Here is a 72,089-nt window from a genome sequence, read left to right on the forward strand (position 1 = left end):
GCCAAACTGTTTGTGGCAGCCCTTTTCATAGTGGCTAGAAACTGGAAAATGAATGGATGCCCATCAATTGGAGAATGGTTGGGTAAATTATGGCATATGAATGTTATGGAATATTATTGTTCTGTAAGAAATGACCAACAGGATGAATACAGAGAGGCTTGGAGAGACTTACATCAACTGATGCTGAGTGAAACGAGCAGAACTAGGAGATCATTATACACTTCAACAATGATACTGTATGAGGATGTATTCTGATGGAAGTGGATATCTTCAACATAGGGAAGAGCTAATCCAATTCCAATTGATCAATGATGGACAGAATCAGCTACACTCAGAGAAGGAACACTGGGAAATGAGTGTAAACTGTTAGCATTTTTTTTTGTTTTTCTCCCCAGATTATTTTTACCTTCCGAATACAATTCTTCTTTTGCAACAACAACAACAACAACATTCTGTTCAACACATATATATTGTACCTAGGATATACTATAAGATATTTAATATATATTGAAATGCCTGCCATCTAGGGGAGGGAGTGGAGGGAAGGAGGGGAAAAATTGGAACAGAAGGGAGTACAAGGGATAATGTTGTAAAAAAAATTACCTATGCATATGTACTGTCAAAAAATGTTATAATTGTAAAATTAATTAAAAAAAAAAAGAAAATCTGAAAAAAAAAGAACTCTACCACTTCTCTCTCTCTCTGTCCCTCCCAAATTGAAAAAAAAAAATTCAGTCCCTTATAGCAAATATGTTAAAACAATCAAAAGCAAATTCTTACCTTGGTTATGCCCAAAAATGCATGTTTCATTTTGCATTCCTCTTGGTATAGCATGTTTACTGTTAGTCTGTTAGAACTATGACCGATCATAATATTGTTTTGAGTTCTTATTCTTTTAAGGTTGGTTTTCTTTACAATATTGTTATGAATTTTCTTCCTGGTTTCCTTATTTCTGTCTGTATCAGTTCATATAAATCTTCCCAGTATCCCCTAAAATTATCCTTTTCATCATTTTCATAACATAATACTATTATTCCATTATATTCAGAGAGTATAATTTGTTTATCCATTCCCTAATTGATATGCTTTTTCTAACTTTCTAGGTTGTTTTTCTTTTTTGAATATTTTATGGTTTATTGAGGCCTTGAATTTCTTTATTTCAAAACTCCTTTGATCCTTGATCTATTAAGGAAGGAATCTTGATCTTATACTTTTGAATGTAATGTACTGTCTCAAAAATCTTCATCCAGGCATACATTTTAATATCTTTAAATTACACTAAGAACCTTGGAACACTTTGTTGTAGAGGAACTCAGATACTGGGGAATGCTGAGAAAAGTATACTTGAAGCAAAAATACATCAGGGTTTTAACTCAGTGTGATTGATGAGATAATAGTTCTCTACATATACTTAGTATGGTGATATGATTCTACAGTTGATACATGCTTGGTGTTCTGTAGTGATGTAATTGTACTAAGGTACATAAGGGGTGAGAGGACTTTAAATAAGCAGACTCCATTGAAACTCCTCTGAGAATGTGCTTGAGCTCAGACTGCAGACTGGCCCAGAATCACACACACTCCTTCAAAAATATTTCAGTCCAGTTTTGAACTCTTGTCCTCCTGACTTCAGGGCTGTTGTTCTATCCACTATGCCTCCTAGGTACTGGAGCCAGTGCATCTTTATCAAAAATTAAAAAAAAATTAATAGTATAAAGAGCTAAATTTAGAAGTTCTCTAGAGTTACCTGTGGTTCTCCCTTTCTTTTGTTTTTGGAGGAGAGTCTTGATGTCTCTGTTTCTCCTCTCTACTATTGCCTGTCCTTGAGGATTAAAAGTTGTGCCAGTGGTATATAAAATCTGATTCTGTGCACAAAAGTGTGCAAAATGTTTAGAAGTATATGCAGGTCCATTATCTGTTTTTATTGCTTATGGCACACCCATAATTACAAATGTTGTATAAGGAATTAATTGACTACTTGGGCAGTCTGTTTTGCTGCTGGTATTGCAAAAGTAAATCATAAAAAGGTGTCTACCACCAAATGTATAACAGGTAAATAAAAGATTTATAATGGGTCACAAAAAAGCAAAAGTGTTATTTTGTATATTAAAAATTAAATAATTGATTGAATAAAAAAGTAATCACAATATTATAAAAGATAATGAACTTTAATACTAACCGTGACTATGTCCATTTCTCTAGCCCAGGACATCTTCTCCCTGCACTTATATATATCAAAATTCTGCCTTTCTCTCTAGACCTATCTTCTCCACAAGGCCCTTATCCACTAATCTAATTCTAATTCAATTTGACAAGCATTTATTAAGCACTGATGGTGTGCCATTCAATGTGTTTGGCACTGAGGATAGAATATCTCCTGACCAAAAGAAACTTCCTATCTACTGGAGGTAGATATGAGTTATATCTGAATTATGCCTAGAAAATGTAGTCTAAAAATGGCAAATAAGAAATTCAAAGTTTTCTAGGAATATTGAAAGAAGAAAGAATACTTCCATCTAGGGGAATGAAGTAAAGTTTCCTAGCAGAAGTGGAGTCAAAACAGGAATCTGAGAGCTCAACATAAACTCTCTTTTTTGAGTGCTTCTTGTATTTATGGTCTATGTGTGTAGCAATGTTACTTGGCACTTGATTAAATTTAGTGTTGTGAGGCTTTCTAATTATTTCATGTGAGAGCTTAAGCTTCTTGAGACAAAACCACTTTTTCATTCATCTTTAGAGCCCCCACAATACCTAGTAAAATGATGTGTTCATAGTATAGTCATAATAGATATTTCCTAAATTACATAAAACAGAGAATAAGAACAAAATAATCCTCCTATTACACTTATTTTGATGACATCCATTCTAGAATGTTTCTTGGAGTCTATTAATAAGTTATCCAACTTAATTTAATTAGGGAAAGATCCTAGTAAATGATTTTATAAGTTTAAAATTTATATATATATATATATATACATACATATATATATATATATAATAAAATGCAAATTCAATTGGGGTTAAGTTAATAAAATTTAGTATTTTCAGAGTTTAAAGTGATTTTTTTACATATAAAATTTTTTACAAGAGATAAGAGAAAAAGATGTTAACTAAACATCATCACTGGAAAAAGTCTAATGTAGTAGAAAGAATTTTGGATCAGAGTCAAGATTTGAGTCTCATCTGTGACACCTGCTAGCCGGCACACCTTGAGCAAGTGATTTTTGCAAACGTCAGTTACTTCATCTGTTGTTGTTCAGTCGTTGCAGTCATATCTAACTTTTCATGACCCCATTTGGTATTTTCTTAGCAAAGATACTGGAGTGTTTTGCCATTTCTTTTTCTAGATCATTTTACAGATGAGGAAACTGTTCAGGGTTTAAGTGACCTGCTCAGGGTCTTTCTTCATATGTTAATGCAACTGCAAGTCTGGTCCAAAAAATAGTAATACTAACCCAGGATTATATTGACGAAAGAACTTTGTGAGAGGTGAATATGATCATAACTTAAGGAGTACATGGACAATGACCATTGAAGGCCATCTTTCAACATATATTAGAGGTGTCCTTTCCATTAGTCACCCTTTTCGGTGCCTACTCCTGTGAGTACTTAGATTACCAGTGACATCCAAAGAATCATAGAAATGGAATGGTCATGCGAGATTATCTTGTTCACTCTCCTCATTTTACAGATCAGGAAACTGAGGACACAGAGAAATAAATTCACTACGTGCTTGGTACATAATAGGTGCTTAATAAATACTTGTTGACTTGACTGATCCATAGTGGCAAAACTAGAATTGAAGCTCTCTTCCCCTAAATTCAGCCTATCCACAAGGGCATGTGTTGGGAACAAAATTTTTCCAAGAACTTTTGTCCCTCTTTTTCATTTGTCTCATTTCATCTCATTTTCATTTCTCTCTTTTGCTCTTAAGCTTCAGTAAAGTCACAAAGCCAAGAAGAGATGAGAAAGGTTTGTTTTTTTTTTAACCAAACTTAAGATGTGTTAAAAGTTACAAGGAGAGACAGAATCTTGGGCCAAGTTGAATCTGTATTCTTTTGCCTGTGTCTGAGAAGATGGAAAGCATTCAAAAGTGCAGGAATGTGAATACCCCAAGTAAAATTCTATGGTGCTCAGAGAGACAGTTTTTTCAGAAGTAGAAGGAAGAATCTTAGTAGGGATGCTGGTGCAAGTAGCATTTACTACAGAAAAACCTGCATCTGTCATCCATATTTTTCAATTTATCTATATTTTTCAGCCTATGATATCCATCAAGGTCAGATCTGTCTTAAATTAGTCAAGCATTGTAAGCAGTTAGAGGAATTTTAGAAAAGCCATCCCAGAACAAAGACTGACTCTTTAACTACTTTATCTTTACTGAAAAATACATATTTAAACCTTTTACAACAAAGCTAAACCATAGAGAAACCTCCTGTGTCTCTCCTACCCCATTAAATACATTTGCTTTAAAGTCTTTTCAGTTTCCTTACACCTTATACCATCTTCCTATACAACCCCATTCCCACACAATCCAGTGACACTGCATCCCTTTGGCTGGAACTCTCTCTTTGCTCATCTTTATCTTGAGTCAAAATACTCATTTTATAGTTCTAAACTCAATATTACTTGATTTAAGTTTGAATTCTATCTTTTTCACTTCCAATGTGACATTGGACAAGTCATTTAATGCTCTCTCTCTCAATATATATATATATATATATATATATATATATATATATATATATATATATATATATATATATATATATATATATGTATATCTAGATATAGCGCTCTCTCTCTCTTGATATACATATATACATATACATATATATCAAGAGAGCTATATCTAGATCGATAGAGAGAGACAGACAGACAGACAGACAGATAGATAATGAGTAGTAGACTAAATTACCCATAAGGTCCCTTCTAAACTCCAGTTCTATGATCCCCTTTATAAAGATTGTAAGTCTTGGAGGGAAAGATGGTGTCTAATCTTTCTTAAGCAAACTTTATCACTTAAATTAATATTAAAAAATAAAGATCAGAAGTCAGAAAGATATGCTAACATTAATAAATACACAGATAAAATGCCATCTTGCATTTCCAAGATAAACAATTTTCAAGGAGTTTTTACATATTTTGGTTCCCATGACCTTTACAACCTTGAGAAATATACAGGAATATATTACGATTCTTATGCTAGAGATCAGAAAATATAGTAGATTGATTATGGAACTTAAGAATCAGACCTGGATTCAAATCCTGACTCAAATATTTATTAGTTGTGTGATTCTAGACAAGTCTCTGAATCAATTTGTGTCTCAGTTCATTCACTTGTATAATGAGAACATCAGTAAATTGTCATTAAGGTTCATTTTTGCTCTCAATCCATGATCCTAGTTTACACAATGAAATATTAAAAATCAAATATTCTATTAGCAACTAATAAAAAACATTTTACTTAATAAAAAAGTAAAAGATAGCTATCATGATGATTATTATTACATAAGTAACTTTGCTAACTAAATTTCAATAATGACCCAATCATACGAATGCTTTGCTAGCTCCTTCTCCTTATTATGGCCAAATATAATATAAAGTTTATCAGTACTTTCAACTTGTCCAATGCCAAATGTTGTCATCACATATAAATAATAAAGAGAGTAACCATTTCTTGATCTAATTTAAGTTATAATGACTAAGGCAGAAGTCATTCAATAATTCAATTCAACAAACTTTTATTAGTTTGTGTGAAGATTTTCTGCTAGATGCCAGGGAGAAAGAGGAAGAAAGGGGAATGGGATGGAGAAAAAATTCAGAGCTGAATAGTCCTAGTCCCTCTACTATAAATGTTTATAACCTACTAAGAAAATATAATATATGGGGTGTTCAAGGAGGACTAGTACCCTGGCAAAACTCTTGGCAGACCTGCTAAATCAGGCTAAGAGTAACCAATGAGTCTCAAACCTCTTGGTGAGTTAGAAGAGTGTGTATCCCAAGCATAGGAAGATTTCTCCCAGCAGAAGAGGACTATGAGAAAAATGTGTTCCAAAAGTCATAAAGTTAATTAAAATAAGTGCTGTGGAACTCTTGAAACAAAGTCATCCATTGCACTTTGGTCTTACTACCAGACTTCAATGACTCTAGAAGAAAGAGTGAAATTAATAACTTTGTGCAACTCTGCCTCACAAATCAGATTCACACAGGAGTCAAGATATCATTGATCTTCTTTGAAAATTAAATACAAACAAGAACATATACTAAGGATATAATAAGTATATAAGAAAGTCAGAAAGAGGTAAATAAGAAAAGAAAAATGATTTCTTAGTGATGTATTGAGGACATTCAAGAATTAATTTGTTGACATGAAAAATCTGCCTCTCAAAAAAAAAATAAAAAAAACCTAGGAAATTTCTTGTACCAATCACTCTACTGATGTTAACAGGAAAATAAATGAATCATTAGCCATGGACTTCCAAGGAAGTTCCAAATGAAAGCAATATAGATTTTTGAATATAGTTCCACTCATCGTGTTCTGAATGTTATAGATGTGTATGAGAATAGGAAGATACATGGTATAGTAGTTACAAGGCCAGTCTTGGACTCAGGAAGACCTGGTTCAAATCTGACTTCTAACCCATTCTAGATGTGTAGTCATGGACAAACTATACAACTTTTAATACTATTAATTTGGGGGTAGCTAGGTGGAACAGTGGATAGAGCACCAGCCCTGAATTCAGGAGGACCCGAGTTCAAATCTGACCTCAGACATTTAACACTTCCTAGCTGTGTGACCCTGGGCAAGTCACTTAACCCCAGCCTCAGGAAAAAATACTATTAATTTTAATACTATTAAGTTGTAGTTAAATAATACTATAAATCATAGGTCTGAACAATTCCTGTCTCCTATACATCCCACTCCTGCTCTCCCAAAAAAATAGAATAAAACTGATCATGAATTTTTAATAATTTAAGCATGTTGAATTAGATCATTTTAGTGGCTTAATGAAGCCAATATGAACATTAATTTAGCCATGAAAGCATCAGCTTTTATACTTTAGGCCAAAAAGAAACTGAGTATAAGCTTTTTCTCTTTCCTATTCCCTTTTTGTAATATTTTCTTAGGAAGTTGAGTTTGGGGGGAAATGCGGCATAGGTTGGCTAGAGGAAAATATATCTGTGTTAATATATCTGTGTTCTCTTAGCCTTGGGGACCAGAAGGGGAACAGTGGCCTCCCAGTCAGTCTTAAAAAAGTGGCAAATGTATAGGATGCCAATTCACCCTCTAGCCAAAAGAACTTTTGCCTTACTAATTTCAAAAATCAATTTGTAAGGTTGGATTAGTATATTTTAGCAATCAGCTATGCATAGTATAAATGTCTAAATATTTCAAATAAAATAGAAAAGTAATGTGGTACAATGAAAAGAATACTAATTTTGGAGGTACAGGACTTGGATTCTTATTGCAGTCCCTTATATTCACAACCTATGTGACCTTAGACAATCATTTAATTCCCCTTGGCCTCAGATTGATCAATAGATATTGGCTGAACTAACCACAACAGGAAATTTAAAATCCAAATATAAATTAATAGGAATATGAAGGGAAAGTATCAAAAGCTATGGCCCTCAATGAAAAATATGAAATAAAATTATATAGCCCTTTCAGATCTTAATCTTGTAGGAGTATTATATAATGTGACTTTATATGCCACCCATTAACCACCCATGCTTCTATCATAGAAACTTTGGTGCATGGTCTAAGTAAGCATACTATATAGCATATTACTAACAATTGCTAGCATTTATATAGTGCCTATTGTGTCAGGTACTATTGCTAAGCATTTTACAAATGTTATCTCATTTTATCTTCACAGCAACTCTGTAAAATGGGTGCTTTTATTATTCCCATTTTATAGTTGAGAAAACTGATTAACTTGTTCAAGATCACAGAACTACTAAGTATCTGAATCTGAATTTGAACTCAGGTCTTCTTAACTCCAGGCCCAGCACTCTACCCATCAGGCACCAAGCTTCTTCAATAGAGAGTTGTATTAACAGAATGCTTTGTATACAAAGTTGAATTGCTTTTCTGTGCACACCCCTATTACATGGCAAGACTAAGTAAAACACAGCGAATTCTCTAAGAAAAAACATCTTGGTTTTGTCATTGTTGTTTTAAGATCATAGAATAATTGCAATTTCCATATTAGTTAATCTACCTCTGAAATGGAAGCCATTTAAACTCTCTACACTAAAAGATGCTCCCAGAAGGGTATGATTGCAAAAGCTGTTGGACTGGTCCTTTGAGAGACGAAGAGATGAACAACTTCAGTGTTACCCTGATGGCAATAAAATGTTGAAAACCTAGAATGTTCTGGGTGGATTCTCTTGAAAGATTTATGGGAAAAAAACTGAAGAGAATGCAAAAGCATAAGTAGAATGTATTTATCTTCCCTTAGAATGATAACACTAATCTGAGCTCTGAAGCAATAAAGTATCATTTTCTTACTAACATTAGATATAAATTATGAGAGAATACAATGCATAAAACCTCAAGATGCTTCAAGTATTTCCATCATTATAGGACAAATATAACCATGATCTATTTTGACATGAGTCTCCTTGTGATAAATATCTAATGAAAATCCATAATAAAGCGACATGTGTAATTCAACTCATTTCAGATGTTTGTTTTACTGCAGTTGAGGTGAACATTTAGTTGGATTGAATGAGCAATGAAATTTAATTTTCAAAGAAATAGGCTATGGTGACAATGATTTGAATATTTTAATGTTTTCCCTAAAGCAAGGATCCTTTTAAAATATTGTAATAGCCATTTTAATATAATAGATTTTCTTTCTAATCCTATATACTTTATTTTATTAATTTAAAAGCATCATTCTGAGGAGTCCATAGGTGTCACCAGACTGTCAAAGGGATGCAAGACACAAAAGAAAAGATAAGTTTCTCTTACCCTTATTAAATAGAATTCTTCTTGAATCTATCCTTTCTGGGATAGGCATAAGAAAACACAAAGAACTGTCAGATATTTGAGACACAAAGATGAACTTCATATTAAACACATCTGATTCCCAAGCTATCCTTATACACATAAACGGAAACAATTAGCCTTTGGATGAAAAATCCTGACAGTACAAAGAAAGACCATGACCTAATATCAGAGCAAAGTTAAGAAATGTCATTAAGTGAGATGATTAGCTGATGATGGAAGGTCACACCCAGTTTACTTTTCACAGTTGATAGATCAAAGTTTTTCATTCATTTTAAGGGAAGGAAAAAAAAACTATATAGTTAGTTGCCTTTGGAAAATTCTTTCACAAAACATCATCTCTCTCTTCAGCCTGCTTTTTCTAAGACTTATGGGAATTGTCTTACAGGAATTGTCAGGATAGATGTCAGTAAGCCAAAGCAGAGTACAAAAAAAAATAATCAGCATTCATCATGACTTAAATGGTCTTCTATGGTAGATTAAAATAAGTTTTTAAAATTCTGCCTTGTAACGCACTTGTAGGTTTTATCTGTCCTTTCCACAGAACAGCATGATATTTGGGGCAAATCAACTTTTTAGCCCTCAATAAGATTTTACCAAGCATGTCCAAATTATAGAAATCTTTCTGTTCAGCTTTGAAAGAATGCCACTCAAAATTAAATTTATTCCATTCATGTAGTATGGATCAATACAAATTCTTATGCCTTCTCTATTGGAACATCATAGATATCTCCACAGGTTTGCAGTCAAAGGAATTAAAAGTTCTAGGAGGGGAGAAAGAGGCAGAAGACCCATACAAACTACAGATAATGGAACAACTCTGATGTTTATCTTATTTAATCTAGTTAGTGTTTCTTTCTTGCCATTTTTCCCTCATTTACAGATCGTATTTACTAAAATAAAAAAAAATTGCCAAACATTAGTCCCCATGAAATTTAGTAATGTTTACTGTGATAGAAACTATATAATCCTAAATTGAGCTAAAAGGAACTTTAGAGACCATTATGTCAAATCCCTTCATTTGACATATGGGGAAACTGTGGCAGAATACGGTTAAGTGATTTGCCCATACAACCAGTAAATGTCAAAGTCATGTCTTCCTGACTCCAAGTTGAAATCCCAATTCAAATTAAAAAAAAAAAAAACTTTCCCTTAGGATTATTTTGGACTAATAAATCCATGGCTACAATGTTGTCGTGTTCTCCTACATGGAAAGTCAGATTTTTACATGAAGAAAAAATAGCATAATTTTGGCAATGAATTTAGTCAGTATTAAATATTTTTTAAGGACAAGAGAGCTAAGTTATCAACTAGAAGATAGGGAAGACAGCCTTTATCCTGGGGTTGGTCAAATAATATCACATGGTCAAATAGCCAAAACTCTGACTTTCAACCATGAGATGTTGGTCAAAAGAAATAAGAAGTTTCTCTCCCTATTTGAAAAGGAGGTGAATATGGGAAGTTTGGCTTCTTTTTTGTATTATCCAAAATATAAATATGAGACTTTGAAGAAACTCAAACTTTTTTGGCTTCTTGGAGATTAATAATTTTGTTGTTTAGTTATTCAGTCATGTCTGACTCCTAGTGACTTCATGGATTTGTCCATGGGATTTTCTTGGCAAAATCATTTGCCAATTCCTTCACCAGTGTATCCCCATTCTATAGTTAAGTAGTTGAAGCATATAGGGATTAAGTGACCTGTCCAGGGTCACAAGCTAGTAAGAATCTGAGGACAGATTTGAATTCAGATCTTCTTGATGTTTTATCCTCTGCACCACTTAGTTGTTTCAACAATAGCTAAATAAAGATATCTTTTCTGATCACAAATTATTAATTATAAATGGTAATGGTTACACTAAAATCCGCTTGTTAAATATGAATATTAACTATTTATATTTTTAAATTATCCTTAAAATTTGCCAATAGTGACATTTACAAATAAAGAAGAAATAACCCAAATCAAATGCACCATTTTATATTTCTTTTGTCATCAAAAGTGAAGAGAAGGTAAAGTAGTATAATGGAAAAAATGATCTATCAGGATTTAAATAGGAATATCCTGGAACCAGCTCAAATCACTTGTGAAACATGATTGTTAAATTTCCTATTGTGAGCAATGTCATATTGGAAATAAGCAAATACTACAAATCAAGGATTGATTTGTTATATTGCTGATTATCTAGACTTAAGAAAGTGATGGAGAAAATATTAATATTTTAGATTAAACTTAAAAGTGGCCCTTGCTTCAGATAGCCTGCTGCTAAATATTTGCCAGTATTCCTCTGGTTGGAATATTATCACAACAGGCACGGGAGACAGATCTTCCCCTTCCCTGCCCCAAACCTAACATCCTAGCTACCACCTGGTATTACATACTCTTTGCTGCCTAAAAACTGCTTCCTCTACTCTGAATCTGAAACTCATTTGCCCATTCTCCAAAAGCTGTAGGCCAGACTCTTTCGGGCTCAACCTGCCATTTCTTGACCCCAGAATATGACCATGTTCATACCTCTTGATTGAGCAGTATGTTGCTAACTATGATCCATTCAGGAAAAAGACACCTTCTCAGAATAATGTTTTTAAAAGAATAAATACATAAGATTTCAAAGAAAAACATGTAATATATTAAAATACATTTATCTATATATTTAAACACATTTATGAATCCCAGGTTGAGAACCCTTATACCATATATACCCTAAGGATAACTGGATTTTGTCATCTTTCCTAGAGCTGAACCTTCCTGTACCTCCCATTTCCCCTAATTAGAATGTTAGTCCCTTAAAAGCAGGGATTAGATTACTTTTGTAGTTATATCCCCACCACTTGGAACAGAGTAAACAATGCATTTTCATTCATTCATTCATCTACTTCTAACCACACCTATAATGTGTCTATGGGTAAGTAATTTAATTCTTAGTTTCCTTCTCCTAAAGTACATAAAGTCATCAAGGGCAGAGGTGGTTTTTATTTTATCTTTGTATTCCCAATACAAAGGCAGAATATTAATAAATTTTTGATTAATTGATTTTTAAAATGGGTGTAACAATGCCTGTGGTTCTTACCTCACAGAGCTACTATAAGCATCAATAAATTAATCTGAGCATCAAATATATATTATTTGTATATTACATATTACATATTTTATACAATCATATATAATGCACATATACATACTATTACAAAAATGTTTGGATTTCTCTCTCTCTTTCTCTTTCTATATATATTTCCATATCAACATATACATAGATACATAGATATAGCTTTATTAAGTAAGCTCTTAATAAAGGCTAGGTGGTAGGGATTTGAAATAGCCCTTGGCCTCCAGTAGCCTCTAATCTCCTGGTATATGTACAGATACACAGAAGGAAGACAGTAAGACATCAATGACTTTTACTCTGTTCCCTATCACTTTAAAAGTAACACAAAAGACACCCAAATCATGAGGCTTAGACTCCCACAAACACATATGAGAAGTAAATCCAAAATAATTTGGGAAGGGAAATGCCAATTATTGTGAAGGATATTAATAATAATGATAATACTTCACATTTACATAATGTTTTGATATTTGCAAAATACTTTATATAGGTTTCCTTATTTAATCAAAATGATCCTGGGACACAGGTGTTATTAGTTATCCTTATTTTACAGAAGAAACAAAGGTTAAGAAAGGTTATTTTCCCAGATTCACACAGATGGTGAATACTTGAGGCAGAATTTGCACTCAAGTCTTCCTGCCTAAAGCCTTTATGCACTAAAGCAATGATGTCAAACTCAAGTGAAGAAATCCCTGAAGGCTGTGCAGTGACATAGAAAACCACCTACATTAACATTATTTGTATTACATTTTATTTTTATCTATTTTTGTTAGACGTTTTCCAGTTACAAGAAGTACCCTCCCAGTTACAAAAGAATACATAATGTATAAAGAGATAAAAACTGGATGTGTGATTTCCTCAGAATAGGCAATTCCCTTCCAGAGGAGGAAATGTCCTCTACAAATGTAACTCTGGACCTTCTCTGCAGCCAATTGCCTTAGAGAACTGTCTAGAGCGCTGACTGGCTAAGTATCTTGTTCAAGATCACACAGTATATGACAGAGATAGGACTTAAACCTAGGTTTTCTGGGTTTTGAAGCTGATCTATTACACACCATTTCACACTGTCTCTCTATTTTGTATCATTCCCACCAAAACTCTGAAAATAGATAAACTTATTATATTCCCATTTTACAGATAAAGAAACTGAGATCCAGAAGGAGAAAACTAGAAAGACAGAAAGAGAGACAGAGAGATAGAGAGACAGAGAGAGAGAAGGATGGAAAGAGAGAAGGAAGGAAGGGGAAAGGAAGAAAGGGAGAGGGAGAAGGAAAGGAAGGGAGAGGGGGAGGGAGAGAGAAACAGACAATCTGTGTAATAGAGAATTTCTAACTAGGTTTTATCACCACCATTTACTCAAGATGAGAGGTAATATAACTAAGTTAAAACCTGAAAAATCAAGTTCATACATAAAATTATAGATATCATGTTAAAAGGTTATTTTGCAAATTCCAACTATAACCCTAGTTATTTATTGACTAATTTCCTATTTTACTTGATCTAGATTTCCCCTTTCTACTCCCTGTTCTTTAATGTCTAAATCATTACCTACCTCTTCTGCTATCTGTAAAATGCCATTGTGCTCATCCTGCCTATGCAACTAAACCCTACGACTGCTGAAACTGCTACTCAGGGCTCACTTACTTTGTTTTACAGTGAGTTTATATTCTGAGCATAAACTAAATTAATTTTTCACATTTCTACATGTTGATGATTATGACATGATTCCCACAAGAGAAACATAGACATACACAGAGGTTCACATAGAGAGAAAAGTATATTGAAAAAGATATAGAGATATTCATACAAAAACCCCACACACATTCAGATGTGTTTATTGTTTCTTATGCATTTATTATTTCTTATATTCGAGTCTCCATGCTAAATGCTGGGGATACCAATACAAACAAGATAGTTTCTGCTTACATTCTAATAGGAGCTAGTTTTGTTATTGTTTTTGTTCTTCCTTCTTGAAGAAAACCATAAAATCAGGGAGTTGATGCCATGACATGCAAGTGACTTGTATTGAAGTGATGGAGGGCTGACCAAGGTCACCTGCCTCACTTTCTCCTCCAGAGCCACCTGAGTCCAATGGCAGGATATAGATCCAGGAAGACTAGAGATGGCCTTAAGAGATGGTGAAAGGGAATGAGAAAGATGCCCAGAGACAGCATGGTATGGAAATGGTTGGAAAGTGTCAGAGAAAGCCTGATTAGGGATGAGGGAGAGAGATAAGGAAGATAGCCAGAGAGAAGGTAGCATGGTGGATGTGGCAATAGTGAGGAAAAGGTGTGAGACACCCCTTGGGTCTGAGCTAATAAGTGAGAGAATTGGGGCCTGAATCCAAAATCTGACAACAAGTCCTATTGGAGGACCCATTCTATTACACTGCCTCTTTTTTCCCCCAGTTTTATTAATGTGACTCATCTTTATATCACATTTTTAGGTTACTCTCACTTTGTGAGTGGTCTCTTGAAACAAAGCTAAACAGCTAAGTTAAATTAATAAAACAATGACCTCATCTTAAAGTTTGTGCAACATTTCACATCTTTAGTATCCCCTCCCTCTCTATTTTTTTTAAATTAACAGAAACTTTTTTTTCATTTCACACCTCCCTCACTCTACTGAGGAGAAAAAGCTAATTTGTTTTTATTTAATTATTTCAGTCATGTCCAATTCCTTGTGATCTTTTTAGGTTCTCTTGGCAAAGGGTTAAGTGACTTCTCCAGCTACTATGTGTCTGAGGCCTAACTCAGGAAGAATCTTCCTGACTTTAGGACTAGCATTCTATCCACTGAGCCACCTAACTGCCCTAATTACTAATTATTCATAATAAATATTCATAGTCAAGCAGAGCAAATTTATATTTATATGTGGGTAGATATAAATATATGTTTAAGTCTGCATCCCAAATACATCATTTCTATGTAATGGATAGCATATTTCAACACTGATCCTCTAGAATCATGTTCATTTTACTGATCATAGCTTAAAATTTTCAAAGTTGTTTGCTGTTAGTGTTATTGTAGAAATTGTTCCCCTGGTTCTGCTTATTTCTTAATTTTTCATCCAATTCTAAAAGTTCTAAAAGTTAGTAAGTTTTAAAATATTGATGTTGTTGTATACATCGTTCTTCTGTTTCTACTCACTTTACACTGTACCATATGTCTTTCCATGTTTTTTTGAAATCACCTATTTCCTCATTTCTTCAGCACAATGATATTCCAATACAATAATATACCACAACTTATTCAACAGTTCCTAAATTGTTGGACATCCTCTTAGTTTACTTCCTCTTATTTTTAAAAAAAATATATCATTTTTTGTTAGACTAGTGGTCTAGCCAGCACAAATATTCTGAGTCTAAAAGTAGCTAAGGGTCATTGTATAAAGGAACATACTTGCCTTCAATTAAATTAACTTCAAAGAATTATACTCCAAACCTCTCTAAAAAGAGACACAATAATGCTGGCTCACTCTCTCTGTGCCTCTGTGTCTCTTCTTTCTGTCTGTGTGTGTGTTTCTCTCTCGCCCTCTCTTCCCCTTTCTCCCCAAATATAGCTTCATATACAGTCCTTATTATTATTGTCCTTTGTACTTGGATTATTTGTTGGTTACTTATGAAGTTCAAAATTTATTATTTTAAAAGAATCTATTACAGATTTCTCATCCATAATAGTTTATGAAATTTCTGAATATTTTCTGAAATTATTTTTATTTTGATGATTGATAAATAACTTAAGTTGGGGCAGTTCACAAATTAATACTTAGTGTACAATTGAGAGTAGATTGGATCTTTAAATTGTCTTCTTTTGTTCTTCAAGGATTTCCCCAGATCTGGTATTCTGAGAAACTTAGGTGAACAAGGAGATCAAATTAATATAGAGTTAAAAACCAAGTAGACCTTATGTCGAGAAGAGCTTCAACTGCAAGAAGCTCATGGAAAAACCCCAGAAAGCCCCAAATAGAGCAAAGCTAAGGGTGTTAGAAAAATGAATCAAAAAGATGACTAACATCTTAAATAATACTTACCTATGGCTAAGCCCAGATGACTTTCAGTAGTTAGAGTCATCTCCATGCCATGAGACCATTCTTGAATCAATTTATATAGAAACATATTACAAATAGAGCCCAGTGGTGAATATTTCTTACCTGTAAAATGACCACCCCAAACAAAAGATAAGCTATTATTTTCCATATAATGAAGTAGGGGACAGGGGAAAGGTGGGGGGGAGTAAAGGTTTTTCTTGCAATTTGCTGAGCTTTCATATATAATCTGCTTGCAAAAGGAAGAGAAAGTGTTTTCATAAACTTTAGCAGGTGTGGTCATATGCTTCATTTCTGATGAGCGACCAGTGGTTTGGTTGGTTTCCCAGCCCTATCTGACCTGCCTAAGCCACTGAAATTCCCTGGATCAGGTTTCCTCTGAAGGCAGTGAGCTCTCCCTCTTCAGCATAGTGTTCCAAGAGCAGGCATTGTGGGGGCCTTTTATCATTCATGCCCCAGAAATAAGAATGTGGTGGAGGAGGAAAAGGAAGATGAAAGAATAACTATTTTGAAAATTAGCCAAATGGTGATTTTTTTTCAAGCCCCCTGGGTCATTCCATACAGAGTTGGTTTGAATCTCCACTCTTCAAAGCTCTTTCCAGATCCATTTTTACCATGTCTGTACACCACCCCCCTGTCCGTGGAGAAATGGAGAAAAGTTTCTTTTTTTTAATTTTTGTCGTGGAGCCTTGGAATTAATTTAAAGCAAATACTTCCCCAAAATGTTTCAATCCACAAAATGAGATTGTTTTTCAAGCTTTTATTTTACTTATTCTGTTTCCAACATGTTCTAGTTACAGCCCCATGTGTAAACTATTGTGAGCATATTAAATTAGAAACACATTTCTTTTTATTGTTATCTTTACCTCTCCAGCTTTTAGTCTTCCTTGAAATATCTTGTGACCCCCAAGCCCCACATCCTCTGTCAAGTGAGTAAGAAGTCCCATCTTTCTCAATCAGCCATTACTTTCTAGATCAATGAAATTGGTGGAATGAGCAAATAAATAAATAACTCTTTGCTTCTTCTTTGAATGGGTTCATTTAGAATATCTGGCCCAGATATTTTCCCCAACACCCAGGAATAAAACCTCATTTAGAAAGTTTACCTACTCCACCTTAGAACTAATTGCATTTAAGAATAAAGCAAATACATCTTCCAAATGCACAGTTGCAATAATGTCACATAACTCTCCAAAGGCTCCATATCACCTACCAAAAAAAATCCAAGGCCCAAATCCTCCAGGCTAGCCATAATTTCACTTCAGGCTACATTTCCAATCTCATCTTATTCCTCTTCAGTATTCAATACTACAGAAGAATTGTACTACTCACAATTCACAAAATCAATCCAACCTGCCTCTGTCCCTCCATTCTTCCCCACAACTGCAAAGCCTTCTTTCTTTCATCTCTACCTCTTTCAAAAGCCAGTTCTGGTGTTCTTTTTCCTTCAGGAAAGACATTGTTCTCTCCTTTTTCTCATAGCATTTTGCCTGTATTTTTCTTGTGCATTCTTTCTAATTTGTCATAGTTATCTCTGCACTCTCCCAATTAAATTTTAAACTTTTGGAGGCCAGGCCCAGTCATAACCACCTTTGGATTTCATAATACTGTGAACTAGTGAAAAACAGCTGGTCTACTTCTTTTCCAGTACCAAGTCTGTTCATATCACATTTATGCTAACTTAACCAACCTAAATATGGGGTGTTATCACCTACCTGTCTCCTTGTCCTGATATAACTTCAATTTACTTCCTTATGCCATATTTTGTGGCATAATTAGAACTAAATTTCCTGGCTTCCTACTTTGGGGATGTTTCAGTCAACAATCTCCATCTTATACTACAGTTCAGTCATGAAAAATAATGCTTTCATCCATAATAGCAATTAGACTGACAAGCTCCCTATGCCTTCGAAAACAGTCTTCAGAGATTTCTAGAGACAAAATATTTGTCACCACATGACCAATCCTCTCCATATTTGCTTATTACATTCAGACCCAAAGCCTTTCCAGCTTGATAAAACCTATCAGTTTAGAGTAACAACTTTTGAAAAATCAGTAATATCTGCTCAACTCAATGAGACATCAGAGTGAGACCTTAAGAAATTGTTTCACATTTCCCTTATGAAAACCAATAACACAATGCTATTATATCCTTTCTGCAAAGAATTAGGGTGATCATATATGCAAACAGGAAAAGGCAGGAGTGTTGCTATCTTCAACCTTTCTCCCCTCGTGTTGTTCTAACCTATTTCCATAGAAAAACTTCTCCTACTCTATTAGCCCCTCTCCTTCCATACAGTAAGGAAAAGTTCTTCTGAGTGTAGTTTTTAAATATAAATGTTTAAAAGAAAGATGGATTTTATCTAATCTGGTAGTTATCCTTGGAAAAAAGTGATTTTCCATCCATAAAATATTTCTGATAACTTAAGATAGTGCTTTCAAGGATGGAGATCTGATCAGCCAAATAAATTGTGGTCTATTTTGTAGTTGTCATGTAGTTATTGCCTTATAGCAATCTAGTATTAATATTAGAAAAAGATTGTTAGAAGAGTGTCTTAGGAATCTAAATGATTGAATAACATTTTATCAGTGATTTAGATTAAAGCATAAATATCATGCTTGACATATTGAACAATAGAAGCAGGATCCCAAAAGATTTCAGTAGACCAGAGTACTGGGCTAAATCTAATAAAATGAAATTTAATAGGGATAAATATGAACTGACAATATATGAAGTCAAAAATAGACTTCACAAACACAAAATGGATGTACCATGACCAGATAGTTGTTTGTCTTAAAAAGATCTTGGGGTCGAAGTGAATTAAAAGCTTAATGTGTCAACAGTGTGATTATTATTAGTCTGAACTTATGATTTCATTATTGTTGTCCAGATATTTCAATTGTGTAAAATTCTCTGTGACCCCATTTTGGGGTTTTCTTATTGTAAGGAACTTCTAAAAAGGAAGCAAAGCTAGATGGCTCAGTGGATAGGGCATTAGATCTAGAGTTGAAGAAATCTGAATTCAAATCCCTCTCAAATACTTACCAGTTCTACGACCCTGAATAATTCAATTAACCTCTGTCTTCTTCAATTGCCTCAGTTGTAAAATGTGGATAATAATAGATCCTACTTCTTAGGGTTGTTGTGAGGACCAAATGAGATAATATTTGAAAATTTCTTAGCATGGTGCCAGTCCTTTGTAGTTTCTTAATAAATAATTGTTTCCTTCCTTTCAAGAAAATGTCTTCTACCAATATGGATCTGCAGCTATTCTTAAACATATAATTTTAAAGAGAGAGACTTACCCAGAGGCCTACATAACTAGTATATATCACAGGTAGGACTAGGACATAGTTTCTTCCTAACTCCAAGGCTGGCTTTCTAAACCATAACCCACGCTTTTCTGATAGTGTGAAAGGACACCCAAAAAGGTTATTCAGTGCTACGACAGGCTGCATTAACGGAGATGTGGTACCAAAGTTCAGCAAGGAGCCAGTCCCAAGATGGTCAATTTTCTAAACATCTAAACAACATCTAAACATCTAAAGTGTTGTGTTCAATTCTGGAAAGTGAGCTCCTTGAAAACAGAAGCTTCTTATTTTTCTATTGGTATCTCCAGTGCTTCTCCCATAGTAAACATTTAATAAATAGATCATTTATTTATTCACTCAAGGCTGATAAGTCAGAGATTCTATAGAAGAAAAGGGAAGAAAAGAAGTAAGCATTTATATAGTATTATATGTGCCAGGCACTGTGTTAAGTGCTTTTTGCAAATAGTATCTTATTTGATAAAGATGATCAGTATAATGAAGAGCTTTAAGATCTGTGAAGATCCACAGTGAATGGGTAGATCCACAGACTATAATTGATAACTTTTGGCTTTGAGGGGTGGGGAAAGTCAGGATCAATGTCTAGAGGAATTTGAAAAGTTTTGTTTTGTTTGGAGAAGAGAATTTTTACTAGTTTTACTTGTTCTGACCCCACAGAGAAGAACCAGGAACAAAGATTCAGAGAAAAGCAAAATTTCATTGAAAGTTTCAGAGGCAGACTTAGGCTTAAGGGAGGGAAAACTTTCCCAACAATTATAACTGTCCAAAAGTCAAAAGGAGTTGCATTAGGAAGTAATGGGCTCCTTTTCCCTTGGAAAAGATATACAAGCAAAGAATGAATGATTATCTTTTCATGTAGGTAATAAAAAATTTAGGTCAATGTTGGGGCTTCTGAGCTCCCATCTAAGTCTGTGTTATATAATATTAAAATAATTCTCAGAAAAAAAATCCCCCCCACATTCAACTTAATTTAACAAGTATCTTTTATATTAAACACCTACTCTGTACAATGCACTATAGTTTAAGAGTGATCATAGAGAAAGCAAATGGTAGAAGTTACATAGCCTTTGGGATTAGATGAAGGAAAAATGAGGGGCAATTAAGGGGTTAAAGAAATTGAAAATAAAACCTCACCTCCTAGGCTCATGCTGCTTTCACTCAGAATTTTTTCTGAAAATTTCAAAACATGCTTTATTCTATATCTCCACAAATGTGTCTAGCTCAGAAGAATAGTTGAAGGGCAGCTAGGTGGTACAGCAGATGGAATATTAGCCCTGGAATAAGGAGAATTTGAGTTCAAATCTCACACTTACTTGCTATATGATCCTGGGCAAGTCCAATTGCTTACCAAAAAAAGGAAGGAAGGAAGAAAGAAGGGTGGAAGAAGGAAGGAATGAAGAGAGGGATAGAGGGATGAAGAAGGGAGGGAAAGATGGAGTGAAGGAGGAAAGATGGAGAGAGAGAAAAAGGGAAAAAAAGGAGGAAGGAAAAAATTAAGGGAAGAAGGAAGGAAGGAAGGAAGGAAGGAAGGAAGGAAGGAAGGAAGGAAGGAAGGAAGGAAGGAAGGAAGGAAGGAAGGAAGGAAGGAAGGAAGGAAGGAAGGAAGGAAGGAAGGAAGGAAGGAAGGAAGGAAGGAAGGAAGGAAGGAAGGAAGGAAGGAAGGAAGGAAGGAAGGGGGGGAAGAGGGAAAGAGGGAAAGCATTTATTCAGCACTTACTATTACCATGGGCTTACAAGATTAGAACTATTATCTCATTTTATACTCACAAAAACTCTAGCATGTAAATATTTATTATCCCCATTTTTGCAAATGAGGAAATTAGGCAGGAAGATGTTGAGTCACTTGTCCAGGTTTATACAGCTAATAAATGCCCGAGGTCACATTTGAACTGACCCTAAGCCCAGTACTCCACTCCCTATACCACCTAGTTGCCTTTAAAGACAAAACCAAAAAATTATCTGCTCTCATTACATTAGAATGTGACAGCTCTGGGTGACTGTGCTCAAAAAACCTAAAGGAGAGGCCCAGTAGCCCAAAGAAGAAGCACTCCTCTGCACAAAGTCCATTCTTCTCATGGTTAAAGACAGCTCTCTTAGCTTCTCTCTTACATGCTTTTCCCTTTATGCTCTGATCCTTCACTTTAATGTAAATTTTAGTCATTTCTTCAAAGCTTATGAGTGAATGCCCAGCTCATAGCTAACAGAACCAGCAGCACTTCAATCCATTAGAATGATCTCTTCGTGGTTTTTCACTGCAATCTCACTTGGATGATTTCTAGGCATTCACACTCAAGGTACTCCTTTGCCCCTTGCTGTATAAAACAAAGGCAACTGCCTCCAGACACTCTTTTTTAAAGCCAATTTTCCAGGTAGATAGAGGCACTTCACAGACTAAGAGCTTAGAGCCAAATACAAATGTTCTAATTTGGCTTATGCAGCCAAAATGTAAGCCAGGCCATTGAAGGTGACTGGCTTCAGGATAAAAAGCAAATGCACAAAGTCCCTGCCATTACTGAGACATGTGCTTAAAGAATTGTCTCCTGGCTCACCCAGCTTTCACTGCAACATGAAGAAACATTCACATTTATTTCCAGAGCACTTAAAGGTTTATAAAGCCCTGTCTTCACAACAAATCTGTGAGGTAAATAGTAGAATTATGCCTATTTTACAGATGAGGAGACTGAGGTAGAGAGAAGTTAAATCATTTGCCTATGATACAACTAACTAGGTCCTAGAATCCCAAATTTAATTCTCTCATCACTATAGCACAAACAGCTCACCCACAGCTTTTCCCAGAGGAGGAAATGTGTCTTCTTTGTTGTTATTTATTGGATTGTTGTTCCATTACTATAAATAATCCTCTTCAGAGTTCCATTTCTTCATCCATACTATATACTCCCTCAAAGTAAGATCTAGAGTAATTGTTCTCTAAGATAGAGTTTCCAAGAGTTTTAGAACTAGAAGGGATCTTTAAAATTTAAGTTCCCCATTTTATAGATGAAAAAAACTGAGGTCCCAAAAAAGATAATAAGACCTGTCCAAGATAATATAGTCAAAATGACAGTACAAGTTGTCTAACTTCCCATCTTCCTGCTTTGCAGACCTTAGGAATTAAATGACCAATTATGTAATGTGAATCTGAGGACTCTCCAAAAATTTCTGTTCTATCAAATTCTGAAATTGATAGTCTTGGGTCTTAAAGGTTCCATCAATTGCAAAAGCAATAAAATGAATTATAAAATGTAGAGGCCCCTATGATTTTCCATGCCTTTAAATTAATATGGAATAGATTAGTGAAATCTAGGTCTTGTGGGAATTGGGCACAAGAGGAACTGTAAGAGTGTCTGTAAAATGTCCAAAAGAGGATAAGCAGGATGGTGAAAAGACTAAAGATTATATGATACCCTGAGAATTTCATGCCCTGTGAGAATCAACTAAAAGAACTGGAAATTCTTATCCTGAAGAAGAAAAAAACCTTAAAAGTTATAATATCTATCCTTAAGCATTATAAAGTCTTTTATTTTAAAAGGGTTTATTTAGACTTCTTATTCGTCTTGGCCCTAAATTATAAAACAATTGTTGGAAGTTAGAGAGATGCTGATTTTTGGTGACACAATGGATAGAGCCCAATGGCTTAGAATTAGGAAGGCTGGAGTTCAAATCCAGCTTGAGATACTTACTACTTATTTAACAATGAGCAAGATACCAATAAAATGGGGAGGACAGTTGGACTATATGGGCTCTAATGTAATTTCCAATGCTCTAAATCTATAATACTAATTGTATCTGTCCAAAAGTGACATGTATTGCCATGACAGGTAGTGAATTCTCAATCATGAAAATTTTTCAAGTGACATCCACTTGTAAAGTATGTTATAGAAAGAATTCCTGGTTAGATATGAGTCAGATTGGCTAGTCCACTTCATAGGCTCTTTCTAATTCTCAAATTTCTCATTTGCAAAAATATCAATAATCTCTCTTGCCCCAAGGGCTTTTATGGGATTCAAACTCCAAAGAGATGATGTATGTAAAGACTTCTGCAACTTCAAGGTGCTTTTTTAAAAATTCAACTATTTTATAATTACTATAGGCAACCCATGCATGATCTAGTATTTGTAAGGAGCTTTGAACTTGTTGAATAAAAAGCTCTCCTTGGGGGGAAAAATCTTCTGCATGCCTATGTGATGTCTTTTTGCACGATATGGTTTAGACTTAGAACAGGTGCAGATTATATTTAGCTGTCTGGAATATTGGATAGACTTCCATCAGGCTTGGATAAATACTTAGGCTGAGCCAGATTTTTCCCTTAAACACTCACTTACAACTCCCACTGAAGGTAAAAAATCTGGCTGAGAAGGCAAAATGGCAGTGGGGGGGAGGGCAAAGAGAGACAGTAAAGCCCAAGGGATTTTAGTAGTGGGGAGGGGGAGAATGAAGGCCCAAAATGCTGTCATTCCTGTACTATGCATTTCAACAAGATAGAGTTAACCCAAACATCCAATTAAGCCACTCAGCTCCCATCAAAAAAAGTCAAGGCCCAAATGAGGAGAACACCAGGACTCACTGAGGTCCTGTCAAGATGCAACTTCCCAGGCCCCTGGGAAGGCAGACAGTATGAAAACACCTGAGAGCAGTCCTTTAAGATGGTATTTTAGCAGTTCTAACTTATCATCACTACCTTGATCCATGCTAATGAAAACCAGAGCTCAGAACAAGGGCACTTATTTTGAAAATACTGATTTTTCAAAGATTTTGCATTTTAAATTAAACCATATGAATCACTGTATCTCAGCTTCAGTGGCCTCTTCTAGAAAAGCAAGTTCTTTGTCCTAAACACTGAAAAGAACACCTTGAGTGACGAAGCCCATAGCCAGAATGATGAAGACAGAAGCTTTTGCACTGGTCTTAACCATATTGTCTTCACAAGCAAAGAGGACAACAGAAAACCTTGGAAGTTCACACGACCTCAGGATTGGAAGGGACTTTAGTGGTCCTTTAGATCATACCTAGAAGAATTTCTCTCTCAAAACATACCAGACAAATTGCCATACAACTTTTGCTCAAAAACTGTCATGTTCTCCTCACATCAGAGAAAATCCAATCCTTCCCAAAGCATCTCATTTCAATTTGGGAATACTAATTGTTCAGGAAGTTTTTTTCCCAATATCAAGCCTAAATTTGACTTTTTCCTATTTCTACCAGTTTGTCCTGGTTGTTTTCTCTAGGGATAAGCAGAAAAATTTAATTTCCACTCCAGGTGTCAGCCTTTTAAACACTTGAAGACAGCTATCCTATACCTGCTAAGTCTTTTCTTTCCCAAATTAAACATCCCCAGTTCCTTTAGTCCATCCTCATGTGACATGAATTTCAACATCTTAGTTGCCATATTCTGAATGTTCTATTTATAATTTATCATCAGATCAATAAATATTTAACACCCACTAATGCCATTCATCATTTTCCTCACTGGAGACACAGAGAAAGTAAAAAACAAAACCTATTCTCAAAGAACGTACAATCAAATTTCCAATTTGTAAATATGTGTAACATTTCCAAAATATAAGAGTCAGGTCAAAATCATCCTACTCCATTTATCGCTGGTTCAGAAGAAAATAGATTTCCACCACATAAGTGAGAATACATTGATTTTGTCACTAGGTGAGGAATTAACCTTCTCCTTCAATCAATCATAGACATCTCAAGCAATAAAGATAAGAACTCTCAGAGCACAGCAAGGCTATGCTAAAAAGTGATGACCAAAACTGAACACAATGCTCATGAACGATAGCATCTTAGCCTTACTTCCTTGGAAAACTCTGCAAGGATATGCAAGAACTAACACACTGGGAGTATTTGGAATTTTCTTGAATGAAAGAAAGGTGCTGTGTAAGTCTAAGTCATCGTAATAGTTACTAAACAGGTTGGGCTTTTTGTTTGTGTTTTGGGGTGTTTTTTTGGTCTAATGGAGCTGTCTGACTTTTCTGTTTCCGTTTCTAGTAGTAGTGAAGCATTCTAAATAGCTTCCACTGGAAAATTTGGATAATACTTAATCATTAGTGGCCCTGAAACAAAGATTTCCACTCTCCATATGATTCTTCAGGCTTTTTCTCTCCAGTTCTGTAATATTATTCTGCAAACATTCTATCCCTAGAATAAATATATAGCTCTTGTTTGTAGGATAAGTTAAGAGTAATTCAACAAAGCTTTTAAAGTTCCTACTTAAGAGGCATTTGTTTTCAATTCATAAGCTGAAATTTGGAGACCATCTGATTCAACCCCTCATTTCACAGGTGAGGAAATTTGGCTTGCCCAATTCAAACCCCTGGTTGCCCTGATTCAAACCTGGGTTTCCTCTACTCTTCTTTCTGTTATTCAATAAATGTTTCTTAAGTGTCCTGTGACAAAGAGAGTTCCTACCATAACCATAAGGTAGATTTTATGCCATCAAGAAAAAGGTGAACAATGTTGTAGAAAGTTTAACTCTTCTCACCTTTATATCCAGCTTCATGATAGAGGTAGCTTTTTTTCCCAAATAGGTGAGTTTTCTGGGGATTTTTCCTTTCTTCCTATAGTAGGGGAGTCTACAGGGTGAGGGGGGAAGTGGTGGGAATAGGTTGCATCTATTTGAGTATGGAGTTAATTCTATTGCATGTTATCCCCATGGTATTTGCCTCAATATTCCATCTTGAGTACATTTCTATTTGACTTAAGGTTACTGTGTAGTCTATTGATGGGGAATGTGTCAGACGGAGAGACAGCAATTATTCAATCTGATGGTGAACTTGAATGTGATAGGATTCCAAAACTGAGTAGTATTGCTATTTCAAATGGGAAAGCTGGTCCAGAGAATTATAAGGCATTTGTTTATTAATTGTGTTTTTTAAATCATAGTCCCCTATCTCCTTCTGGAACTTATCCCTTTAAAATCCTCCTCCATCTCCTCTCATCTTCAATCTTTTGGTTCCTTTCTTTCTGACTATAAATAAGCTCAAGTGTCTCCCATCCTTATGTACCTTTTTTTTTATTTGGAACTCATCTATATCTTTCTTTCACATTAAAAGTTCCAAATAAATCTTCTATTTCCACTCCTCTCACTCCTTATCAGTCCCTTGCAATTTCCAAACTCCCAAACTTCCACTGAAATTGTTCTCTCCAAGATTACCAGTGAGCTCTTAATCATCTAATGCAGTGGTCCTCAAACTTTTTAAATAGGGAGCCAGTTCACTGTCCCTCAGACTGTGTGCTGGAGGGCCAGACTATAGTAAAAACAAAAACTATGAATAAATCCCTATGCATGCTGTATATATCTTATTTTGAAGTGAAGACACAAAACGGAATTTAAAATGAAGTAAAGTTGAATCAACAAACTTACCAGTATTTCAATGGGAACTATGGGCCTGCTTTTGGCTAATGAGATGGTCAAAGTCTGGTTCCATATTTGTCACTGCTAGTTGTAACAAGTGATGCAAGTGTGCATCCATTAGTCTTGATCTGGTTGGAGATTTCAAATGTTTCATTCTAGAAAAAGTCTGTTCACAGACATAAGTGCTAACAAAGATGGTTGCCATTTTGAGTGCATGGTTCCTGAGACGAGGATATGTCTCAGAGGGGAGAGATGCATAGAAATTATGATGCGTCTTTCAGAGAGTCACAATTGTGCAGTTCAGCCAGTTCCATTTGGTAAATTGTATCCACATTTTCAACCCAATGAATGGGTTACGGAAAAGCTGTATGTCCTGTTCATGGAGATGAAGCTCTTTAAATCTAAATTGGAACTCCTTTAGCAATTTTTCCAATTAATCCACACATGTTTTGTTTGGGAATGCAATCAGCGGTTTTTCTGCTAACAGATTTTGAGTTGTGGGGAGATGGCAGAAGTTTTCCTCCTTCACTTGTTTGATGAGGAGGCCTAGTTTTACTTCAAATGCTTTGACATGTGATTGCATATCACAGATGAGCTTCCCCTTTCCTTGAAGCTGCATATTGAAATTGTTGAGTAGCTCTGTTACATCTGTCAGAAAGGCAAGGTGCCATTTCCATTCTGCATCACTGAGCTCTGGTACTTCTTTGTTTTTTGAAAGCAGAAAAGTTGTAATCTGTGGAAGTAAGTCATAGAAATGTTTCAAAACTCTCCCTCGACTCAGCCAACGGACTTCTGTGTGATATAGAACATCTTCATACTCAACATTTAGCTCAGACAGAAATTCCTGAAATTGTCTGTGATTTATTGCATTAGCTCTAATGAAGTTAACACAAGATACCACAATTTTCATAGCAGAGTCCCACTTCAGTGATTTACTACACAGTGCTTGTTGGTAGATGAGGCAGTGTATGGCTACTGGATGAGAATGGTTATGTTTGTCCATCTCTTGGTTAATGCGAGCAATTACTCCTTTCTTAGACCCCACCATGTTAGGGGCACCATCAGTTGTCACGCTGGCTAGTTTAGCCCAGTCCAGCAACAAACCATTCATAGTTTGGCAAACCTTTTCATGACATCCTCTCCTGTAGTTGTTCCTTTGATGCTTTGCAGTGCAGCAAGCTCTTCTGTGACTTCAAAATAATCATTCATCCTACAAATAAAAATTAGAAAATAAAAAATAAAAATTGTGCAGATTCACGAACTATAAGGATGATGGAATAATAATAGAAATAGAGAAGTTTGGAAGAGGGGTAGATTTTTGGGAAAAGATCATAAATCCTATTTTGGGTATACTGAGTTTATGATGACTATACATTGGCAATATCTAGAAAGTAGTAGAAAATGCAGGGCAGGAGTTGAGGAAGAACTGGCTAGCTCTAGTAGTTATCTGCATAGTATTGACAATTGGTCCCATAGATGCAGTCACTCTGTGATCCAGGCTTATTGGCTATTTTGGTATTCTTTATACACAACATTCCTCTTATTTACTTGTTGACTGATTGATTAAAAAAGGTCCAGGTTAGATGGAAGGACGTGTATAATGATCTAAGAAAGGATAATGAGAAGTAGCATCAGATAGGAAGATAATGAAGAGAGAGAATAGTGTCATGAAGATGAAAAGAGAATAGTTAGAATAAAAGGGTAATTAATAGTTTTGGATACTGCAGAGAAGTAATGGAGGATAAAGACTAAGAAATACCCATTAGATCAGGGGTCCTCAAACTGCTGAGGATGTTTATGCGGCCTGCCGGGTTATGGCAAAATCAGACTGGAAGTGACATTCGACCTAAACTCACATTAGCAACGCACACTTCCAGCACTGGGCTGAGGCAGCGGAGACAGAGTGTGAGGCGATTAGGAAGTGAGGTGAGTTCCCAGGCCGGGGTATATGGTGTGGGGAAGGGAGAGAGAAGCAGAAGACGGAGAACTGATGGCCCACGGCCTTATAAAGTAATGGAAGCCACCACAACAGACAACTAGCATTTATTATGTGTTTTCTATGGGCTACATTCACCAAAAGAAGTGGAACATCCTAAAGGTTAGCAAAAGATAGCAATGAATCAGGAGAGAAGGTGACATAAAATAGCCAGACTTCAAAAATGAAAAGATCTTTGAGTGACTTAACAATATTCCAAAAGCTGTGATTGGGAACATAGGAGTATACTCTATGGCTCCTACCTCTTTGATTTGGGAATGAGAAAAGCACCATCCTCCACTGGAGAGAGTTTTGAGGGGAAAGTTATGACTAGGGATATTTTTGAGGATGAAGATGATGAGGTATAAAGAGAAGGCAATAAAATCATAAGCAGATAGGGTAATTTGTGCACAGTGAAATGGGGAGAAAGAAGGTGCTCCAAGATTGGGGAGGGAAAGAAACAGGCTAGCAAAGAAGCTTGCTTTTAAAAGTGAGATACCAATTTCCTTATTTTTTGTTTAAGTGCTACATTTATGGTCAGATTATGTGCCACTTGTGTATTGGGTGCAAGAGAATAATTTAATAAGTATGTAAATATATACATATACATATATCCTCATAATATGATTTGATTCAATTCAGTTCAACAGTCATTCATTAAGTCTGTTAGAGATGCGAAGAGAAAAAGAGAAACAATACTGCCCTTAAAGAGTTTACCTTCATTCTACTGAGATGTCATTTATGGGACCTTCAGATCTGATGAGCTTAGAGTGAATGGAAATAAGAAGGATAGAAAGACAGCACCAGAAAAAAATGAAAGAGTGATGGATAAAAGGACATACATCCAGCACAGTAGGTCTGAAAGAGCAGTTGAAGTGGCCAGCTTAAGATCCTTAGGGAGGCAGCAATAAGTATAGGAAAAAATCATCAACAGAAAACAGGCCACCATGCAAGCCCTTGGAAGAATTAGGATACTCCAAAGTTTGCCATGGCTGTGGAAAGGTTAGGTCAGACTTCATCCATGGCAGCAGACAATTCATACACCCTGGAGAGCAGCAATGTGCTTATGGTATATTGTGAAATGATTTACTCCACCAAGTTTGTTTATAAACTATTACCTCATGTGTGTACTGTTAAATGATTCTCCCAAAAGGTCCTTAAAGTATAACACTTCCCCACCTGCCCCAAAACATTCTCCACCACTAATGGTATAAATCCCTGAACTCTCTGGCAATCCTTTGGGTAATTTTCCATTCCCAGAAGACAGAAAAAGACATTAGAAAGATAAAGCCCAGAAAGTTCCTTGTTTTTCTGTCAGGATTACTTCAAACACTGCCTGATGGGAAAACCTCCAGGGCTCCATTCTATAATGAAGTATTGAAGGTACCCAAGCTTGGATTATGTCGCTATACTTCCTGGAATTGACCCAAGGTTAGAACCATTTTTCTAGGTATGAAGGAGTTCTGGTCTCCATCAACTAAGGACAGAACACCAGAAAGAATCAGTAAGTCAATTTATGAAGCACTTCCTAGGTGCCAATCACTATGCTAAGCAATGGGCCTTGAAAAGATTTAGTCCTTCACTGAAAGCTGAGATTTCAGTCCCAAGTGTCCCAGGCTGATGTGATGACATTATTTCCCATAGATCCCTTTATGATAACATTGGCAGGATCAGGACCAAACTTTCAAATGCTAATAGAAAAGACCTAATGTGGATTCAAACATGCTTCAGGTCAATAACGCCAAAGATTCTGGAAAACTTCTTGCCAATGAAGATTTTGCAAAGTAGAAATGAAAAAAAAGGAACTGAAAGTGCATTGGAATGGGTCCCTAATTCTACTTGGCTCTATCTATGGCTCAGGTAACTGCTAATACAGACAAAAGCCCTGAGATTTTGTGTTGAGCTGAAAAATAAACAGGAAACCATTTTTTTTCTAGTGATGGGACATTTATTTGTAGAACTCTTTTGTGTGGCCAATCTCAGTGCCACCACTTGCCAGGCTACTCTTCAAGTCTGCATTTGTAGAAACAAATTAAGCTAGAGAAATTCAACTAATGCTCAGCAATACTTGTTTTCTCTTGTTCACAAGTGAGACTAAAGTGTTTGTTTAAGAGGTTGAGATCTGCACATCTTCCAGTCTGCCAATTGGTCCTAGGGCTTCATCATTAACCATTTTTACCCTGCCAACTTTTACTGCTTCTCAGTTCTCCAAACAGGATCTCCAGAATACATGCTGGAAGCAGATACATCACTTAGGTTAGCTATTCCTGGAACTAGGAAAGCTCCTCTTCACTCTGGTTATGTCATTCAGACTTCAGTCTCATCTCTCTGCCTTTCACCTCCTGTTCTGAAAACTGTAATTAAATCAATATTACCAAAGGTTACAGGATTAATGAATCACCCTATTGTTAACATTGCCATCTTTCTGAATTTCCAAACCATGACTCCCTAGCCTGACCACCAATCTCTCCTGTAGGTGTTATTCCCATCATTGGAATATAAAAATCCTTAAATACAGATACTAGATACATTGCCTTTATATTTGTAATCCCTGTACTTGGAACATAGTAAATGCTTAGAAATGGTTTCATTCATTTGTATATGCATGCATGTATAAATACATGTATAACATACATGTATTGCTGTTGAGTCATATCCAGTTACTTTTTGTAACCCTATTTGGGTTATTTTGTAATCCTATTAGCAAAGATACTGGAATGGTTTGACATTTCCTTCTCCAGCTCATTTTTCAGATGAGGAAATTGAGGTAAAAAGGGTTAAATGACTTGTCCAAGGTCACATGATTGGTGTCTGAGGCCATATTTGGACTCAGGAAGAGTAATTCTCCTGACTCCAAAGCCAACACTCTATCCACTGTCCATATACATATATACATACTTCCAAACTCTCAGTTCCCATATTTTTTACTAGATCAGGACCAAAACATCTGGAGTGAAAAGAGAAAAGAAGTATATGATTAGAAAAGGTACTATTTAATGCCTGGTGTCCCCTTTATTTTCATCTAACTAAAGGAATCACAGAATTTCATAATTAGAATTAGACCTTAGTAATCTTCTAGTCTTAACTGCAAACTAGATAAGACTCCCCTTAAATTCACTCACTGGGCATTCTCTAATGAGGGAAAACTTAGTACCTTTTGACAGACCTTTCCATATGAACTTCCATATGAAAATAATTCTAATGACTTAGAGATTTTTCTTTAAAAGGAGCTTTAATATACCTCTCTCTAGCCTCCATCCATTACTTCTAGCTCTAGTTCATTGGGCCAAGAAAAACATATTTAATCTTTCTTCCACTTAGCAACCTTTCAAATATTCTTCCCTCTCTACAATCTTCTCTTCTCCAGGTTAAGCAGGCAATCAATATTTCTTGAATTGAATTGAACTAAATCTATGTCATGTATTCAAGACCTTCCCCTTCACCAAAATAGTTCCCCTATAGCTTACTAATATCTTTCCTAAAGTGACATGTCCAGAATTACCCACAAAGTTCCAAACCAAAGGACAGAACACAACAACTATCTCTTTATGTCTGAAAGTTATGTCTCTCTTTAGGAGTTAACACACATCAAAAAAGTCATTTTGTCATTTTTTGTGAGTAGGATTGAGATCAATAAAAGCACAAGGAAAAGGTTCCAAGATAATCTTTCCTAGTGCATGTGTAGGTATACACACAAACACACACACACACACACACACACACACACACACACACATGCATGCATCAGCCCCCAAAGCAATTGAATTCTCTTCATTTCAAGGGTGTCATGTCCAAAGTGAACGTCAGCTGAAGGATCCTATTAGTCCATGAACAGATATGCAGCTACTCTCACAGACCTCTCTAAGGCACAGTTCTGTGTCCCGGGTATAAAATAAACTTCAAATTGGTTGCAGCTTTAACAAAAAGAAAAGCTGGCAATGGCTCCTCTTCTAAAGACCTCTGTTTACTGTAGAGTGTTTTAACCATGACGTTTTAATTTCAGAATTTTTTAAATATGTATTTTGTGAGAAGTAAACAGAGATGACTTAACTGGAAATTGAACCTGGGTCTTCTGGCCCCAGGCCCACGGTTCTACCAAGGGGCCAATTGTCTTCTGAAGTATAAATCCATCTGCCCAAACTGTTGTCTTGCCAGTGTGAGCTAAAATGCACATGGTCCCCGTCTGGAGGCCCTCAGGCCAAAGCATTCATCTCTCTGTTGGACCTTCTGCTCCTAAGAAGCTCAGTCGGATTCCTAACACAATCACTGAAAGCTAGATAGTGGCAGTCAGTCCTTCCCCATGTGTTTTCTATGCTTGTCTCCTATATTTACCTCCAGACCCAGGACGATGATAGAAGGAGGTGGAAGATCACTGAGTTTGGAGTCAAAGCCATCTCTGTTATGTGTCTTCAGTTTGTTCATCTACAAAATTAAACAGGTTAGACTAGATAATCCCTAAGCTTCCACCCAGATTCTCCTAAGCAGTTTTAGTCTCTGGCCCAAGCTTGGTTCAGTATTCTTCTCTACCAATTAGACAGTAACCTTAAGAGGTATCCTTGTTTTCCATGAGAGGCAACCTGACATGGTGGACAAAGAACTGTTTAGGAAGATCTATGTTCAAGTCATGCCTTTGACACATACTAATTTTATATAATCAATAGCAAATCATTTAACTTCTCAGTGCTCCAGGCAACAAGGCTGCAAATTTCAGGGGAATTATTTATCTATACATTGATGAAAGAAATTAGTTTCTGGAAGAAGTGAATAATCAAACCACTAGTCTGCACCATACTCCCTTTCATCCTATCCAAAAACTGTCTTCCATGATAAAGTCAATGTTTTAAAAGTAATGTAGCAGAATTGAATAGAATGTTTTGTCATTGATAAGAATGGGCTTAGAGATAAGAAATAAAGAATAGAGATAAATGGATACTTGCATAGATGGAGAAATGTTCATGATCTTAAAGAAATCCAAGGAAATTAAGAGGCATAAGTAAAAAGGGAAAACATTCCAAGCTTTAGGAACAGCCAATACAAAGGTCTAGAGGCTGAAAATGGTATGGCGTGTGAGGAGTAGCAAAGAGGCCAGTCATTAGATCATGAGTTTATTTGGAGGAAGATAAAATGTGAAAAAACTGGAAAATAAAGAAGAGACTAGGTTATGAAAATCTTTAAATGTCAATCAAGAATTGATATTTGAACCTAAAAGTAATCAGCAGCCCTGGGACTCATTGAGAAAGTGAATGACATAGTAATTAGGAAAATCACCTTGGCAGCTGATTAGAGAATATATTGGAGAAGAAAGACTTGAGGAAAGAAGGCTGCTTAGATGGTTAGATGGCAATGGTTCAGGTAAAAGGTGAAGAGGGGACTGAACTGGACTAGTGGCTATATAAGTGAAGAGAAGGAAACATATAAGTAAGATGTAGTAAAGGTGGACTCATTGACAAGACAGCTTCTTGGACTGTAATAGACTGGATTTGTAAGGTGGGTGAGAGTGAGGAATCAAAGAAGACATTGAGATTCCAGATGGAGAAGAAGGTCTAAGATTTTTTTATTTCATGGATGCATGATCTTATTGGTGACTCTTATCCATTTTCTACCTCACATGAGTGACCCCTTCACTATGTAAAAAAGGTGATGGAGGTCTTAGAAGGGTCAATCTTAGGGCAAATCAAGGGAGGTTCTTTATATATCTGCCATGATTTCCAAGTATCTGGAAATTTAATGTAGTGTAGAAAAATTTTCCAGAGAAGGGACAAATTTTTTGCTTTTTCACCCAGATGGTTTGGCATTGTTTGGACACACAAAGGCTTAGGGCTTGGATTAATGAGCAAACACTCATAGTGACATGCATCTTAGCTTCTAAAAATAGGACTACAAATTTTCTTGAGCAACCACACATTGTTCTCTCAAAGCAAATGTTGGAGGGGTTACGTGTAAATAAACTAAAATACACGGCAGCAATGCCCTTTTAAACATGTGTAGACCTAAAACTGAAAGAAAAGGAACGCCTCTGGGTTTGGGCCTACCGAGCCCAATGGACTCAAAAAAATACACATTCGGGAAATGGAGTGTGATTGTGCCAGATCTAAATATGTTTCACAGGCTGAAGTGTAACCCATCCAGGCAGCCTTCATATTGCCACAGGTGCTTCTCAGGGAGGGGGCTGTTTATTTTACAATCTCAAAAGGGCAAGGGGGAGATGGCAGAAATATTGTGTTTGGGGACCCCCCAGAAATGAAACTTAAACCACTATTCAGGGGCATGTCCTTTTTCACAGCTTCTGAGAATTTGTACACCCAGTCTAACTAAGTCCCACAAAGGAAACAATAATAAGTTGTAGATTTTCCTTCTTTTTATTATTTTAATTTTTACAGACTTTTATCCTAAGACACAATCTGCCCTACCATCAACTCCTGGCCTGAAAGGCATACCTTCCTCAGCTCCACCTTTAGAATCTTTTTTCTTTCAGGTTCAGGCCAGGAACCTCCCCTGCAAATAAAAGACCTAGTTCCTCCAAGAACCTTTCTTCACCCCCAATCTTACCCTAAAGTAGCTGACTATATCTCTCCCATGCTCCTATCATACTATGTCACCTTGTCAGGAGTTGACAAGAACTAGAAAATAAAGAACTGGCCTCAGAGTCACGATGATACTGAATTCAAACACTGTTTCCTCTTCCACTAGCTTGGGGAAATAACCTTCAAGGTACCTAACAACTCTCTAAGACTATAAGCACAACAGAGCCACAGGTCTACATCAATAGAGTTCTAAAAGCGCCCTAACAAATGAAATTAAAGGTCCTCAGGGGAGGGGAGGAATTCTAATTAAATATACATGTCATGTTTTTCTAGGAGAATGTAAACTCCTTGGGGGGCAGGAATTAGGTCTTTTTTAAAAATTGTATCTTCAACAATTACAGTAGTAGGCACTTGTTTGTTGGATCAATTCTGAACAAAAAGTTTGTGTCTTTCCTCATTTTATCTGAACTACTTAGTACCTAAAATTTCAGTAATCAAAATCAATTTTCATTTGTGGCTATATAGAGAGAGTATATTCACTTCTTCTCCTCACGTTCTTTTGTTTTGTTTTGTTTTGTTTTTACAGAAAGCAAAACTTTGAAAGAATCCCAGAGTTAGGAGAAATCTCCAAGACTACCTTGAAGACTACAATGACAGGAAACTCACTACCTGGAGCAGCCATTCAACTGCTGGACAGCGCTCATTGTTAGAGAAATTTTCCTTAGATACCCCCAAATCTGCCTCTCAATGACTTTTACCCCTAAATCCAAGAAATATAAGACAGCCCTCTTCCATGTGTCACTACTTCAAACACTTGAAGAAGCTCTATCATGTTCCCCATTCCCTCAATCCCAAATTTTCTCTTCTTCTGGCTATACAATCTAGTTCCTATAATCAATCCCTTAGGGAAGCATTCTGGTTTCTCTAGTGTCCCTATTCTAAAAGCTTTTCTTCTCCATTATTTTATGCGCGCGCGCACACACACACACACACACACACACACACACACACACACATTTCAAAAGTATCAAAATTCTCTTAGCATAGATGTGAAATCCCTTTCTATGATAGTCTGTCTTTTAAGCTAAGAAGTCTCTGACTCTTCTCTGCCAGACATCATCTGTAATTAAGTCCCCATGTTTTCCAATTAAAGCAACAAAAATAAATAATTTCTATCTCTGGTGATATGAAAGGGCATTTCACAGACCTTTTGGGAGGACATGGACAAAAGCCACACTCGATGTGTGGGCATGGACAGGTTGCAATGGGTGTCATTGAATTACAAAACCATTTGAGTATATCTATTGGTATCCCCAAGACAGATTTTTTAATGCCCTCTTGGTTTGCACCCCCACCACTTCTGTTCTTTTGGAAGGTTCAACATAGAAACTGTCTTGGCTTGGTAAGAGAACTGGATTGTTTGTTAAAGAAAAAAAAACAGTTTTTCAAACAACCATGAACAATTTTCCAAGCCAAGCTGAGTTTTTAAGACCTTAAAACATCCCCAGGGGGAAAAAAGAATAAGTTTGTTATTTAAAAATCTGCCCTTCTGAAACATTCAGGTTTATTTCTCCAGCCACGGCAGCTTCAAAGTTGCAACTGACAGCAGGAGAGATGCAATCAATCATGTCTGGTGGGGGGGGTTTTCCACTATTTCTAATAGTTTCCCTGAAATCTTGGACTTCTGGAAAGCACTCTCTTTCTCTTGCTGGGCAGACACATTCTAATGCCTCAGACAGGTCTGCTCCGTGGGAGACAAGGACTTACACAGCCTGGTGGAGCATCCAGCTGCTCACTCATATGCAGGTGGATGAGCTGAGCAGATCCCAGATGCTGTATCTCATAAGTAGTAAGATGGAGCCTGGGCTAGGGAGAGAGAGGAGACCTGAATAAGAAAAAAGGGAAGACATTGGTTCAATTGATTTTCTTGGTTTTGCTTTAGTTGATTTAGTAAAATAGGAAATTTGATGTCTTGATGATTTAGGACTTAGTTGCTTTTTAAGGTCTCCCTTCACAGATTCCAGAATCTACATGACAACTGGTCACAGATTTCACGAATTCATACTTTGAATAGTGAGTTGGGTTAGATGACTTCAAAAGTTCTTTCTGATTCTGAGCTGGTTCTTTTTTTTCTTTTTTTTTTTTTTTTTTTAATTCTATGGTTGAGTTTCATACTTTGTTTGGTTGGCCTTTACTCCACTGAAGTCTATTTAGATGCTTCATCTTAAGAGGCCCTGGGTAGAGTGTTCCAGGGAAAGAAGAGAAATCCAGGTAAAGCACCCTCGGATAGTTTGAGGAAGGAGACAATATGTTAGCTGGAGTCAGTGAGGTGAGGCTACATAAAGAGGAAATGGCATCTGAGCTAAGCCTTGAAGGAAGAAAAGAATGGTAGCAGAAGACATCAAAAGCCACAATGGTAAAAGCACAGATGCTTGAAGTGTCAGATTAGAAGAAACTTTTAGAAGTGTGGCAGAGTAGAAAACATGCTTCTTCAGATTTAAACATCCCGGGTTTGAATTCCAGCTCAGCTGATTATTTCCTATAAGATTTTAAGCAAACCACTTTATTTCCACGGCTGGTTTCCTCAATCTGTGAAAAGAGAGAGTTGGGCCAGATGGCCTCAAAGGTCCCTCCCAAACCTGAATCTATGACCTAGGAAAGTTGTGATCAAATCTTGACAATAGAAAATCCCATCCCAGTCCACCACCCCATCAGCCCATCTCATCATTCACAGTCTGTGATGAATGTATATGACTTTTCCAGTTGCTATTGCTGCTACTACTGATCAAGCCCTTCACTCACACTAGAAAGCCAGAAACTTGGCTGCCAGTTTTTCAGTGACAGACAGGAAGAAGGGACCAGGTTGGATGGAGGCAAAGTACTAAAAGGACTATTTGTAAACTCCCTGGAACTTCCTTCCCCCTCTCCCCCACTAAGGATGCTTTCCATGGAAATTCTAGTTGAATTCACTTTGGCTAAACTGGACACTTTTTGGAAGCCCCCAAATACAAAAGGGAGCAACAGTTTTTTATTCATGTTCAGGGTCCTTACTTTAATTTATTAAAGAAATAAAAACTTGCTTTATGTTTAACTTCAACCAGCTTCCATGCAAAGTGAAACAAAGCTTCCTGAGTGATCCAGTGGTCATTAGACAGGAGGGCTTCTTCCCCATTAATGAGGAGGCCTATTTGATGCCTATATAACATGGGTTTTAATCACTCTAGAGAAGAGGAAAGAAGTTGGCTGCGGAAGGACAAGGAGCGAGCAGAGAGTTTTGAAACTCAGGTCTCAAAGGATCAACTGAGGGAGAGTGTTTGAGTCTGGCAGGGAAAGAAAGGGGCCTGGGCTGAATTCCAGCAAATGCAAAGTGTTACTTTTTAAAGCATTAAAAGGGGACCAAAAAGAAATGGGAGGCTTAGCCCCAGAGTAAGGACACTGACCTTCCAATGCCATAAAAAAAATCAGCCAGGAGGATCATGGGGTGAAGATCACCCCACAGGTTTAGCTCCATCCCCCAGAGTCTAAGTGTTCATTTTAACGAGTTGTGAAGGGCAAGCCGCCAACCCAACAGGCCTCCATGAGACAAATTGATTCAAGGTTTTCTCCTTGAGCCTGCGGCCAGGTTTCCTGAAACAATAGCAGCTGGAGAGGTGCTATTGTTTCATCTCAGTGGAGTTTTGAAACTTCCTTACCCTGGACAAGTGGTTCTCTACTGGGTTCAAATGGGAATGAGAATGCACTTTGGGCAGTAGAAGTGTAACTGATTCTTTTTCATGGCCAGACAAAACTGCCTTAGAGCTTTAAGTGATTCTTAGGAAGCTGGGACTCCCTCCATCCCAATCATCAAAGCCAGCTTTCTGGTTCCTTCATTTACCTTCTGCTAATATTGGTATGGTCTCCAGTCCTCTCTTTCCTCATCTGTAAAACAGGAATGATAATTCTTGCATTTAGTCAATTGACAAGCATTTATTAAGCACTTATTGTGTGTCAGGTACTAGGCACCAGAAATACAAAGAAAGATAAAAATAACTTCTGTCCTCAAGAAGCTGTATGGGACACACAACATGCGAATAGATAGGTACATTCAAGATATAGACAAAATAGGCAAAAGATAATTTGAGAGGGAAAGGCGCTCCTTCTATGGGAGACTAGTTAAAAGTAGGACTTAAACTGGATCATCATAGAATTGTAGATCTAGGCTTGAAAGTGACCTCAGATATGTAGTCCAACCTCTCATAAATGAGGGAAATGGGGCCCAGGTAGATTAAAAGACTTACCCAAAGTTACACAGAAGTAGATTTGAATTCAAATGCTTTGGCTCCAAATAGTGTTCTTTCCATTGTATCAAAAGGGAAATTACTTTGAAAATTTAGAAAGTGTTCTGTGAGTCAATATCATTGAGTGGAAAGGTTTATATAAATTTGGGAAGAAAAGGAAAGACATCCATCAACTGGAGAATGACTAAACAAAGTATGATACATTAGTGGAATGGAGTATTACCATTCTATAAGAAACAATATGAGTGATAAATACAGAGAAGCATGAAAAGAACTATATGAATTGATACCATGAGGTCAACAGAGTCAAGAAAACCATGTACAGAATGACTATAAGGTAAAAAGAGAGACTTTTAATTTTTTTTTGACAATCGTGCTGATTTTTTTTCCTCTTCTTTTTCTCTTTCTCTTTAAAAAAAAGAAATTAGTTGTTTTATGGGATGGCTTTCTGGGACAAACAGGGGAGATACTAGGGGAAATACAAAGATGTTAAAAGAAAGACATTAAAAAGATTTATCTTTTTTTTTAAAAGAAAAGGAAATAAGAGTAATACTCAAATAGTTTGAATTTGAAAAGAACAATTCAAGCTTTGATTACCTAGTTGTTTTAAGTTTATTGTTTAGCTAATACTTTTGACCTGATAAGGGTCTCCTCTTCTTTCCATTCCAACGGAAATCATTTTAGTTCTTATTATGTACAGAGTACTATTTTTTGGTGGTGAGTATACAAAGACAAAATGAAAAACAATTCCTGCCCTCAAGGAGATTACATTCTATATCATACTTTCTTTTCCAAGTATATATATATATACATATATGTATATATGTTTTATATATATATAATATATATATATATATATAATCTTAGTATAAGTCAGGAGAGTCAGGAACATTTATAGTTTGATCAATCATGTTTAAAATCACTCAGAAGCTCTTAGATAAGTTTGGCTGGAGTACTGGGATGCATGATGTTGGGGGAAGTCAGTAGTATAGAGATCATTTGCTTAGATCATAATCTAAGAAAATAAGTCGTTGTTCCCTTGCAAAGCTTTCATTCTCTTAACTGAGTTCACCAAAAGTTAAAGAAGCAAAAAAAAAGTTATCAATAAACAAAAAAAAAAGGATAAAGGAAACTTCCAGGCATTAACTCATTTAAAAAGTTTTAAAGCAATGTTACCACATGCTTTATACATTAGACAGAATCCCAAAGTACAATGACTAAAGCCTAGTAAATGGACCACCAAAAGGTAACAGAGCTATTATAAAAATTTAAGAGCTATTGGGTACTGTGAGTTTTACAGTAGGTCAACTCAGAGTTATTTAGCACATGTTTTTTTTTTGGGGGGGGGGGTTGGGGTTTGGGTTTTTTTGTGTGTGTGTGATGCATTGGGAAAATTCACAGTGCCCAACATCTCTCAAGACTATATTTACACCTGTGTGATACAGAGGAATTATTAATAAGCATAGAGGATAGCTTCACTAATTTGAATGTTTTTCATTTGGAACTCTCAATATTTTGTGTTACATGACAAAGAAATTCAGTGGTTCACCTTCTAATGAGCTTCTCTGATAACTATGATAGAAGACCTAGTCTGTAGCCATCACCATTCTCTTTTTTTTTCACCTTCTTTTTCACTTTGAGAATTTATAATCATCTCTACTTTAAAATGAGAGATCAGCATAGACTGAATGGTAGGGACAGAAAGTACAGATCTCTAAGTAAGGTAAGGGTAGCCAGTGTCAAGAGAAGAAAGTGAAACTTGGGTTTAGAGGATACAAATCATGTGTACTTGCTAATTATATGTACCTAGTATAAATTGTACATTGGACCAAAGTTTACCTTTCCACAGGGGAAAGGGGGTAGAATGTTTTTAATAATATTAAAATAAGGTTATAAGAGGAATTTTTCAACTACTTTCAGATAAAGGCTTTCAACTTTACTAGTCCTTTTTTTTCAACTAACAAACATTTATTTTTCTCCCTCCTACCTTCTCCCTTCATGGAGAAAAAAACCCTTCTTATAAGTAAGAATAGTCCAAAAAAACCCACTTTCATAATACTCTTTGGCATACTAGAATTGAGAATAATGAGAAATGTTCTTTATGAATTATTTTAATATTTTATTATTGTAAAATTCATTAAAGGAGAAAACTAAAGAAAGATTAAAGTGTGAATTAATTGAAAGTAATAAAAACCATTTGGTTTTGAACTTTTCACTAATTAATTACCATATCAAATTGATTGCTAGTGAAAATGAAAAAGGAGGCCTCTGCTAAAGGCATTTTCTCACATCTGGAGGACCAGCTTAAAATGCTGACAAATAGCAAGAATACAAAGAGAGAAGACAGATAATTTGTTCCTCTCTTTATGGATAAAACAATAATAAAACAAAAAAAAAACCTATCTTTGAATTTACTAGACTGATACTTCTGGAACAACCTCGTCACGATGTATGCATGAAATAGCTTGTATTCTTGTATTCTTGCTTCTGCCAAACCATTTCAGGCTTCTTCTAAAGAAGTACCATCTTGACAGGATATGTCTCAGTTTCCTCACTTTAAAATAAAAGGGAGTTATAATAGCTTAAATGAAGTGGTATAAAGCACTTTGCAAATCATAGTGTGCTGTAGAAATGTTAGTTATTATTCTGTTGATAGACTGGATAAAAATCAAAGTAATGTAGCATCATATGAAAAAATGTTCTAAATCACAATTGATTAAAGAAATATATATTAAAACATCCTGAGGTACTACTTTATACTTATCAGAAACAGCAAATGCTAGAAGATATGAGGAAAAATAGGTACACTAATAAGTTATTACCAGAGTTATGAATTGACCCAATCATTCTGGAGAACAATTTGGAACTATGCCCAAGAAGTTATAAAGCAGTGTAACTTGTGACCCAACTATACCACTATTAACTCTACACCCCAGAGAGATCAAAGAAAAAGGATCTATATGTTCAAAAAATTTTATAGCAACTCTTTTTGTGGTGGCAAAGGATTAGTAATTAAGGAGATGCTCATCAGTTGAGGAATGGATAATTAAGTTGTGATATATGATTGTGATGGAGTATTATTGTGCTTTAAGAAATGACAAGGCATGGCCAGGTGGGTGGCACAGTGGGAAGAACACCAGACCTGAAGTCAGGAGGATCTGAGTTTAAATGTGATCTCAGACACTTAACACTTCCTAGCTATGTGACCCTGGGAAAGTCACTTAACCCAAATTGCCTCAGCAAAAAAAAAGCAAATAAATAAATAAGTGAATGAATAAATGAATGAATGAATGAATGAATAAATGAAATGAAATGACAAGAGGCAGTGGTTTCAGAAAAATATGGCAATACTTATATGAATTGATACAAAGTGAAGTGAAAATAATGGGGATATCATTATGCACAGTAATGGCAAGATTATAATGATGATCAACTGTGAAAAACTTGGCTACTCTGATCAAAACAATCATCCAAGACAATTCCAAAGTACTCATGATGAAAAAATGCTATCCACCTCCAAAGAGGGAACTGATGAACTCTGAGTGCAAATTGCATTATAATTTTCTTGTTGTTTAAAAGAATTTTAAAATCAATAATACTTTTTGAAAATTAAATAAACAATATTGTAAGATGCCAGTAAGAGTGAATTCTTTTGAAGATTCAACAGAAGATAATTTACTGAGTCACTAAGGAATGTTCCTCCCTATTCTTGAGCCATCTAACATCATCCAGCCAAACTTTCTTTTGTCCACTCCCTTTAACTTCCACAATTTTGAAAAAAGTATGTCTAATGCCTCCACTTCCTCATCATCCATTCATATCCATGCCCATACATATATACATATATGTCAACTGCATTGGTGGAGAGAATTTCTAGACTAGGACTTATTCACTTGATGAAGTCACAAGTTTAGATTAAATATATAAATGTATGTTACATACATATGCCTATAAATAAATTGCAATTGTTGTTCAATCATTTCAATTTCCCTACCTCAGGATCCCATTTGGAGTTTTCTTAGCAAAGACACTAGACTGGATTGCCATTTCCTCCTCCAGCATATTTTACAGATGAAGAAACTGAGGCAAGCAGGATTAAGTGTTTTGTCTAGGATTCCCACAGCTAGTGTCTGAGAACAGATTTGAACTGAGATTTTCCTGACTCTGAACCCAGCCCCCTATCCATCATATAACCTACCTGCCTAGAAATACATACATATATTTAGATATAACTATATAAGGTCTGCATTTTACATTGTGCATTATATGTGTGTGAACATATATGCACGTAGGTAGATAGGTAAATAGGTACATTAAAGGTATCAAACACTCCACTGAGAAGCCACATATTACAACCTTCCTGAGACTGGCCAAACCAGATTAAAATGTAGTTTCTATTTAATCTTAATATGCTGATATATAAATAAAAAGAAATATATAAATTATGTCACTTTCTAAGTCAGTATGTGGCGCATAGGGACTCTTACATATCGGCTAGTGATACATATACATGCGTATTTCAGGCACCATACTAGTCACTAAGTACAAAAATAAAAATAAAACATCCTCTGCTATAAATAATTTCCATTCTTTGATGAAGGAAACAATAAATAAAGATAAATAGATAGATAAATAAAGTAAGGGGGTTGGAGGTAAAGCACTAATAATTTAAAGAACACAAAATTGATGACATTCTGTTATTACTCCCTCTCATTTGCTCTAAAGAACCCACCACTGATTCACAAAGTACTCATCCACCTCACCCAAATGATCTGAAACATTTTCACTGAGGAAAAAGCCAGATGATAATGCCCAACTCCCCTTTCCCCCCTTACTGCATCTCAAAAACTCCCTCCAAACCCACCTCTCAAATGACTTTGCAGAGAATTTCCCAAAATCAACATCAACATCTTTCATCATAGCTTTAATTCAAAACTTACTGGCACTTTAAGGTAACAGGACCAGCTGTACATACAAAATGCTTGTCTGAGACTTCTCTGCAAGATCCAGGCTTCTTAACATACTCACTCGAGCATGAACAAGTACAACATCTCCTTGGAATCTCTGGTCAGATAAAGGCAAGAGCAGGGCCCAGTTGAGTTCTGCATTCCATATCCAGCCAAAAATGCCTTTCCCCTTGGGATTCCCTTTAGATATAATTCCAAAGATTTGAAGGGTCAATACAAGGCTAACCAAGAGCTTAGTCCCCAACATCCTGACAGCAAAATTACTTTTGTCAACTTCATGAAAATGTGATGGCACAACATCAGTGTCTCAATAAAACCTACTCTCTTTTTAGAAGCCACCAAAACTAAAAGGATATTTTTCTCAAGTCACTTGGCATGCATTCAATTTATTGATATTTATAGAGTCAAGGCTAAAACAAAAGTACAATGAGAACTGTTCTCTCCTCTGGTAGTTGATCAATAACCATTGTCCCAAGGTAAAAAAAAAATTAATATAAGGCTCATCTAGCAACCTGAAATCCCTGCTGAATTTATTCAGATTTATTTGTGAAATCTTTCCAAAGCCTTTAAAGCAGTGATTTCAAATTCAAATAGAAACGATCCCTGCTGCCCCATGTTGACTTAGAAAGCCACAAAATAATATTATCTATATCATATTGTATTTTTATTTACTTTGTTAAGTATTTCCCAATTATAGTTTAACCAAATATAGCTCTGCTGCAAGTTTGACATCTCTGTTTTAGAACACCATAATAACTTCTTTGAGAAACCAGGTTTCTTCAAGGGAATTGGCAATATTTAGCAGACAAACAGCATTAGGCTTTTTACCACAGCACCATCTCTTATCAAAAGGTAAGATGCATTTTATAAAATGAACCTCCCTTCTCAGAGAGGGCCAGTGTACCTGATAGAATCATAACTAGGAATTTCTGAGCTAAAATCAAGCATCATAAACTGTGCCTGAGACTATAGAATGACAAGGGTGGACAACATTCTAAAAAGGGAAGACAAGCTGCCCAACATAAATACAAAAGAGAGACTACCCTGAGAAAGGTTGGAGGGAGGAGCATGAGAAGGAGGGGGAGAGAGAGAATTTCCATTTGGTATTTCCATAAGGGTTACTCTCACTAAAAGTTTAGAACTGAAGAAAAGAAAATTATTTATTCAGTTTTTTTAAATTTTCCAAGTCAGATACTTTTTTTTTGAGTAGGTAAAAGAGATCATGTTTTGCCATGTTTCTTACCTAGCCTTACTCACTGAATGGGTAAGTAATGAGTTTCAGACAAACTGAAACCTGAGAAAGACAGCGTAAAAAAAACAAAATCTCCCAATGCATCCAAGTCCATCTTTGGTTGTTCTGATCTATATCTTACCAGTTGACCCAGATGGCTCAGGAGGAGAGAATGAGATTGGTGACTTTGCCTAGCCCTGCCTCACTTAAATCCAGTTCACTAGTAAATCAAAATAGCATCCCTCTGATGTCTTTGGTCCTCATTGAGAAGAAGCACAAACACAATATTTTTTATATAGTAGTAGCTGCCCTACTAGGAACTCAACTGGCCAATTCCAGTTAGGCAATGCTGCTCACTCCTTCTTTTATCACTCCCTTCCTTCTTCTTTTCTTCCCACCCTCTTCTCCCTTCCTTTGCCTCCTCTCTTCCTATCTACATAGGGAATTATACTCTTATCTGTGGATGGTATTTTGCCCAAAGAAATATATATTTTTATCACTGAAATATCTCAAGGTATCTTTTTTTACAGATTAGAGTTTTTTTTCTCTTCCCTATTTATTTATTCTATCATTTTTTTAAACTATGCATTAAACATAAAACACTCTGGCTCTCAGTAAGTGGCCAGCAATAGGTTCCAACCCAAGCTTCATTTCATCATAATTTGGGTTTTAGGGCTCTGAGTAAGTGTAAATAACAATTGTTTCTGTTTTGGCAAGACACCTCAAGAATCTTTTCCTCCCTACTTGATTTTTTTGTTTGTTTTTTGACAATGTAAAAGAAACCATTTTGTGCCTCAATTTTTTTTACTTAGCTTTAAATCATAGAATGAATGTTTCTTTAAACGAACTGAGACCTAGGAAAGACCTTAGCTTAAAAAGGCCAAGGTCTCCCAATGCATCCAGGGCCACTTCAAATCATCCTATTTTATGACTTATCACTGGACCTAAATGGCTCAGGAGAAGAAAGTGAAACTGATAGACTTTGCACAGTCCTCTCTCGCTTAAATTCAATTCACTTGCAAGTCAAGATATCATCCTCCTCATGTTATTGCTGCCCTTCAAGAACAAAGTACAATATCAATTGGGGAATGGCTGAATAACCTATGATATATAAAAATAATGGAGTTTTATGACTCCATTCTCCATCAGAGCAGTGGGTTAGTAACAAGGATGAGTGGATCATGATAAGTTTGCTAGAGGCAGGAAAGAAGCCAAGGAAGTCCATAATGAGTTTATAAATCTTCAAAGGTACCCACACCTTGTGAGACTGGGGCAAGAAAAAAATAAGATAACTTATGTAAGGTTCTTTGCAGACTTTAAAATGATAGGTAGCAGAAGAAAAAGAATAAAGGATAAAGAAGAAAAGGAAGAGGAAGAAATGGGGAGGAAGAAAAGGAGAGAGATAATGAAGAAGAAAAAGAGGAGTAAAGGAAAGGAAAAAAAAGAAGTGCCACAGAAGGTTTAATCTGTTGTTTTTCTGACCTGTATGAGTTCATTCTTCAATTGGCAATCTACCATCACCTAATTCCCAGAGGCTTACTATATTGATGCTAGACTTAAAATGAATATCTGATTAGCTTATGTTGATACTACAGCCTATATTTCCCAAACTAAGGTGATTCAGCAGCCTCAATTTCTCCCAGTAGCAGACATAAACATGTGTCTCATGCCAGATTTAAAGGAAGTATTCTCACAGTTCACTATGGCCAGCATGAAGTTATATAATTTTTAGATATCAATCAAAAATTTGTGAAGCAACCACTTCACACCTCTCAGATTGGCTAGAATGACAGGAAAAGATAATAATAAATGTTGGAGGGGATGTGGGAAAACTGGGACACTGATACATTGTTATTGAAGTTGTGAAATGACCCAACCATTCTAGAAAGCAATATGGAACTATGCCCAAAGGATCATAAAATTTGCATACCCTTTGACTCAGCAGTGCCATTACTAGGTCTGTATCCCAAGGAAATCATAAAGGAGAGAAAAGACTCACATGTGCAAAAATGTTTGTAGTTCTTTTTGTGGTAACAAAGAATTGGAAAATGAGTAAATAACTATCAACTGGGGAATGGCTGAACAAGCTGTGGTATATTAAGATTATGGAATATTAAAAATGATGAAAAATCTGATTTTAAAAAGGCTAGAAAAGATTTACATGGATTGATGCTGAGTGAAACAAGCAGAACCAGGGATACATTGTACACAATAATAGAAACACTATGTAATGATCAATTATGAAAGATTTGGCTCTTCTCAGCAGTTTAGTGATCCAAAGCAATTCCAATAGCCTTTGGACAGAAAGTACCATCTGCATCCAGAAAAAGGAAACTAAATATAAATTAACACATGCTATGTTTACTACTTCTTTTTTCTGTTTTTTGTCTCTCCCATGGTTTTTCTCTTTTTGTTCTGATTTTTTCTCTTCCAACATGACTTATAAATCAATAAATATATAAAATATATTTTAAAAAAGAATTTGTGAAGCATCTACTTACTCCTGAGTATTTTGTATATTGGGCACTAGAAATATGGAGTAGGGGAGAAAATGAAACTGTATGTCTTCAAGAAGCTTACATTCCATTATATGTGTATGGGTATACAGACAGATGCAAAAGATATTCAAAATGGATGGATTTTCATAAACTTTTATCTCAATGTACTTATCATAGAATACAAAGGTTTAATACCTGCAATGATATAAGACAAACCAGTACATATTGGGTCTAAAATACTTATGCATAAAAAAAAAACTTGGCACCTGAGCTAGCATTCTCATTCTCCATAAAATATTTGCATGGTAGAGTTTGATCCCAAGACTTTGAAAATTCTTCTGAGATCTCACATTATCTCTGCATTGTAAAGGATTCCAGAAGTTATCTACTCCAACTTGTCTCTGAATAAAAATCCTGTCTATAATCTAATCATGTTGTCCATTTCGCTAGAGTCTGGAAACAGGAATTTGCATAAAAAGGAAACATGAATGGCATATATCACCAGTATTCAAAATGCTTGGTCAATAAAGGCTCTTTTGTAAATTGGGGACTGGCTAGTGAGATCCCAGGATTTTTGAATACACACTGTGAAATGACCCTGATACCATCCCCATATAGAATCTGGAGCATGTGCTAGTATTCCATGACTGTTTTCCTGAATATTTATTGTGTGGTGAAGAAAAAGGATTTTTGGTAGGCTGCTAAGGCAGAAATGAGTTTCCATTCTGAAGTGCATTAACCAGCAAAATCAAGCCTTTCCTTTTTCTTGGTGCTGAGCATGACAAGGCTAATGAAGTGTAAATGAAAAGAATTAACTTACTAACATTGGGAAGGTTTTGAAAGGTCCAGGAACCAGAATCTACTTCAAATTGCTATCAGTATAACTCCGAAATGTGCCCTATACAAGACCCAGTCAGTCAAAAAGTTATGTACCTTTCAAGCAGTGCATCAAATCCTGCATTGATTGTTCCAATTAGCAGAGTTAATCAGTGTGGATAATTTTGAAATTTTAAAGTTTTTTCTCTTCACACATTCCTCATAATTTAACTGCATTTCTCTACAATATTTAAAAAAGGGGGAAGAGGAAGTAAGGAAAAAACAGAGCCAACAGAATGAAAGATAGTGAATATCATCAGAAACCTCACCAGAGGTATAAATAGTCCTTGAAAGAAGTTTAAAAGAGGCACGGTAAAAGAGGCCGTCCAACAGAGTTTTAGGTGATCATTGGCCATGTAGTTCCAAGGATAGTCATCAGATCCAGTAGAGAAACTGCTTCCATTTTTCTTTAAAGCCAGAGATAATTCCCAGGTTCCTGAATGATTTAAAGTCCTTATCCTGAGACAAGATATACCATCCTGGCACAGACATATTAGATGCCTAGGCCAACTACTCAATGCTTATTTATCTCTTCTCCAGTGGCTAAGCAATATCTGACTATGAGTTACATTTACTGGCAATATTTTGGAGGGGAATTTTTATTCAGGTGGGGACTCAGATTAAATGTCTCCAAGGTCCCTTCCAACTGCAAACAATGGAAAATCAACATTCAAAAAGAAAACAAAATAAACATTTAAGCATTACTGTATGAGAGGGAATATGCTAAGTACTTTACAAATATTATTTCATTTGAGACTCACAGCACCTAGGAGATAGATGCTACTATTATTTCTCATTTTGTAATTGAAGGTTAAGTGACTCTGTCAGGATCACAAGGCTAAGCAACTGTCTGAAGTTGGATCTTCCTGAATTTCCACTGTACAACCCAATTTCTCAGATTTCAGAACTTCTCTCCTATCTTCTTCCTGTGCATATCCACAAGCTGCAAAATTCTTAAACCTAGATATGAAAACTTAACTCCAATTCTGATCTTTGTGATCAGGCCAGCTCTGAAATAGCCTGCTTTTTAGGAGGTCTATGACTAATGTTTTCATTGCACAGAATCATAGAAATAAGAGATGGAAAAGATTTATTAAGTCATCTTGTATTTGCCCCCTGCCAGAAAAAGATTGATTCCCAAGGTATATGTGCTGTGCCTGCATCCAGGCCTATTTGAAATGATCCAAGCAGGAAGGCTGACAGCCCCTATCTCAGAACAACCATACTGCATTCTGAATGCTTATTCACTTACTCCAAAAGCTCTCTCCCAGGATTCAACCTCATTCTCCTTTCCATCTTCTTTACTTAGTCATCTCAGTTTAACGCTAGAAAGTTAGAAGAGGAGAATCAGAAAATCACAGAATTTTAGTGCCAAATGAGACTTTAGGGATCATATAATTCAATACCCTCATTTAACTGATGGGGAAACTGAGGACCATAGAGGTGAAGTGATTTGTAGCCAGTGACAGATGGTCAACAAGCATTTATTATATACTTATTTTGTTCCAGACATCGTGTTAAGTTCTAGGAATACAAATACAAACCAAAAGAGTGATAATTCCTGCCCACAAGAAGCTTACATTCTAATGGTAAAAAGAAATGACAACAAAAAGGAGGAGGAGGAAGAGGGAAAAGAGGAAGAGAAGGAGGAGGAGGAAAAAGAAGAGGAAGAGAAAGAGGAGAAAATGAAGAAAAAAATACGAGGATGATGAAGAATATGGAGGAGAAGGAGAAAGAAATAGAAGAGGAAGAAGAGGAAGGGGAAGCAGTTGAAAAGGGAGAGGGGAGAAGTTGAAGGTATCCATGGTAGATAAAATACAGGCTCTTCAATTGCTAGATCTAAGAGGAGCTATCAAATCAGAGGGAGAGATTTCAGGGGGGAAGGGTACTTTTGAGATATGAATTCTGGAGCTGGTATAATCTTTTGGGATGAGATTTCTGGAGTAGTGTAGTCTTGAACTGAGATTCACCAATAGTACTATGCTTTGCACTAGTCTCTCCTCCTTTTTGTTAATTAACACTGAGATATAATATGAAAAGAAGAAAAATAATTTCTGTGACAGAATCAATCTCCTGCCCTCTGTCCCAGAACTAACTAATTAAACTTGTTTTTTACAGGTTATTGAAACCATGCTAAGGGACTAAAAACTCAGGATATTTGGCATTAATTTCTGATTATCTAAGTTCAAAACAGCTGAGAAGACCTTCACACATCCTCTCTGATGTTTGGGAGGTGGATCATAATGGGCAACTCAGATGAGAAAGTTTTATTTAGCTGAATCAGTTCAAAGTGTCCTCAATGCCTATCCTTGTGGAATATCATTCACCAGCAAATTTCTTCTGCCAACTGTTGAGTGTTTTGTTCTGATTTACCCAAGGTTGTTATTGCTGTTGTCCATTTGTTTCAATTGTGACTGGCTCATGTTCTATCCATTAAGACACCCAGCTAGGCCATCACCAGTCAACCTGACTTATATCTTGCCACTGGTCACCGATGTCCCTGCAAGAGAAAGTGAGGTGGATGACTATTCAGCTCTGCCTCACTTAAATCCAATTCACCACAAGTCAAGACATCAATCTGTGTTGTCATTGGTACTCTCTGAGAGCAAGGGATACATGATCAATATCAAAACTGGGCTTTGCTATAACTATTAAAAGAGTGAACATCATGAAAGCTCTGCTGAAAGGTAAGACTAAGCTACCCAAGAAGGTAGTCTAATGTTTGGCTAGAATGATGGACCAGACATACTAAGGCAATATTTAATAGGCATAGATGATAAGTCCTTCATAGATTCAAAAATCAACTTGTACAAAGAGGAAGGGCATAATTACATATCAATCCATCTTTTTAAAAAATGTATGGGTTCTAGTGAACTACAAGTTCTGTATGAGTTGACAATTTGAAATAGAAATTTCCCTCCCTGGAACACAGCTATCCTAATTAGCAGGTAAGTGAGAATTCACTTCAACCTTCTATATTTATTGTATCATGCATCTCATCACATTCAGGCATCTACCAGAACACTAGAGCCTACTAAGTAGAGGGATCTTGTCATCTGGCCCTGTAGCCATTGGTACCTCCATACAAACATATATACACACACAATGCTCTTACTCTGGGAATAATAACCAAATCAAAATGAATACTGCTACTGGAAATGATAAGATAATCTACTGTCATTCACAGTTACTATAGCTGCATAAATCAAAACTCTATCCTCTATGCATACCTATCTATATGTATTCCCTCCGTTAGAATATAACTTATTTGAAATCAAGGAGAGTCTCACTTTGGTATAATTCAATTGCCAATGTGATATTCCTGAAACACTGGTTTGATCATGTCATCCCTTGATAAAAAATTTTTAAGTAACTCTCTTTGTTTCTAGAATAAAATACAGACTCTTCAACCTTGAGAAATTTGTCTCTCCTATACCTTTTCAGAAGCCTTTCATATTATTTGTCTTCAAGGATTTAATCTATGTTCTAATTCGAATTGCTAGTTTTTATTCTAAATTCAACATTCCAGTCTCTATGCCTTTGCAAACACTGTCCTCCTATATCTGGAATTCATTCCTTTCTCAACTCCAAGTCTTAAAAATCTCCATCTTTACTTAAGATTCAGCTTAGTCTCCCTGATACCTCCTAGACCTTAGTGCTCTTTTGGTCCTCAGTCTATCTACTATCTCTGGGCATTTTCCCTGTATCTTATGCTTGGAAATCCCTCCTTCCTCATCTCTACTTCTTGTCTGCCTGGTCTTCTACCAAGTAATAGATAAAATCTTATTTTCTATAAAAAGACTTTCTTCATCATCTTTGATGTTAGTTCTTTTCCATTGTTGATTACCTCTAATGTATCCTATATACATAGAGAAATATGTGTGTATATGTATACATACATATATGTGTGTATATATACATATATATATATATATAATTTGCATATGGTTATTTTCATGTTGTTTCCTCCAGTAGATTGTGAATTCTTTGACAGTATGGAATGTTTTTTTAACCTTTCTTTGCATCCCTAATATTTAGAATAGTGCCTGGCAGATAGACAAGAGAAACTGGAAACAAAAGATTAATTAGGAAAAAATTTCAATCACTGTTCAGGTGGAAGATAACAGACTAAACTGGTGTAGTACCATTCTAAGTAGAGAGATACAATATAACCCTCCCCCCTGAGAGAAATGAAGAAGTTAAGAAATGGGGTGGATTTCAACGGGGATGTATTTGTTTCCATTCATATATATTGAGATTGATATGCTAAAGGGAAATCAGGTGAAGATGTCTAGCAAACAATTGTCAGTCTGCCAGGAAACATTTTAAGTTCCTATTATATGCCAGACACTATGACACTATGCCAACTGCTAGGGATATAAAAAAGTAAAAGATAGTGCCTGTCTTCAAGAAGCTCGACTCTGATGAGGGAGACAGCATATAGAAGAGAAAAGATAAATAAAGAAGAGGAAAATGAGCAGAACCAAGAAAATCCTGTGTGGAGTAACAGGAACTGTATTTTAAGAACAACTTTGAGCAACTAAGTCATTTTGACTATTACAAATACAAAAAAAAAAAAAATTAAAGGGGGGAGAAAGGGACTAGATGGCATAATGGACTGATCCTGAAGTCAGAAGAATCTGAGTTCAAATCTAGTCTTAGATACTTAACACTTACTAGATGTGTAACCCTAGGCAAGTCATTTAACCCCAATTGCCTTGCTAAATAAATAAATGCCCAGATACAAAGAACCTATGAAGGAAGCCACTATCTACCGGTAAGGAAGTCAGAGAAAAAACTGATAAATAGAAATATGTAGAGAATTATTTTATATATGCATATATGTATGTATACATATGTGTATATACATATATATACATATACATACTTGTGTCTTATGTTAGCCGTCTCTAAAGTAGGAGAAGGGGAGGAGTATAAAAGTTATATAATACCTATATTATATATCTAAAAGGAATAGCATGTTATACATAATAAATTTTCAGTTTCATGTGCAATTATCTTTTATTTTATTCTACTAGATTATAGAAATACTTGTTTTATTTCATAAATTAAAATAAAGAAATATAACTATATGCAAACAAGCTATAAACAGGATTAATTTTAAGTAATTCACAAAGGGAAGACACTAGAATTAAGAGGGTTTGGGAAAAGCTTCCTGTTGACAGTAGGAATTTAACTGGGACTTGAAGCACTATAATTTAAGAGAGATATTAAGACTAGATATGGAGATATGGGAGTCATCTGTAGAGAGTTGATAAATAAACCCATGAAAACAAATGAGGTCATTAAGAGAGGTTTGGAAAGAAAAGAAAACTCATAATAGAGCCATAAAAGGCTCATATTTGGCGGGAAGAAGATGGATACTGATCCAGAAAAGGAAACTGAGAAGTGAGTTGTCAGATAAGTAGAAGGAAAACCAGGAGAGAGTAATGTCATAAAGGCAAAGGGCTAAAAGAGCATTGAGGAAGAATGGGTGGCCAATTGTATACAGAGGGGTTTGACTTGTGAGAGCTCAAAGAATAGAAGTAACCATAGTGAGTGTATAGAGAGATATATAGAAGCTTCTGAAGAAGGTATGGGAAAGTGCAATGGGCTATTTGGTGAGGCAGTGAGTTCCCTTTCAAAGGAAGTTATCAAATTGAGATGAGATGACCAATTGCCCTAAATATTGCAGAGAGAATTCCTATTCAAACATGAGATAGACGAAATGATTTCCAAGGTCCCTTCTAATTCTGAGATTCTATGATTCTCTCTGAGATCCTAGGGAATAAACTAATTTTTTTTACCCTCTCTTTTAAAAAAGATTGGAGAGGAAATCCGTAATGGCTGGCATTCTTTCCTCCTTAAGTATCCCAAACTAACTCCTAGTAAAATAAAAATGTAGATTTAGAGCTAGTTTAGAGGCCATCTAGTCAACCCTCTCAATTTACAGAAAACTGAAACCCTGAGAGTTTAAAAGACTTGTTCATGGTCATGGACAGTAAATGGAAAAGTTTGGATTTGAACCCAGATGCTATATGGCCAAAGTCATCACTCTTTCTGTTGCCCCATGGTGTAGTGTTAGGTACAATGGTGAATTGATCTTTAATTCAGAGAATGTGTTTCTACTCAAAGCTCTGCCTCCAACCAGAATGACTATGGACAAATTATTTCATTTCTCTGGGCCTTGATTTTATCATTTGTAAAGGGATTCAAATTGATCATTGTTACCTAAGGTGCCTTCAAATTCTAAAAATCCATTAATTACTATTCCTTTCCCAGAGCTCTTCAAAAGTCAAGTTTCTAATATTCCTGGTAAGGAAGGTCTCTGAACCCCACCTAGACTCCAACCCCCAAAAGCTACAGCCACTCATCTGTCATCACAGAAATTAACCTAACCTGTTGGAAAGAGTAAAACCTGGATCTGGTGACTCTATTTCTTTCCTTTGTGTCATTGCCTGATAATCATAGGATCACAGATTTAGAAGTGGAAGGGATTTAGTTACCATCTCTACCAATCCATTCATTTTCCATGCAAAGAATGTGAAGCCCAGAGACATTAAGCTAAGACAAGGTCTCCATAGCAATTGATGTTTATAGTCTGTCTCTCTTTGATGAGCAATTCTCACATCCCCAGTTTTGTCACTTGGTGGATTTCTCTCAATCCTTTGGGCCTCAAAATCATTTTACTGCCTTTGAGGCTGCTCCAAAAGGTCAGGCCATTCCAACAGGCAGCAGGGACTTTCTTTACAAGGCAACCCAGATCATTTGTCATCATAGAAGGAGCCAAGGTAGCTAAGTTGGCTAAAGCAGCAAACCCAAAAACTCAGCTCCTTGTGGATACACAACCTGCCAGTCACTAGGTAGCCATGACCTGGCTCAGGGAGAGACTGCTGGGGTAAGGATGAAGTGCCAGGAAGGCAGCAGCTAAGGGGGGGGGGGGGGGGGAATGTTTCCTACGCTCAGGAGAGTATACAATATAAGGATCCACTCCAGCGCAAAGATTTTCTATATTGTAGAAGGAAAAATGCTGAAATTTGGTTGTCTTTTTTTTTTTACATGTATTTGTCTTTCATTTATGAAGCTCTTCCATAAAAAGGAAATTGACTACCAAAGTAGATTAGCACATGAATATTACTCTCCAAAAGAGTGGGATCCTACCCAACATTAGCCAGCTGACTTCATTAAACCACACCTAGTAACATTAAGCTTGGTGTTATGTTTCCCATGAGGAAAGGGCAGACAAAATCTGTCTCTTTCCCAAAGGGATAGTTTTCTTTTCCAATATGTTCTCTCTCTCTTCCTCTCTCTCATTCATTCTTTCTCCATCGCCGTCTCAGTCTCTAAAAGTAGCTAAGGGTCATTGTATAAAGGAACATATTTGTCTTCAATTAAATTAACTTCAAAGAATTATATCCCAAATCTCTCTAAAAAGAGACACAATAATATTTTCTGTTGTTCTCTCAGTCTTTCTGGCTGTTAATCTGTCTGCCTCTTTCTCCCTCTCCCTCTTCTTCCTCTCCTTCTCCCTTTCCCCCCTCCCTCCCTTCCTTCTCTCACTCCCTCCTCCCCCCCCTCTCTCCTTCTGTGCCAGGCATTGAGAATACTGCCTCCTGGCTTCCCTAGCCTCTTTCAAAACTCAACTCAAATTCTAGGTACTGAGGCCTCTCTCAGTTTCTCCCAATGCTAGTACATTTCTGGAATTATTTTACATTTAAACAATAGAAAGATATATACTTACATTCATAAATATATAGATAAATATATGCATACATTTATAGATATATTGATAAATAGATACATATGTACATACACAAACATAAAAGTACATACATTCATAAATATATTGATGGATATATATATTCATTAATATATAAATATAATGTTAGATATATTCATAGATACATATGTACATATTTTATTTGTACTTGATTGCTTTCATATTGTCCCTCATCATTAGAATGTAAGCTGTGTTTAAGACAGGGACTATTTTTTGCCTTTGTACATCCAGTGTATAGAACAGTATATTATTGACATTATATAATGACATATAATAATGACATATAATAAATACTTAATAAATGGTTGTTGACTCACTGAATGACTTCAGGAGCATACATTACATCACGGAAAACAACTTATACACACATAAGTATGTACAAATAATAATAGCTAGTGTTTATGTAATGCTTTCAAGTTTATAAATTACTTCACAATTATCTCATTTTATTCTTACAACAACCCTAAGTGGTATATTAACTGAGAGTTTTAAAGGAAGTTAAAAGATACTAATGTTTAAAGCTTAGAAGGAATCAGAAATTACTTGCTTCAGGCTTCTTATTTTACAGATGAAGAAATTGTGATCCAGAAAAAGTAAATGATTTTCCCATTGTCATATTATTCATTAGTGGCAAGAGAAAAACAAAATTTTTAAAAAGTAAAACAAAATAACCCTGTAGTCCTCAATCGAGTTCCTCAATCCTAAATCCTTTCCATTCCATATAGCATTCTGCCTATATGAGTTAATTATCTTCCCACTATTATTCTGAGCAGCAACCAGATTAGATTTTTAGTTTAAAAAAACTACAATTATTAAATTTTGAACTTTGGGAGGATCCAATTTGGGGAAATTTTTCACTGAAGAGTTACAACTGATACTAACCTACCATCAAGTACCCTAGATATGATTTACTCATCTCCAATTTTTTCCATCAGAATCTAGCTGTATCTTATTTAACTCCTATAGGACCTTGTCAGTAAATATATATATTTATTAAATACCTACTATATGTCAGAAATGGTATTAAATGCTGAGGATACAAAGACATAAAAAGAAAGTTTCTTCCCTCCCAATGAGCTTACAATCTAATGGAGAAAATTGTTGTTATTGATAATTTCAGTAGTGTCAAACTCTTTATGACCCCATTTAGGGTCTTGGCAAAAATACTGAGTGGTTTCCATTTCCTCCTCCAGCTCATTTTACAGATGAGGAAACTGAGGCAAATAGACTTCAGTGATTTGCCCAGGATCACACACTAGCTTGTCTGAGGCTGGATTTGAACTAAAGGCCCAGCATTCTAACCACTTAACTATCTTCTTTTTGTCTGTCACAGGTGATGTCTTGACTAATGCATGAATTGGATTTAACTAAGGTAGAGGTGCACAAAATCCTCAGCCTCACTCTCTCTTCTAGAGTCATCAAAATTCACTGGCAAGACAGAAGTCAGAACAACTGGTCATGGATGCAATGGAATCAGGAAGACTCCTCTTCATGAGTTCAAATCCAGCCTCAAGATACTTACTACATGTGTGTCTCTAGGCAAATACAGAAATATGTATGTATTTTTGCAGGTGTATATACATGTGAATATATAGATACAAATACACACACATACATACATGCAGGTGTATATATGTATATATATGCCCACATATATACACATATACATATATATGTGTATGTATCTATATAGATATAAACAGAAAGATAAAGACAGATAGAAAGATGGAAAGAAATGTTAGACGAAATAGCCTCTAAGGTATCTTCTAACTCCTAATTCCATGGTTCATTTGTTCAATTGTCTACAATTATATCAAGACATTATTTTCTAAATCAAAAATTAACAAACTGACAAAAATCTTCTTTTGAAAATTATCACTAATATTGAATTTTTTAAAATCTAAGCTATATCTGAAAATATAGAGCCTGTTATCCCCAAAATCATACTCTATGTTAGGAGTAAGGGTAAAAGTAAAGGTTTTTAAAGCATTGCTTCTGTCATCAAGGAACTTTTATCCCAGTAAAGAACACTACATGTACATACAGAAATAATTGTATACGATATAAACACAGAAAAAGAACACATTTGTCAATGGTTCTGATAGGACATGTGGTCCAAGGGATATAATCCAGGTTTTGAATTAAGAAGAACTAGATTCAAGTCCTGCTTCTGACATCTACTAGCTGTATAGCCGTGAGAGAATCACTTAATCTATAGGCAATTCTCCAAGACAAACAGGTTGTTAATGAATATCTGTAGTAGAGCCATTTCCCACACCGAGAACTCTGTATATATCAATGGAATCAGAAGTCCAAGTCAAACCCTCCCCCCAAAATGATCTTTTCAGACTTTGTCCCGCTCTGACTGGCCCTGGCCTTCTTCCCAACAGCCTCCATGATTACACATATATGTTCTGGCCCCAGTGAACACAGTGGTCTCTAACACCTGGATTCTTGACCACTAATGTAGGAAAGGAGCAATCCCTGAGAAAGAGATGTCAAGGTCCAGCAGGACATAGTTTTCCATCAAAACATTGTAAAATGAATAGAAGTTCACATGACGTGTATGTCTTGGTATGTGTTTGTTTTTTTAAGACAGCGGTCTACATATCTGTAGTGGTACTTATACACGTAGCGGAGGGGTTACCATGGCAAATGCCATGCATTTTTTGGTTGAATAGCAGGGTAAATAAGGATTCAAACACAGCCAGTTCTGTTGCTATGGAGCTATGACAACTTAAGCCTTCACCTTTTTGGAATATGATTTTATTTTATTCTTTGGATTCATTATCCAATGAGGACTTTATAATCAGAGCTTCAACAGGCAACTCCTTGCTAGTCTAGATTTTTGTTGCTCTAATAGCACTCACATAATTAAAAAGTTTCTTTGCCATTGCTTAAAAAAACAAAAAGATGGAATGAATTACAAAGAAATGCAGATTATAGAAAAATACCATCTTCTCTGTGGCTATTCCTGGTCAGATTGTTAAAGATGGAAATTCAGATTGTTCTTTATATGCAAATACAACAGTTGCATGAAATATGTATCTGTATACATATATATGTTTACACACATATATAAAATCATATATATAATATATATACATATATACACACATATATATAATCATATATACATATAGATGTTATAAGAAAGGAAATAAACTATTATTAAGTATCTACTTTGTGCCAGGCATTGTTTTACAAATATTATCTCATTTAGTCATCACAACAACCTAAAGAGTAGATTCTTGTTTACCTATAATCTTTCATTTTATTTGAATATGAATATACAGAATATTTATCTTTATAAGCTAGTTTTATTTGTTGGACATGGGGAGGCTAGATCAATGTTCTTCTACTTGGATTAGGACTTGATCAATCATGTTTTTGCTTTATATTATAAAATCAAAGAAATTCAAAATTTAAAATGATCACTCAGTCTACCCATACCTAATTAAAAATCCTTTCTGACCGTTCCGCTTTTCCTTGAAAACTTCCAGTGCTAAGAAAACCACTATATCCTGAAGCAGTCCATTTCATTTTTTGACAATTCAAAATTTTGTTTTTGTTTTATTTGTTTTCACATCAAGTCTTAAACTATTTCCACTTCTATCTTACTACTTTTAGTTCTGTTATCTAGACCATAACAGAATAATCCACTTCTTCTATGGCAATGTCCTTCAAATACTTTACGACAATTATCATATTCTTCCCACCCCCTTTGCAAATTAATTTCTTCTCAAAGTGAAATATCCCTTGTTCTTTCCGTAAATGCTCATATAGTACGAGCCTTTCCAGGCCTTTCACCATGCCTATTTTTTTCTTTTATGAATAATCTTTACAAAAAACATGGTGTGGAAAAGCAAATACAACATGCCAGATGTAGTCTATGTATGGTATAATTTAATTGAATAATCATCAAAGTATTTATTAAGGAACTGCTACCATCAAAACACTATGCTAGACAATGTAGCAGACAAAACAAACAAACATACCTGACATTGTCCCCAACGCCAAGGAACTTATAGTCTAACTTGGGAAATAACAAAAATAGCTATAATATAAGACCTAGAATTACTCATCCATAGCTGAGGGCCATAAAAAATAGATTCTAGAGAATTTAAATACAGCCACTTGACCAGCCAAATTTAGCAAGAACTAGAACTGGGCTGCCTCAAACCAAAACCTATTAAGTGATAAGGTAAGAGAGAGCTAAGAAAATGGAGTAAAGTGCATTCCAAATAGTACTTGGAATAAGGATTAAATCATAAGAAACTTTCAATCTACTTTTGTATCTTATGTAGAGCCATCCAGGAACTATATCACACAAAATGAATCTGATAAGCCAGTCTGATCCACATCTATAGCAGTATGATTTGAGTGAAAGATAGTATATTTTTATGAAGGACAGTATGATATAGTGGAAAGAGCCCTTGACCTGGGATTATGAAATCTAAATTCAAATCCTATTGCTATTGATAGCTAAATCACTTTATTTCTGTGAACCCATTTCCTCATCTATCAAACAAGAATATTATAACTACATTATTACCCACATAGCATTTTTGTGAAAAACTGCTATGAAGAAGAAGGAAAGATTGAAAAATGATAATAAGATGCCAAAGGGGCAAAATGCAATAGTAATGTCCAGGATTTGGAAATATCATTTGATCCCCTAGAGAGTGGACAGCTCCTGTCTTCTATTACCATTTCTTAGATGACTGGGGAGAAGGAAGGAAGTTTTCTCTCATACTCTCCCTCCCTCTATTCTCCTTCCTCCCTTCCCCTCTACTTTCCCAATGTTTCTCTTGACACTAGACAAATCCCTTTTAAAAACCTAAGAGGGTGATATGCTGCCAGCCCTTATTCACTTAAATTCAACTCACTCACATGTCATGGCGTCATCTCTTTGATGTCATGGTCCTCTTTGAGAATGAAAGACGAGCAACCATAGAGAATAAAGGAAAGTAAGAGAAAAAGGACACTCTCTTAACCTTACCCTCATGGGGCTCCTATGGGAGGGAGCCACCAAAATCTGTCTAAGGCAACACAAAAAAAAATTCAGCAGAGATCACTGGATTAAAAATAAGGTATAGCTAGTGCAAAAAACAGCTAAATGATCACATTTCTTCGTTTATGACATTCTTTTACTAATAATATAACCCAAAATTGCATCAACTTTTGAAGGTTATAACACCACAGTTCTGAATTACTAATTTTCCAGTTTTGCAAAATCCTTTGGTTACCTGCACATACCCCTAGCATCTTGGATTCTAAAAAGTGAGTTATCACTTTATCTTGCTCAGAACCTGTTCCCTATATTATTTCTCTATTTCCAAAACATGGAAGCCTCACCCCATATAACTCTCCCTTTGCCAAATCTTGTTCCCTTTTTTGTGTTATTATATATATATATATTAGAATATAAACTCTCTTTGAAGGCAGGATGTATCTTATTAGAGTATCACTAGACACTGGGATAAATGCTTAATAAATGCTTTTCATTCATATTCACTCTGTACACATAGATATGTGCATATCTGTTTATATTATATATAGTGTGAATATATATAAAAATTGTATACATATATGTATGTGCATATATACACAGAAAAAATCAGTAGCATATATATGTATAAACACATATACTTGTGTATGTGTGTGCAATTTATTTTTTTAGACTAAATACAGGATTCTATGCTGATCTTTATGATTATATGACCTTGGCTATTATGGGAATAAGATACAAAAGATTCTCTAAAAATATGCTATACATTAAAAAAGATTAAGAGATATATCCAAGTAATAGAAATAAATATCCTTCAGTGCCTAAAAATCTACCTGATTTAAATCCTACTGAAATCCTAAGGCTATTAACTGAAAAAATATAATATAATTTAAAAAAAACCATAGGCTATAATAAAAGTTAGTCTTGGAAAATATGAACTCTTCATCCTCAATATTCTTTAAACAGGGGCAATTAGGTGGCACAGTGGATAGAGCACCAGCCCTGAAGTCAGAAGGACCTAAGTTCAAATCTGACTTCAGACACTTAACACTTCCTAGCTGTGTGACCCTGGGCAAGTCACTTAACCCAATTGCTTCAGCAAACACACACACACACACACACACACACACACACACACACACACACACACACACACATATTCTTTAAACAACTAATGTGATAAAATTATAATTATGGGATGAAGAACATGTTAAAAATTTTGCAAAATTACCCAAAAAAATAAATAAATAATCCCAAAAAACAGAAAGGAAAAGACACTCATCCTACTTCTTCCAGGAATAGGACATCCATGGCCATGGAACATCACATATATTTTCAGACTTTTTCAGTGTATTATTTGGTTTTGCTAGAAAAAAGAGGTAGAGGAACTCCTTTCTTCTTTTTTTTTTCTTTTGAAAATATTTGTTATATGGGATAGCTCTCTGGAAGAGAGCAGGAAAAGGAATACAGAGAGAAATATTGATATTGGAAAAACAAAACATCAATAAAATTATTTTAAGTATTAAAAGGACACACATACACAAAAATAATTATCATAGCCCTATATCTAGTGGCAAAGAATAAAAGACAAAGGGGAATTCCTATTCATTGGTGAATGGCTGAATAAACTATGGCACATGAATATAGTAGAATATCATTTCCCTACCAAAAAAAGATCCAAATCAATACCAAGATCAAATCAAAATCAAATCAATCATGTCTATGAACAAAGGCTGAAATGCTAAAAGAGAAATCTAACATTTCTAATATAAAATGTCAATGTCTTAATCACACCTATTCAAATTTTTCAAAAGGTTAGAGAATAAATATATTCAAAATTCATTTAATATAAAAAGATAAAGAGAAATTATCACTGAAAAATCAGTCTAAGACATATCATAAAGCTGTAAAGTTTTTTAATGGCCATAATCATCATTAATCTAAAGATAGAAAATATCAAAAAAGATACACAAGTATATTATATACTGATAAAAGTCTCAATAAATAACCAATATGTGACGATTTTAAATTTGCATACAACAAACAATTCCTTGGGTTTTTCCTAAATAAAAATTTAACATCAATACAAGAAAAATTGGTTTAAACATTAATTTAATGGAACTTCTAAATTCTATTATAATAAAACAAATACCATTTAAAAACTGATAATATAATAATCATGGGTATAATGATCTGCTTATTAAAATAAGATGGAAGCAATTGTTCCATAGAGACAACATCACAAAGAGAAAGGAGCCCTAAATTCGGAATAAGAAAATATATTATGATGTAACAGACAAACCCAAAATGAGATTCACATTTTGGGTTTGTCTGTTACATCATAATTGAGTTTGGACATGTCACTCAAACTTACCGGGTTTTTTTTTTTCAAATTCATAAAACAATGGTGTGTGAAGGAAAACAAACTAAAGTATATCTATTAAGTCTCTTCCAGCTCTAAATACTTTAACAATTAAATAGGAGATGCAAGAAAGATACATTTTCTTAAGTGTAAATTGAATTCTAATAAAACCCAATTACATACTTACCATAATGAGACTATTAATAAACTTTAAAAGATGAAAATTGCAGAGGCTGGATTTTCAAATCATCAACTTGATAATTCAGTGCAAAAACTTAGAAATAAATAACTACAGTAAAATAAGAGATCTCAAAGGCTATATGAAAGATCATATATTAAAGCAAATTTGGTTAAAGAAGAAACTAAAAATTATAAATTATTTAAATTTTAAAATAATATTAATATCATATAACAAAATGTAACTAAAATATAGCTAAAGAGATTCTTGGGAGCAAATTTGTAGTATTGAACATTTCTATTATGAAAAAAAATGAGACTAAATTAATTGCTTGTACCTAAAGATATTAGAAAAGGAATAAAGCATTAATCAAAAGGAAAGTAATAAAAAAAAGATATTAATTAATTGAAGTAGAAAAAAATTGACAATAAATGAGAGAAGAGTTTTTAATTGACAAACCATTATCAAGAAACCAAAAAAGAGGTTACCACCAAAACTAAACACAGAAGATCAATCACAACAAACAAACCAAAAAAAAAAAATATATATATATATATATATATATATATATATATTGCATACAACTTCATACAAATGAAGTAGAGAATTTAAGTAAATGGATACTGATTTGCAAAAATGTAAATTCCCCAAACTCAAATGGGTAAAAGAGGAGTAAAATATTTTAAAATATATATTAAGAAGATAGGAAAAATTATAAAGGGATTTAAATGCTAAACAAATCATTTTATATTTAATCCTGGAAGCAATAGAGAGTCATTATAATTTATTGAGTGAATGGGTCAGGAGGTGACAAGTTCAGATCTGCACTTTAGGGAAAACACTTTAGGACCTAAGTAAAGGATAGATTAGAATGGGGTGGAAACTGAGGCAAGAAAGCTGACCAAAAAATTTGAGATGATGGGATTCTGTACCAGAATGGTGACTGAGTGAGTGAAGAAAAAAAATTCTATAATAGATATGACTTATAGAAGTAGGAACGTGATTTAACAACAAATTAGAATGTGTTGGTGAATGCAAGCAAAGTGTCAAGGATGACTCAATGGCTGAGAATATGATTGTGCCTCAGAAAATTATGAGGAAATTCAAAAGAGGGAAAGATTTGGGGGTTAAAATAATAAACTGTTTTGTACATGTTGAGTTTGAAATTTAGTTGGAGATGTGGGACTGGAGCTTAGGGAATAGATAAATCTGAAAATCATCTGCATAAAATCATCAATTAAAACTTGGAAATCACCAAAGTGTGTTTTTATAGAGAGATAAAAAAGATAAAGGGAGAAAGAACCTTGGTGTGATATCCATAGTTAGTGACCATTATCTGGATGAAGATTTAGCAAAAGAAGCCAAAAAGGAATGGTCACAGAGGTAAACAGACAACCAGAAGACAACTGTGTAATAGAGGATAACAAGTTTAGTCCAGAAGAGAAGGAAAGAATTAGAGTGACAGTTGGGATGATAAGATCAAGTGAGAGGTTTTTAAGTATGGGAGAGATATGAGTGATTTAATAAGCATCAGGGAAGATAGGGAGAGTCTGAATAGGGATGATAAGGAGGAGCAATCTGGAGAAGATGGTGGAATTGAATCAATGTGAAGGGCTTTGGCAAGGAAAAGGATAATAAAAATGACAAGGAGCAAAAGAAGCAAATAGTGGGAGAAATCTAGAATAGGTACTTGACAAAGTGCTATTGGTGATGGGACAAGAGTTATGAGAGTAGAGAACACCATAGAATTGAACTGATTCACCAGGAGCAAGTGAAGAGAATAGAATGTAGACAGCATATGGGTGATAACCTGGGAAAGAAGTGAAAGGCAACTTGAGGTCTTAGTGAGTTTAAAGAATAGAGTTAAAGGTTCTAAAGCATGGGCAAAGATTGAATGATAATAATCTTATGATCCACCAGGGACTTTCAGAGTTCATGAACACAGAAGTAGAACATTTGCAATGATGGCTAGATCAATTGCATGACAGTCTCTATGCACAATTATGGTAGAGTAGAAAAATAAGTTATAGGAATTGAGTAGACTGAGAAACTGAGACGGTAAGGTAGTAGAAGGTATATCAGCACCTATGTTAAAGTCCCCTAGTACAAGGGCAGGAATGGGGGCAGAAATAAAGACTGTGAACCAAACATTAAACTCATTGAGGAAAGAAGAAAGATATCCTAGGGCTGTGGGATAGGGTGATATGTATCTGCCACCAGGATCTAGGTTAATGTGATAAGTTTGTATAGCATGTGATTCAAATGAGGAGATATTACTGAGTGAAAAAATAAAGGGAGAGCCTGGAAGTGGCAATGAAGAGCAAAAAGTATTCCAATTCATCTACTATGACTAATGAATCAGGAGTGAGAATGAAAGTACCACTAGTACTCCAGTACTATAAATGGTAGTGAAAAAAATGAAGTCATCAGGAAGGAGCAAGGTCTCTCACCAAGTTCAGAAGATGGAAGAAGTAGAAAAGGAAAAGGTCTGTGATGAAAGTGAGTTTGTTAGTTATGGAGTAAGCATTCTAAGTGGCACTGTTGAAGGGGAAGGAAGATCTGGCAAGGAACAGGATTAAAGATGAGAATGAGAAAATGTATAGATGAAAGAGGAGAATGAAGTTTAGATATCAGGAGCTTGTGATTAAAAATCATAGGAATGAGGAGATCACAAAGGAGTGAGAGTATGCTAACCATTGAAGAATGAATCCAGGTATAGTACTGCATACTACCAGTGTTAAAAAGAGATCCACTGAGGGAGGCAGATGAACAGATTATTCCACATCCAACCTTATGACAGGTAGTAATGCTGTGAAGCAGGGAAGCATGCGGTAGTATAATGCATTGGGGAAAAGTTAAGAATACTGAGTAGTCAAGTCAGAAGGAGTAGAAGCTGTGGAATATAGGCCAGCTTGAAGAAGTTCCTGTGAGCAATGATGGAAGACAGGAGATGGATAGCTGAAGGTTCTGCAAATGGCTCTTGAAGCACTCAAAAAGGCTCTGAGGCAAAGACAGAAGCAGGGAGACAAGTGGCTGGAGTTGGCCCCATGAGATACATTTTGAATATGCTACAGAATATCCAATTGAAGATTTCCAAGGACTAGTCAGGAGACAAATGAGTCATCAATAAAGTTTTCTACAATGTCCCTTCCCACTATTCTATGCTGATTCAATCTTTTGGTGTATACAGAGAACTGTGGGAAGGATTAGGGGGTGGAGTAAGACAAGCCAGAGAAAGGGTTAGGGTTAGGAGGTTGCAGGGATCCTATCTCCATTCCCTTCACTTCTACCCCTAAAGACCAAGAATAAAGACCAAGGACTTTAGTTTATCCTGACTCTGACTGATTCTAAGGTATCCAGGGTGCTAACTCAGTCTTCTCATTTTTAATATGAAAAGTGAGAATAATTTTACACACTTACTTCACAAGATTGTTGGAAGGATGGAATTTGTAAACCTTAAAATACTCTTATCAATGTGAGCTATCATTATTCACATAATCTGCACTGAGTCAAATAATAATAATGGTTCACTCTATATAGCAAAAAAAAAATAAAAAAATAAAATAAAGTTTTCCACAGAACATCCATTTAAAAGGGAAAAAAATACACCTAGTTTGGAAAATAATGTTGAGAAATGAAAAGCCAAGAATAGAATTAAATATTATCTGAAGTCTGAACAGTGGGGAGAGGAGAGAAGACAAAGGAAGAAGCAAGATATGCCTGGAAAATAAATATTTATTTAAGATTTTCTCATAGACAATAGCTAAGGGGAGTTTCTGTTTGCATCATATTTTCATGGAAATCTGTTCACTACAAACTAAATCCAGCTGAGAAAATTAGCAAATTTCTGCCAAAACTCTAAAACAAAGAGAAGTTTTGCAATATCTCTTAAGTTTTAATTAGAAACCTAACTTCCTGCATGTAATTAATCAATCAACAAGCATTTATTAAGCACTATCTGTGTTCCGCATATTGTGATGGGCACTTGGGCTGTAATGATACAAGTATAAACACCTACCCCCAAGGAGCTTGCATTCCATTGAAGGAGACAACATGTATATGTTTATGTATGCATACATATATGTATGTGTTGTCTGTATGACACTAGGCTTGCCACTTTAATCTCAATCTGCCTAAATTTCCATAGGTGTAAAATGGAAATAAGAGCACTTCCCTTACCTATAAAATGGATTTAAGACCACATAGGGAATGTGTGTATGTATGTGTGTGTGTGTGTGTGTGTGTGTGTGTGTGTGTGTGTGTGTGTGAATTCCCCAAGCATTCTATCTATATATGCATATATTCCCCCGAACTCTAGGAAAAAATAGATAATTTTAGGAGGATTCATTAGCACTGATGGAGGTAGGGGGAGGTAGGGAGAGGTAGGGGATAGTTAATCTTATTTCAAATTTCAGTTCTGTATATATATTATCCATATTACCATGGATAAATCATTGTACTTTTCTAATTTTTAGTTTCCTTATCGGTCAAATAAAGGAATTAGATTAAATGATCTCCAAGGTCTTTTTTTGTATCTCCAAATTCAATCAATGTTTTCTCCTAAGTAGTTTGTCATGTAATAGAAAGAAGGCAGGGAAAGCATTAAAGTACTTTAATAGAGAAGGTATGTTAAAGGGAAGCAGTTAAGCATACAGCCATAGTCAGAACTAAGGTGAAAGACAGTAGTAGAGCTTGTGAAACCAAGCTGTATCATGGCCGCAATCTAGGGTAGTGGCATTCACTGTGGTTTTTGTAGAGAAAGAATGGCTGTTAATGATAAATGATCATGCTATAAATCCTCTTTGGCAACTTTCTCCCCCATCCCAGATTCTTCCATGTCCCTTTCAAAGACTATCAGGAGCTCAGAAATTTGTCACTGAGGAAGGCTATGCAACAGACAGCAAGAGAATTTTTAATAATGATAGAGGCCACAAAACATAATACAATTTCCTACTGCATGTATTATCTTCCTCTGTTTCTATCTTTCATATTTAGGTTTTTTTTAATATATTTTTTTTAATCAGGGAAGCATGGCATATTGGAAAATTCATTGGACTTTGTGTCAGTAATATCTGAGTTGGAATCCTGCCTCAGTTTACTAGCTGTAGGACACTAGGCAAGTTCAAGGGTTGTTGTGAAACAGCTAGGTAGAGTGCTTGACCTGGAATTAGGAATGCCTGAACCCAAATCTATCTTCAAACATTCACTTACTGCAAGTCACAGCAGCCTACAGCCTTAACACACACTGATTTCTTCATATAAACTACCATGCTCTAAACTCCCAACATTCCATTACAAATATCAGTTCTCTCATACACACACTCTGACCTCTCCAACTCATCAGTTCTCAAACATACCTACTTATTTTCATGAATATAAAATAATGATGAAAATGATCATCATGATGATGATAGCTAGTATTTATATAGTACTTTAATATATATAAAGCAATTGCTTTATATATATTTTGTAAATTTACAAAATATATATATATAGTAAATTATATATATATATTTTTTATATTTATATTATATATGTTTTATATATATACATTATATATATATTTTACAAAATATATATATATTTTGTAAATTTACAAAAACTATCTCATTTGAAGAGATGATAACAAAGAGAATTATTTGACTTTTATCTTGCTTTTGTTTTCTCTATCAAGAGGAATAATTTCTGTGCTATGAAATATAGGACAAAAATGCAAAACACAGGAGATAGAGAGCTGACATAGATGGACATTCAGGAATATAGATGAGGACCAAGGAAGAAGTCTTTCCCTAAGTAACTTTTATGATTCAGAGTTCTAGAGGGAGAGGCATAAGAAAAGTCTTTTATTCTGAATTGATGGTCAGTGGATATATGCCAAATTTGCAAATGACACAATGTTGAGATGTACAACTACTATGTTGAATGACACAAACAAGATTTCAAAAATCTAGAACAATGATTTGAATCCAAAAGGTTGAAATAGAATTGTGATAAATGTAAAACCCAATACTAAGATTCAAAAAGTCAACTGCACATCCCACAGAATGGGAAAGTGAGACAATAATTAGTGTGAAAAATACTGGGTATATAACTGTTTTGCTGCAAATTCAGCATAAAACATGAATATAAAGTGGTGGCTAACAAGGTTTTAGGTGGCCTTAATAAATAAAACATAGTATTCAAAAGGAGAGAAAGGATGATTCTTCTTTATTCTACCCTAACCAGAACACATGCAAAATATTGTACTCATTTCTGAGAGTAGCATTTTAAGGGAGATATTGACAAAATCGGGTCCAGAAGATGGCAACTAGAATACAAGAAAGGATCATTTGAAAGACAAGACAATAAAAATATGATAACAATTTTCTAGTATTCTTGTTACTTATAAGAAAGACCATAGACTTGTTTGCCTAAGGAAGGAAGGAAAAAAATAGCATTTATTAAGCACCTACTGCATTGCAAGCACTGTGCTAAGTGCTTTACAAATATTATATCATTCTATTTTCATAAGCACCTTGGGAAATAAATGCTATCATCCTCATTTTGCAGATGAGAAAACTGAGGCAGGCAGAGATTAAGTGGCTTGTGCAAGGTCATAATACTAGCACTACTAGTAAGTTCCTGAAGTTGGATTTGAACTTAAATTCTTCCTGACTTCCTGACACCTAATTGCCTGTAAAGGACAAAATTAGGAACAATGATCAGAAGTTTCAGAGAAGCTGATTTGGATTTAATATAAGGAAATCTCTACATACAACTAGCATTGTATACAATTATAATGGTCTATCTCAGGAGGTAATAAGTTCCCCTTTACTACAAAGGTCCAATCTCCACTAAAGGTTCAATGATCACTAATCAACAATTCCCAATATTTCTGATTCATTATGGAACAGATTTGTTCATTTCTTGGGTTTTTCCCAGCTCTGAGATGTTGAGTTTCTATGATTTGGAGTTCATGGTTGATGTTTTCTGAACAAAAGGCAAATAATATCTGTGTTCCATAGATTTTTGAGAAACATAAAGTATGATGGAAGTTACCCAATGCCTTTTATGAAACAAATGTGGTGTTGATTTGAAAACCTAGCTAAAACAACACTAGAAATGAAAAAAACATCATAGACCGTTCCTAATAAATACAAATGTGAAAATACTAAATAAAAGTATTGGCAAAGAGAATATAGCAATTCATTTTTTTAAATTATTCATCATTACCATCAATCATCATGTGAACTTCAGCCCATCATTCCAGCCCGTTGAGATCTTTTTGGATCCCAGTTCTGTCATTCAGTTGCATTAGCTCCCCCTCCCAGTTTCATACCATCTGCACATTTTAATAAATACTCCATCTATGTCTTCATTGAAGTCACTGATATAAAATGAACAGAAGACGGCCAAAGACTCATCTTTAAGGTGCTTTCCTAAAAGAGAATGTTTTAATGAACTCAATCTGCCATACAGAACAGTCACAGAAACTGAGGCAGAAAGGGAAGAAATAACATTTTTAAAAGGTCTTGTAATGAATCTGGCCCTGCCTAACAGGAATTCCGAATTTT

At 35.4% G+C, this 72,089-nt stretch overlaps 1 long non-coding RNA gene across 1 annotated transcript; it reads right to left on the minus strand.

Moving 5' to 3' along the window:
- Positions 1–26,891: 26,891 nt before the first annotated feature.
- On the minus strand, positions 26,892–39,279 carry LOC141553037 (uncharacterized). Its single transcript, XR_012485263.1, has 3 exons — positions 39,231–39,279; positions 37,124–37,241; positions 26,892–28,067 (listed from the first exon to the last, which is right to left on the minus strand). It is a non-coding gene; the product is annotated as an uncharacterized LOC141553037 (long non-coding RNA).
- Between the last annotated feature and the right edge of the window lie 32,810 nt (positions 39,280–72,089).

This window comes from Sminthopsis crassicaudata, chromosome 1, assembly GCF_048593235.1.
Source record: "Sminthopsis crassicaudata isolate SCR6 chromosome 1, ASM4859323v1, whole genome shotgun sequence".
Lineage (NCBI taxonomy): Eukaryota > Metazoa > Chordata > Mammalia > Dasyuromorphia > Dasyuridae > Sminthopsis > Sminthopsis crassicaudata.